This window comes from Embiotoca jacksoni, unplaced genomic scaffold (genome assembly GCF_022577435.1).
Source record: "Embiotoca jacksoni isolate LCO1_2020_lvr unplaced genomic scaffold, fEmbJac1.0.p SCAF_42, whole genome shotgun sequence".
Lineage (NCBI taxonomy): Eukaryota > Metazoa > Chordata > Actinopteri > Embiotocidae > Embiotoca > Embiotoca jacksoni.
This window is the reverse complement of record NW_027185395.1, coordinates 1680676-1752764: the sequence shown is the minus strand read 5'-3', so window position 1 is coordinate 1752764 and position 72089 is coordinate 1680676. Positions and strand designations below refer to the sequence as shown.

The window sequence follows — 72089 nt, the reverse complement described above, 5'->3', positions numbered from 1 at the left end:
CATGTAAGTTTCACACCTAGACAGCCCAAAGCGTGGCTTTCTCACGTTTTGCTGTCGTAGACGGGCGTGTCTATTTTAATGTTTTGCTGTGATACTGGGTTGCCGTGACAACAGCTCAATAGGTTTAATTTACTAGACAAAAACAGCACATAAGTTCATAGAGAATTAGGAAGTTGGCTTTTTAACATCAACAACAGACATGCATCATGTCAGGACAAAACAAAAGTGCTCTATTTGATCTAAAGTGTCTGTTAATTGAAATATCTTTTCTTGTGAAAAGTAAATGGAAATACATGCAAAGGCCAGTGAATTAAAAGTTGATAATTGATCCTTTTGTCTCCCACTGATCTTATCATTTTAAAGTTAAACATCCAAGTTTCCCTCTACTACTAACATACTTTTAATGTCAGTGGAGACAAAACAGTTAATTTTGTCTCACGAAATGTCTTTTTGGGCTGTTGATATGCTGACTTGGTGATGAAGCTTGCTTGCACCCTGGTAGGTAGCTGGCTGGGCTGCTGTGACTGACCAGCATCATGTGACTGTTAAGCTTGAAAGCTGTGCCTCCAAGCAGTTATTAGTCCATCAGGGCTGTTTAAGAAAAGAATTAAACCATTTCTAAGTATTCTCTATATCCACATCCACACTGTTAATTAACAACCATATCTTAGCTAGAAAACTGTCAAACATAATTCATAAAACCTCAACCCTTTTTTTAGCATTATAGCTTTTTGGCTTGACTCCAGTCTCCCGACCTGGTTTTGGCTGTTTGTATCAGTCACATGACTTCATCAAATTTGTTCCTTCTGACAGTGCGGTGAATAGATGGTTGGATCGCTAAAAAGTCATCAAGGTAACGTTACATAACACATTTGATTGTTTAAGTTTAAGTGAGCAAATTTAAATATCTTGGAAACAGACAAATGTTTCTGGTGCAGATCAGATATCATATGTAATCACCAGAGGGAGCGTTGAGCCAACAGTGGGATGCTGACACCGGTCAGTCAGAATACATCAACCATTGACCATTGTTCAAAACGACTGTGATAGCAACAATCAGTCAGTAAACAGTCACAGCATCGATGGCTTGGAACTACAAAGCAGCGACAAGGTGTGCGTTATGTCAACACAATGACGCACTCTTAACTGAAATCCACTGAGCCACTGAGTCAGTCAATGATTAAACAGTCTGAGAGTCAGAGCAGTGATAGATATTGATTGTCATTTTTACAGGTCATTTCCTTTGAAGATGATTAATTTGTTGGTTTCTCAATGATCCTCCGTTCCACAGTGTCTGATGTTCCGCCCTCAGGCTGGTTTGGCCTCAGAGGACGAGTAGAGAGAAGTTCCTGATGGGACATTTCAAACTCTGTGCTCAAAGTCTATTAAAGTTTTGGGAGGATCGATTAGAACACACAGATATAATACATATAATTCTGTTTTCATTAGTGTCTGATCGCCTGACACCAAGAATACTTGTGTTTTCATTTCCTTTGAATGAGCCATTCCAATCTACACTGCGAATATGTCGCCTTTCATGGAGCATGCCATGTTGCACAGCCATGTTTTTACACTGGTTCAAGGAAGGGCCTTCCTCTTCTTCTGCAGATTCTTCACCACATTAAGAAGCTGAGAGGGTTTCAGTTGATCACATTTATTACCATCAAATTAGAGATACAAGGTTTTGTGTTTAATAAGGTTATAGACTGAAGAACTCTTGTGTCCAAAACAATCCTAAAATGAAATATGGCACTAAAGTATAGGTAAGAGGAATAGATCATTAGAAGGTTTGTCACAGCCAAAATCAATCATGGCCAATCAAATCAGCTCCTCCCATCCCCTTTAAAACCACTGTGGCGCAGCTGATTGTCAATTTCTGATGGTTGAAGAAGGAGCAGATGAGACCGTCATCCAAACTTAAACTGACATACTCGTCTTGAGGGTCGAGCTCTAATCACTGAATTTAAGGCACTATGAGTTGGCCTCTATGGGCTGGTGATGTAAAATTGACTTTGGAAGTGATAACTAATATTATAAATACTTCTTCCCCTGGTATTATGAGAACTGCTGCCCAGTGTTGGAAGCAGTTGAATGATAGACGACTAAAACCGGCGACTTCTAAACGCCAAACACTGGCATTAATTAAATGTCAAAGTGAACAAAGAACACTCCTCCAAAATACTGAAATCAGGTGCTGGAAGATAAGTGAGCAGAAGTAAATTACACACATTCAAAGCTCCCGATGCAATTCATTTATTTAACACTGATGAAGAGCAATGTGCTCCAAACATCACTGACGTTACAATTTTATTAAATTAATCGCATTGGGAGCTATAAAGGTTTTTGGACGGCGGGAGGAAGCCGGAGTACCCAGAGAGAACCCAAGCAGGAGAACATGCAAACAACACAGAAAGGCCCGGATTCAAACCCAGAACCTTTTCACTGTGAGGCAACAATGCTAACCACTGAACCAGTCTACATCTCTGCATTCAGAAAGAATGTTAATATGGAAGTTAAAGAGATAACAGAAGGTTTGTACAATTTAAAATGACTCAACTGTTTATGAATTCTACCCAACCTCAAATAGATTTGATCTTCTAATTTGAATAGATTTCCTCTGGGATTCTGGGTATTACCAGATGGAAATGAAGCAAATGTAAAAATGTGATTTACTCATCTTCTTAAGCTCCTCTCTGTCTCTCTGCTGCATCGCTGCCTCTATCTATTTGTCCCCCCAGTCCTCCATGTCAATCACTTTCATTCCCTCAATGACATTTACTTTCATCTTCACCTTCATCATTTCATAATCACATCCCAGATTACATTTTCTGAAATGAACTGACTCTGTCCCTCTGCCTCATTTGTTGGACTGTCCCTGTTTATTCCACCTGATGGGCTTTGAAGTCAGTACACTGTAAAAAAGTGAGTCACATAGAATAGGAACCAACAGTGGAGATGATGACTTTGGTTAAAATTACACTGTAGATTTTAGGAAATGACACTCAAACTGGAAGAAACGGTGCCTTTGTTGGGGGATTATTTTCAGAGGAGGATTGATTGGAGTACAAACAAGGTTGTTATTTACCATAAACTTCCTTTTCCTTTTCCTAACCTGAACCATTCTTTAGTTGTCGTTTCATACATCACGATAAAAGCATTCAATTGAATTGAGTGGCTGAATGGTCCATCATCGTTTGTCTTGTAAGGTTCAATCAACGTTGGAATTAAAGCTGAACCCATTTGAATCTATGATCGGCTGTTTCTTAATTAAGCAACATTACACTCGATGCTAACAGACTGACCGCGTCACTGTCGTGCCAATAATGACGTTAAAACACCCTCCAGTGTAATAATGCGATTATACAACAAGTTGCCAACTAAATAAAATATGTAATCTACATGTGTTCATATTGTGGAGCAATTCACTTTTAAAATTTTAAACTAGTTAGTGCGATCTCCGTTTCCATGGCAACACATGTGTCAGTAGACTCTTATGTAACGTAGGCAATGTTTACTACTCCAGGAAGTAGTCCGACCCTTAGCAACCACCTTAGCAACAGAGATGATTTCTAGTCTCCACCTGAATAAATACAGAACATAGAAACATTAAACTGATCAGCTAGCTCAGTCTGGTTGGAACAAAGATATCTGATGAACAAAGATATCTGATGATCAAAGATATCTGATGAACAAAGATATCCATGTTCTCATGTGTTTTTAACATTTTAGCTCCGTGTCATGTGTTCAAACCAAACCGGTCCAGCTAGCCTCCTCTAGGATTGTAAGTGCGTGACTATCCGTGGTGTTATGGTACGGGTGCTCGGAGCGACCAAAAAGGACCAAAAGAGACCCGACTTCACCAAATGGGTCATTTAATAGACCTATAACAAGTAGAAACTACATTATATTACATATTATATGAAACTCTAGTCTAATTCTATGTTCCCATTGAGGAGGTGGAGAGATATTTCTAGTGATGAACAGGATGTGATGTGATGTCATGATGATTTGTTCCAGGTGTTCAGTTGACCAATCAGATCTCTGGGGGCGGAGCTACTGGTTGTGTAATGAAATCTTCTTTGTGTTACAATTAACTTTCCTTCGGTTTCTACTTGTTGTTCATCTTTTGATTCAACTCGAACACTTCTGGGTTCTCCGAAGTGCTAAAACTATCTGTCATCTCACATACCATCTACAAATGTTATCTGTGAACGCCGGGCTGAAGACAGTTCAGAGCTGTGCTACTTTCAGGAGAGCTGACAGTAAGCTGGAAGCTTCAGTACTCCTGGTCTCACTACAGGGTTAGATGGAGCGAAGTGATTTGTGAGCCCTGTCATATTTTACAGTGTTCATCTCATGGGGTAAAATCATCCTAACAGATAGGATCAATGGCAGCTCGTATAAGAACAAATCAATACTGTTTAGAGACAGACTGATCAGTAAAACTGGCGAGTTCTGATGTCTGGGAGCCACAGGTCTAATGAAGGAGACAGACAGTGAGGACGAGTTTTTATCTACAGCACTGCTACTAATATGTCTAAAGGTACTTTTCAACTCATTTGTTGTCTGTATTTGTGATGAGATTATATGCAGCAGAATATTTACACCACATAAACAAGAAGCGTAAATTAAGAAAATGATGTAACACTGCTAGAACTGCTGCTACTAACTTTACTCCTACTTTCAATTTGATTTATTATTTGTCTGCACAAGTTAAATTTAAACAAATGCGGTGAAAATGAAAAAGGTTCATGCAGCCACTTAAGTTCAAATTTCTGACTCGGATGTGAATTGAACGCAGCACTAGAACTCCTTTCTTATTGAAATCTAGTACTAGCACGAGCTGCAACTGATGCCACAAATATCCTTCTTAAATTTCTTTGGTTCATTTGGACTATAAATGATACAGGCAGAGAAAATTAGGAATAAATTAAAACTAATACAAAATCCTGGTAATACATGTAAGTTTTAAGAGTCCATTGCACAAAGGATTCAACCAAAGTGTAGTAAGAAGTCATTAGGAATAGAAACATAGTGTGAAACACATCAAGATATGTACTGTACCAAGTGTTTCCAAAGGTTATATCCTTATATTCTTTATTTTGACATGCTTTGTGTTTAAATTATTTCAACATAAATTTAAAGTTCATTTATAAAGTTTTTGTATTTGTCTGATAAATTTAGAAGAGCTTCATTTACATTACTTGTTCTTGGTCTTGTTTTAAAGCTTTTTTACACATGTGATTTTTCCATAAATTATAATTTTCTATAATTATTATAGATATTTTGTCCTGCTCAGACGTTGGACATTTTTGTCGTAAAGTGTTACTGAACTGACAAATAAAAACGACTGCCTGCATTATGTTCGAAAGCATCCTAACTAAAACTTAATGTATGTATATATATAAATAATCATTTAAAAAAATGTTTTTTACTGAACAATTTTGGTACACTTCCATGGAAAAGATTCCTTAGGGAACCTATTTTTGTACTCAGAGAGGGTTCTTCAGAAAACCTTTTTCAGTTCGGGTTCCTTCAGCACAATATCAGCATGAAAATGACCCGGCTATAAAGATGTATTGAGTCGAATCAGAAAATGAGCATTTGGCACAGATTCACCAATTCACAAGGAGACGACGAAGTCAGGACCTCTTGACCTTCTCTCCCACAACATAATGAAGTGAAAGTACGGTGGCCCTCACGGTCAAACCCAAAAACATTTGTGTTCTGTGAAATGTTTTTGCATTTAGTGAGCTGTTTGTGTGTTTGACCCTCAGGGCCACCGTACAGCAGACAGACATACCGTCACACCAGGAGGACAGCAGTATTTATTTTTGTCAAACAGCCAGTTTGGAGGTCATTATTGGTTTAAATTCTTGTCCTCACTTCCTCCCATTAAGCAGGTGGTGAAACATAGCGAGCTTTGATTGGTACCGACATGTAGTCTGTCATGTCAGCTCTATAACTGTGACCATCCTATCAGCCACATATATATCATGTACTCTGGACATGAAAGGACTTCTTTCTAAAAGGCTCTTAGTGGAACTAAATATAGTTCTTCATGATTTTGAAGAACTACATCCAGTTCAAGTTAGCACCTACTTTCACTGCTACTTTAATGATTCTCCCTCCTTGTTAGTCTTTATGTTACTCATCTACATCTACAGCGTGCACGACCACATCTGCTCTGTAACTAACTAATGTGAAGCCATGTTGTCTTTTATTATCACTGTTTGTCCTCGTCCTGATTATTAATGCATATTATTGTTACAGGCGTGATTGATTAAAGATAAACGGAATTAGTTTGTGGTGTTCAGCTCGATCACAGCTGTAAAATTTTCAGACTCAGATTGATCCGAGGCCTCGACTCAAACTCTCCTCCTTTATTTCTGCTGCTTCCTCTTTCTCTCTTTTACACTACACGTTATTTTTGTTTCTCTTGTCACTTTCCTTAAATGCTCTGTAATGAATGACTTTTCCTCTGTGTGTGTGTGTGTGTGTGTGTGTGTGTGTGTGTGTGTGTGTGTGTGTGTGTGTGTGTGTGTGTGTGTGTGTGTGTGTGTGTGTGTGTGTGTGTGTGTGTGTGTGTGTGATTGATGCTGGTCAGCTCTAGTCACGCATCTGCTGCAATTGATTGGCCGGAGCGACTCCTGCAATCAGTGAGCGGTGACCACCACCTCATCCTTCCACCTCTCTTTTCTTCTTCCTCCCTCTCCATTCTCCCTCCTCTTCCTCTTTCTCATTATCAGGCCTCCTTCCTCCCCTCCTCTCCTTCCTCCCTTCTCTCCATCCTTCCCAGTCCTCCCCCCCCCCATCCCTCCACTCCCCCATCATCCTCCACTTCTGCCTCAACCCCCTTAGCCTCTCCACACCTCACTGGTCAGCCGGGTTGCTTGGCAACAGCGGCTCGCTCTCCCTTGTTCTCACCCAGGTACTGTGGATGCGTGAGGGGGAGGGGGGGAGGGGGAGAGGGGTAAAAAAGATGAATGATAGAGGGACATAAGGGAGAGGGAGGAGAGGAGGAGAGGAAGAGAGATGAAGAATAGAGAAGGATGGAGAGAAAGAGCGAGGGAGGCCAAGGAAAAGAGGAAAAGAGGAAAAGAGAGATAAAATATAGGAGGGCTGGCAGAGGAAGAGAAGGAGGGAGTGATGGGGGGATGAGTAGAAGGAGGGATTGTTCTGCAGCCCTGGGACCATCTCCGCTCTCCTAATTCTCCCATTTATCTTTTGTGCTTGCTCTGAAATAGAAAGAAATTGACCTTTCAGTCTGGACATGTGGAGCCGCTGGACTCGGACTAGAAGCCCTGTGGAGACGGAGTTCAGCCAATGGGCTCGAACCAGAGCGTTAAATATGGAGACTTTAGGTTTGTACAGTAGTTACGATGCTGCTTTCTACAGATTTCACACTTAAAGTCCATCATTTTCAATATGAACCTTGTTTGATGATGACCTTTTAACATGAAACCAACGAGATCACAGCTGGACGCAATGGATTTATCAAAATAATATCACCCACATCTTCATCAGTGGATGTTTGTTCAGCTTTCAAATGTTAAAATATGCAAATACTTTAGTTTTCTGTTTATAATTGGTCTGGAAAATGTCCCCGTCCAAAAAACAACCGTATCAGCATATAAAAGTATTTTAAATTCAGTGGCACTTTTTTATCATAAGTTTCTTTTTAATCTAACAGAAATAATGCCGACAGCTCGTTTCCAGTCAACTCATCTTATTCAATGTATATGACTGTTGTCATTTGGGCAATTTAATACAAAGCTGACATTGTTTAGGATGAGATTTTTCATTATGAAGCCCATGACATGAAAAAAAAAAACCTCGACTAACCCTACTCCCGAACACTGAGAATACAAAATAACTTGTGTACCTAAATAAACAAATATGCATGATTTGTATTTGACAGCCAAAGAGAAAAAACAAACAAAATAAAATGTGTTTAATTTTAGATAAAAGGAACTGGAGCGTCTTATCGATGGGAGACACAATTCAGAGGAGGTTGTCGGGTCATATTGCAGGATTTTTCTGTTAAACTTGACTTTACGTAAATGGCAGAAGAAGGAGATTCACATAAAAATGAAGCAGGTATGAAGTATCACAGATAACTTTTTTTTTTTTTTTTTAAAAGTCAAAGCTTTTAACAAAAGTCTGAAACTCCTTCTTGGCCATTTTGCGTACATTTTTAGGTTAATAAAAAAATGTACGAAGACAACTGACTTGTTTTACAAAATGTGACAGAACTGCTACAGATGCGGGTGGTCCCTCTCCTCCAGCTTCTCATTTCCACGTCTACATCAGATTGCAGAGGGACAAAGTTTTCCTTCTACTGTCAAGAAGCCAGACATGAAGCAGAAGAGAAAATGAAATAGAGCACAGAGATTGTACATTTTTCCTGAGAAAAATTTAATTCACACATTTTTTCTGCATTTTCATATTGAAATTTGGGTGTAATTTGTAGCGTCGTACAGCTGAAGTTTGACCACTGAACTCAACAAGAATAAATAAATTAAAAAAAATAAAGTAGTGACTCAGTTCAGCTCGTTGTTAAAGTCACAACCTGAACCAGCTCTGTTTGTGTTGTGCTCTGGCCTGTTTGGCTTTATAGTACAGTCCTTCAGTACTGTCTAGACACACACACACACACACACACACACACACACACACACACACACACACACACACACACACACACACACACAGAAATACGCAGTGCACAGTCCATTGCTGTCTGCTGTCTGAACTATGAGTGATGTACAGTCTATCTGCTGTCCTCCATCGATACAGTGGACATAACAAAGCACTGCATCCTACTCCATTTACACACACACACACACACACACACACACACACACACACACACACACACACACACACACACACACACACACACACACACACACACGGACACATAGACCTCATCTTCAGAGAGGAACAGGTTCAATTTCGAGGTTGGGATGATGAATTATGAAATGTGGAAACAGGATTCTTCAATGTGACCTTGGACATTCAACTGCGGCTTCATTTACGCTGTCGGATCTTCAGCTGCTGTGCTCACCTGACACCCACAAAAACTAAACTACTAACTGCTGACAGCAGGCCGGCTTAGTTACTTTCAGCAAGTCAGTTTAATGGACCAATTCACCTGTTTACTGTACAAACAGAATCACTACATTTTAATGGTACATATTAAGAATTAAGATTTTAATTGATCTTAAAAAGATATTTCTTAAAAAGAAAGGACTATGTTCACTACTTGAGAGTAATCTGTGCAAATCAGGATCACCAACCAAGCCAAGCTGTGGATTGATAACTAATTTCAACCCACCATCACGGTAAAACGTGAAATAGCCACGCCGGTCCACTACAGCAAAACGTGAAATAGACACGCTTTCCTCCTTATACCGCCAAAAAAATGGTCTTTGCACTTGGTTTCACAACGTCTGTTGCGGGACGTTGGTCACGTGATCCCACATCACATGACATTTATGTGCGTATAAGTTTCATGCTTTCAAAATGTGTAACTTTCAGACCTAGACAGCCCGAAGCGTGGCTTTCTCACGTTTTGTTGTAGTGGACTGGTGTGTGTATTTCACGCTTTGCCGCGATACTGGGTTGCCGTGACAACAGCACAATAGGTGTAATTTACTGGACAAAAACATCACAAAAGTTCATAGATGCAAGATGGCGCCACACTAGCGGCAGCCTGTTGCAGCAGCTCCCCTCCCCGAGTGTGTTGTTTATTAGTATTTTTTTAAGCCTTTCTCCTCTTCGTAGTTGTTTTGTTTTTTCTTTCTCTCGTGTTAAGTTAACGGTCAGACAATGGACCGTAATTTTTCCACGTTTCTGGTTGGGGGCACTGTTATTGTTTACTCTCGTGATCAGCTGATCACGCTGAGTAGCCCTCTACTGCTGCTGCCCGGAGCGAGGCCTGAGATCCCCGTTGAACTTCGGAGAAGACGGTGGGGTTGCAGAGCCGGAGCTAAGCTAAAGGCAGAAAGGAGGAAATATAAACCATCGGTACCGGAGATCTTAATGGGGAACGTGAGGTCGTTGGCCAACAAGACGGACGAGCTCGGCGCTGGTAAAGACCCAGAGAGAGTACCGGGAGTGCAGCATCATGTGTTTCACCGAGACATGGCTGCACTCACATTTCCCGGATCACAGCGCAGCCGTACCGGCTTCAGGACTGTTCGGGGGGACGGAGACGTTGTTCGGAGCGGCAAGAAGAAAGGTGGAGGGATTGCAGTCTATGTGAACGAGAGGTGGTGTAATCCCGACCACGTGTGTGTGAAGGAACGTTTCTGTAGCCCGGACATTGAACTGCTAGCCGTGGGGATGCGACCGTATTATTTACTGAGGGAGTTCACGTCCGCCATTGTTATCGTTGTGTACGTTCCTCCATCAGCTGACGTAGAGGCAGCAGTGGACACCATCTACTCCACTGTGTCCAAACTTCAGACTCAGCATCCCGGTGCATTTTTGTTAGTTACTGGAGACTTTAACCAGTCTGGATAAAGTACTGCCAACTTTGTACCAGTATGTGAACTGCCCCACAAGGAACAATAAAACTCTGGACTTACTGTATGCTAATGCCATGGATGCATACAGTACTACTGCCCTTCCCCCCCCTTGGTAGATCAGACCACAACCTGGTCCTGCTGACTCCCAAGTATGTCCCCCTGGTGCAGAGGCAGCCTGTGACCACCAGGACTATGAGGAGGTGGACACAGGAGGCTAAAGACGCCCTGCAGGACTGCTTTGAGTCCACGGACTGGGATGTGCTGTGTGGACCACATGGGGAGGACATCAACAGCAGGACGGACTGTATCACAGAATACATCAAATTCTGTGAACACACCACCGTACCATCCCGGACTGTAAAATGCTTCCCCAACAATAAGCTGTGGATCACCAGTGACCTGAAGGTGCTTCTTAATAAGAAGAAAGCAGCCTTCAGGTCTGGGGACAGGGAGGAGCTCAGGAGAGTGCAGCGCCACCTGAAAGAGAAGCTCAAGGAGTGCAAGGACTCCTACAGGAGGAAGCTGGAGGCCAAACTCCAGCAGAACAACGTGAGGGAGGTGTGGACCGGTATGAAGGAGATTACTGGGTTCAAGGGGCAAGAGAGACAACCAGGGGGAACCTGGAGAGGAACAACCAGGGGGAACCTAGAGAGGAACAACCAGGGGGAACCTGGAGAGGAACAACCAGGGGGAACCTGGAGAGGAACAACCAGGGGGAACCTGGAGAGGAACAACCAGGGGGAACCTGGAGAGGAACAATCAGGGGGAACCTGGAGAGGTCAAATGAACTAAACTGTTTCTTCAACAGGTTTAGTTCACCGCCCTCATCTGTCTCCTCCACACCTCACACCTCCCAAACACCTCTGCTGCCCCCCCTCCCCCCTCTGCCCCCCCTGGTGAGCTGCATAGAGCCCTCAATCTCAAAGGGCTCTTCCTCCATCGACACCTCGACCCCCCCCCCCCCACACACACACACACACCCCTCACCCCCCTCTCTGTGACGACTGGCCAGGTTAGGAGACAGCTGGAGAGACTCCACCAGCGCAAGGCTGCAGGACCTGAAGGCATCAGCCCCGTGGTCCTGAAGACCTGACTGCATCAGCCCCGTGGTCCTGAAGACCTGCGCCGTCCAGCTGGCTGAGGTCTTACAACACATCTTCAACCTGAGCCTGAAGCAGGAGGAGGTCCCGGTGCTGTGGAAGACATCCTGTCTGGTTCCTGTCCCCAAGAAGACGACTCCATCTGGCCTCAACGACTACCGACCGGTTGCCCTCACATCTCATGTGATGAAGGTGCTGGAGAGGCTGGTCTTGGCCCACCTCAGGCCGCTGGTGAAATCTTCTCTGGACCCTCTGCAATTTGCGTACCAGCCTCATGTGGGAGTGGACGATGCCATCATCTACCTGCTGCAACGAGCTCAGTCTCACCTGGATGGAACCGGTGACTCTGTGAGAATCACTTTCTTTGATATCTCCAGTGCATTCAACACCATCCAACCACTGCTGCTGAGTGAGAAGCTGCGGGTGGTGGAGGTGGACACATCCACTGTCTCCTGGATCACTGACTACCTGACAGGCAGACCACAGTTTGTCCGTCTGGGCAGTGTGCTGTCTGATACGGTGGTCAGTGGTACTGGAGCTCCTCAGGGAACTGTTCTGTCTCCTTCCTGTTCACCTTCTACACCACTGACTTCCAGAACAACTCAGAGTCAAGACATCTGCAGAAGTTCTCTGATGACTCTGCAGTGGTAGGATGTATAAGGGATGGACGGGAGGAGGAGTACAGGGCAGTAGTGGAGGACTTTGTGGAGTGGGCTGGTAGAAATCATCTGCTCCTGAACGTGGCCAAGACCAGAGAGATGGTGGTCGACTTCAGGAGGAAGACGACGGCTCCACAACCGCTGAGAGTTCTGGGAGAGGAGGTGGACATGGTGGAGGAGTACAAGTACCTGATGTCTCCATGACAACAGACTGAACTGGAAGACCAACATCAACGCTGTCTACAAGAAGGGGATGAGTCGACTCTTTTTCTTGAGGAAACTTCGATCCTTCAATGTGTGCAGCAAGATGTTGGAGATGTTCTACCATCTGTTGTGGCCAGTGAACTGTACTTCGCTGTGGTCTCCTGGGGGAGCAGCATTGGAGCCGGTGACACCAACAGACTTAACAAACTGGTTAAGAAAGCCGGCTCCATCATCGACTACAATCTGGATAGTCTGAAAAAGGTGGTGGAGAGGAGGACGCTGAACAAACTATTATCCATATTGGATAATCCTGTCCATCCTCTCCACCACCTGCTGCAGGGACAGAGGAGGACGTTCTCTAAAAGATTCCTCCAGCTCCGCTGTCACAAGGACAGATACAGGAGATCATTCTAGATACAGAAGATCATTCCTGATACATGAGATCATTCCAGATACAGAAGATCATTCCAGATACAGGAGATCATTCCAGATACAGAAGATCATTCCTGATACAGGAGATCATTCCAGATACAGGAGATCATTCTAGATACAGAAGATCATTCCTGATACAGGAGATCATTCCAGATACAGAAGATCATTCCTGATACAGGAGATCATTCCAGATACAGGAGATCATTCCAGATACAGAAGATCATTCCTGATACAGGAGATCATTCCAGATACAGGAGATCATTCCAGATACAGAAGATCATTCCTGATACAGGAGATCATTACTGATACAGGAGATCATTCCTGCCCACCGCAATAAGACTGTACAATAACTCACCTCTGGCAAAATCCATCACAGTACAATAACACTGTTGACTGTGTTTCTTGGTTTGTTTGTATATAATATATATAGATATATACTGTACTGTATATATATGTTGATTGTGTTCTTGGTTTGTTTGTTTGTATATAATATATATAGATATATAATGTACTGTATAAACTGTGCATTTTATATTGTATATTTTATATTTATATTTCTTACTGCTATTTACTGCTATTTTATTGCTTTTCTATTATTGTATTCTAGTATTTTATTCTATTATTTATATTATTATCTTATTGCTGCTGTAGCGAAAAAATTTCCCCTCGGGGATTAATAAAGCAAATACCTACCTACCTACCTACCTACCCCAAGAGAATTAGGAAGTTGGCTTTTTAACATCAACAACAGACATGCATCATGTCAGGACCAAACAAAAGTGCTCTATTTGATTGAAAGTGAAATATTTTCTTTCTTTTTTTCTTGTGAAAAGTAAATGCAAATACATGTTGTGGGGACATAAATCTGTTTCCATAGTCACATTGTGAAGACCTGCCTCCTTTCTGGGGACAAACGTTATTGTAAATACAAAAAATACAAGGATGAAGATCTGAGTTTAGACTACAGTTAGGTTTGGGTTAAGATTAAGGTCAGGGTTTATATTGGCGGGCAGTACGAAGGTACTTGCCGTCACATGGTGGGGACCCTCCACCCTCGGCTACAAAAAGCAAGTCCCCATAACATAAATAAGTGGTCTGATTTAAGTATTGGGTTAGGATCAGGCAAGTAGTGGTTATGATCAGGGTTATGGCAAGTCTCCAAGAAATGGATGTGTCAGTATGATATTGTCTGAAGTGCTGTAAACATGAGTGTGGGTGTGTACAGTACGTGGAGTGCAGTAATTTCACGCTACTCTGGCTCGGGCGGAGCTGCGGCCTCTGATCCGCCCTCCTCTCTGCTCTAATGACTATTGATTATTAATTGACTCTTTCATGAGATGTGAGCTCCTCTGATTGGTTTCATAGCACAGACTTCACATGAAAATCTGATCAGCCTGATTCATGACTTCATTGTGTTTTTTTATTGAAGTGCTCAGTGGGCTACTGCAGCTGAGCGAGAACAAAGGAAAAACACTCATTTCATCCTCTCAAATATAACTGCCAATAGAATGTATATTCAATAAATAGATGCAAAATCTAGAAATTTCAGACCTATTCAGAGCCATGCTGTTTTCTTATTTACGAGAGTAGTTGTATATATCATGATTATTATACTGAATTATTTTAAATGATACTTTCAGTTTTTAGAATAAATTACAGTTACAGAGACTTGTAAGTTTTTGCAAGCAGATAATCAATCAATGTCAAAATTCGTTCATGTGCAGTTTTTTTTGTGCAGTGATACACGATGTCGCGCTCTCATGTTTGAATCGACAGCTGAAACTAGAGAAACAAGCAAACATAAACATATTGTTTCTGTGTGTCTTCATGGCTCCATTTTCACTTCTTCTTCTGACAGTTTTTAATAGCGGCTGACTTGGTGTTCTGAGCAAATCACTGCAGAGGTGCTGCACCGCCTCAGCAGGTGTTACTGGAACAATGCTGATGAGAAAAGAATCTCAGCAAACCTTCGCCAGGTGAAAACTTGTTTTTATATAAACTGGGTGAACAGTGAAGCTTTGCATAAGTGTAAACTCTATACCACACTGCTCAGCCCCAAAAACAGCACACTGGTGTGATCTCATTTATTGTGAGTCAGCAGCCTTCACTTCTTTAAAATGCTGTGGATGCGCACAGATGGCAAAAACACCCACGTAAGACAGCACGGACCTCCGCACGTCGTCTGCAGCGAGCGGGAGTGAAGGAAATTCAAATCCAATGCAATGCAGTGAGATAAAGTCAGTTATAGTAAAGTTTAAGTGAAGTGAATCTAAATCAAGTGCAGTTCAGTGAGTTGAAGTTTAAGTAAAGATGAGCGGCTCGCAAGCCATGAAAAAAAGGGGAGAAACACCCAAAAGAAACTTATGTTAACAAAATAACCGAAACCAGATCATGGTGCTCCAGGAGTGGGTGGGTGGGGCGACGAGGACGGACGGACGGACGGCTGAGGGAGAGTGAATGATGACAGATCAGGTCCTGATGTACTCCTGGGAGGGCCAGGTGCTTCCAGTTGTATTGATTAGCCCCGCCCACCAGGTAGCTGCAAGGAAACAGACAGACAGAGGGAAATACACGCACACGCACACACGCACACGCACACACACGCACACACAATGACAGCATGCCTGGCTCAGGTGACAGTGAGGTGAAGTGAATTAAAATCCTTCAGTTGTTGGTGTGAGGTAATTATCTGATGTTTAAAGGATGTCATACAGCTCATCATTATATATCTTCTGACCAAGAACCTTCGACAGACCTGCTAATTTGTCAATGCACACTTAGTGGGTTGCACAGCTATTGGATGAATAGGTTGAAGTGGGAGGCTGTGCATGCAGTGTAGTGCAGTGCATTGATGTTACCTCCAGTGGATTGTAGTTAAGTGCACTGAAATGAAGTGCATTGCTGTGAAGTGCAGTCACACAAAGCAAAGTCAAATAATAGTGAATAGTGACATGAAATAAAGTAAAGCACAACTCTATGAAGTCAGTGACCGGCAATGAAAGAGAAGTTCAATACATTGAAGTGGGTTGAAGTGAAGTAAAGTAGAGTGAAACTAAGTGGTAACCAATTTACCAGATTATTTTCTAATGAATGAGGGATTATTTTCAGATGGACCTCCAGAAAACTAATAAGAAGGAGTGACTTTAGCTAACAACACCGAGATAACTGATGGACACATTTTATTCACTTTGGATTTGATGACAGAAGTTGAATGGGAGTCTATGGAGCCGGAGGCTTTTTGGAGCCGACCTCTAGTGGCACTCGCTGGTATTGCAGCTGAAGACACTTCTGGATCGGAACCATTTTACAGACCTGAAGCTACGAACTCTTTTACATCCTGTCTGAGAGAAACCAAGTAAAGTGATGAGACATGTCACTCAGATCCTTTTTTTCACAGAAATGTTACCAAACTGTTTTGTCCAAAGCCTCAAACACTAGTTTTGGTTTCCCCAAAGTTTCCAAAGTTACCAGATCTGTCTGTATGATTTTGGAGGCAGTACTCCCAGCTCATACTCATCTCTGTGGACAAAAACACTGACCCTTTTTAGACATATTTCAAATCCTCACCTGAATAACTGAAACAACTGTCATTATTTTTTTGTAACAGCAGTGACAGACAGAGTGGTGCTCCATTAGTTTATATAATGTGGCTCTTTGAGGCTCAAAGGGACAAAGACGCATCATTACAGAGTCAGTTGCTCACTGAAGAAGGAAAAATCCTGATGGCCTATTTTATCTTGCGGAAGCTGATACGCTAATATCTCCATGCTGGATCTGTCCTCGTCTCCTCCCCCTCGGCTCTCTCTCCTCTCAGGATCCTCTTACTTCTCGTCTATCTGTTACACCTCCATCTCCCACCCTCACCCCTTTTCCCTCATCTTGTTTCATTCATTTAACTGGTTTCCAAATCCTCTTCTTTCTTTCCCTCTTTGTTTTTCTTTCCTGCAGTCATCATTAACTTTCCGTTAAAAACTCTTTGTTTCTGGACTTTTCAATATCAATAATATATAATTGTTTCATTTTTGTAAAAACTGTTCCAGTCACTTTTCTCTGTGGTTCATTCTGTCTGTCATTAAATGCCAATTGTGGCTGAAGTGAGGTAAAGTCACAATATATACATATATTTACATATTTTTAGAATTCTTTTCATTTACAATTTTGCATCTATGAAATATAATAATTCTTATTTTACTTTAATATTCTTTATCATGTTGAATTTCATTTTACATATTTACTTGTGTTTTTCCTGCTCGGACTGGTGAAAGGTCTGACCTAAAAACATGTTAAAACACTACATCTGAAGTGTTTTCAAAACGTGTCGTGTTTTTAGTGGTCCATGTTGAATTCAGTGCTGCTTTGGGATCCTGAATGACAGATTTTAATAGGGAAAATTAATGACATTCATATTTTGTAGAGCAAAACATTTTTACCACAATTATGTTTTCTTTAAGGAACAAAACATTCGATTTTTTATTTTTAACCTGTTATTTCTCTATCAGTTGGAAACAGTGAAGACAAAATCTGAAACACTGTCTGTAAAAAAATGTGCTGCTGCGTCTGATTCTGTGAGAGACATTTGATTTGAAGCTTTGGGATCTTAATCTGTGCGTCTGTTTGACAGCCTTCACAAAGCCTGAAGACCTCCTCCTCTCTACTCGCTGCCTGACTCTGCGTGTTCGCTTCTATCGGACCTTAAGACCAGCAGAAAGGTCACTGTTCAAATGCCAGCAGCCATGTCAGCCTGGCTTTCTCTCCACCCGAGGTCTTTGTAGAGCCTCTTCTCTGTCTGTCTGTCTGTCTGTCTGTCTGTCTGTCTGTCTTTGTTTTGGTGAAAACATGTCAAACAGGAGGACATTCAGGCAACAAACTCACAATCACATACAAACGCACAGCAGGAGGTGATGCTCACTCCATTGTTTGCACTGTATATGAAGTCCTGTCATGTTGGGCTGAAGTGCAGATAATAAGCTGGAATTGCAGAAGCACCTGAAATGAGTGAGTGACCTAATGATTGGAATATTATCTTCACACTGCTGAGAGGCACGTCCACCATAGCAAAATGTGTAACTGTCACGCCTCAGATATCGCCAAGCGTAACTATTTCACGTTTTGTTGTAGAGACCCTGCGTGTCCGTTTCATGCTTTGCCGTGTTGCTGGGTTGTGTTGTCATGCTGGCAGTCTGGTTTCAGAGATGGAAATATCATTCTGTTGGTCTACCGCTTTGATCCAGACCGAAATATCTCAACTACTGATGGATGGATTGCTATGAAACTTTACACAGTACATCGTTCTCCCCAGAGGATGAATCCTAATGACTATTGAGCCTCTCACTTTCCCTATAGGACCAACATGAGGTTGGTATACGTGTCTTTTTGTGAAATGTCTAAACACTCATTGGCTGGATCGAGATGTCATTTGGTGTTACACACATCCACGTCCCCGTCAGGATCAACTGGAATCACTTTGGTGATTTCCTGACTTTTCATAGCAGCATCACATGGTCCAAATAAAAGATGGTCCAATGGTTTGTTTTTGAACTAAATATTTCCAAAACTGACACTGACATCAGCTTCAGTGATGCTAATTGGTAGAAAACACAAGGTGTAAAACTATTTTTAAAGCTTTGAGTATTCTGAGAAGGCAATTATTTTGAAATAATTATGAGTTACCAAGCAGAGGTAGAAATGATGCAATGTGCCATTAATGTTTGTTGTTGTTGTTGTTAAAGGTAAGATAATAAAATGAGAAAATATTCTTGAAACAATTTATGTTAACATTTTTAAAATGTTTTCAACAACACTGTCAGAACATTATGCCCTAATATTTATGAAATGTTTTCACTATTTTTCATACAATTAAAGGAAAACATTTAATAATGTTATACCACAAAACATTTGTATAATGTAAAATAATAATCACATTCTGGGAACATAAAAAAAAAATAGCTACTGAAAACATTTGAAAAATTAGGTCATAACATTTAGACAATGTTTAGAAATACAAACAAACAAACAACAACAATAAAAAAAAAAAAAAAAAAAACATTATAAGAACATTGCAGCTAGCTGTGTACCTGCATCGATCGGGCTTTTACAGAGCAGCTAGACAGAAAGCTCGGTTCAGTAAAAGACACATGAAAGTCCACTAGGAGTTTGTAAAACTACAATTTAAGGACTGTGAGAGCACGAGTGAAAAGCTTCTACGTTCTGATGAGTCGAACGTTGACCTTTTTGGGCATCTTTAAGTACCGTGCTACGCAAACACCGGGTATCACCTGTTCCTACAGTGAAGCATGGTGGTGGAAGCATCATTACATGATGCTTCTCAGACAGTGAGACTGGTGACAACTGAGGGAAGGATGGATGGAGCCAAACTCCGAGAGGCCCTTTAAAAATAAAGAAGAAAACCGGCTCCACAGTGCAGAGACCTGAGACCGGGCCGAGGGCTCATCTTTCAGGACGGCACTGATCCAAAGCAAACAGCCAAGATGGCAATGAGTGGCCTCAGGACGAGTCTCCGTCTGTCCTCGAGTGACTTGAACATCTGGAGACCTGCAGACGGCAGATCACAGACGCTTCCCGTCCAATCTATGGAGCCTGAGAGGATCTGGCACGAGGAACGGGACAAAGCCGGCACTTACTGAAGAAGACGTGAAGCTGTAACTGCTGCCAAGACGGCCACAAGTCGAGTTAAGAGTCTGAATGAGAGATTTTCAAATTTAGAGTTGAACTAGATTTGTTCAAATGTATCTTAAATTCACTTTGTCATGATGAAAGATGAATTGACAACACACTCGTGTGCAAAAAGTGAAGGGTCTGAATACTTTCTGAAGTTCCTTTAATATATAACATGAAGCTTTGTATGGCCCATGAAAACTTGTTGAAATCACACAATACAAGTTCTAATATTTGTAATATTGAAAGACAGTAAATTGCACAACAGATTCAAACAACATTTAGCAACATCAGACAAAACAATTGGCCTTTGTGAAAACATAATAGGCTACTGGAGTTTTTCATTTGTCCAAAAACATATCGGAGACCTCGTAGCCTATCATCAACATGATGCAAGTTCCTCCCACACACATGTTGCATTAGAAAAAAACGAACACATTTCTGTTTTGGTATGAGCTGTTTAAATATCGTCACGTTTGTGGAGATGTTGGTCCTCCCGGCCGGTGAGAGCGGCGGGTCTCTCCTCCTCTCTCCTCCTCTCTCCTCCTCTCTCTGCGTCTCTCTGCCTCCATCAGGACGCCGAGCTCCGCCTCGGATGCTGCTGCTGCTTTTGTTTATCTGATTACTGCGATAGGAGAGCTGCGTCTCCTTAAAGCGACACCCGGGCTTAATTAATTATACTACCGGAGAGGAGGAGAGACGCCGAGGATGCAGACGAGGACAGGGAGCAGCATCCTGCACGATGCCGCGCGTCGCCGCTTCATTTCACCGCCTCGCGTTTGTGAAACCGGCTGAAATCTGACCCTGCATGTCTGCAGAACAACCTCCAAGACCCCCCTCCTCCCTCCGCTGCTCTCTATCCTGGGACTCATGGACTGTCAATGCGTCAATGCGTCACGCCGGTTCGTCTTTTTTCCCCGCAGGCGAGTCGTTACATCTTCGCCTCATATTAAGATGATGATATCGGCAGAAAAAGGGCGACCACCCGCTCGTCGCCCCCGCTCCCCGCAGGGACTCGGTGGTCTTCGTGGCGTCTGTTAAAAGCGTCAACAGATCCGCGGTGTTTTCCTGGGCGGCCTTTTGCGTCTCTGCACTCCCGCTTGCTGCCAGCGCGTTGCCGCTCCCACTCAGTCGATGAAACCCGCTGTGAGATAAGCTTCAACCCTGCGACGCCGCATCACCTCTGCATCCCCACATGGACTGTGAAACCCGTGGGAGGCGCGCCCTCTCCTTTCCGCGTTTCCGGCCTCGCTCTGCCGCGGATGCGGTGCGCCTGTGTGCTCGCGTTCTCTCCGTCCTGGCCGGTCAGTGATTCTGCGGTCGGAGGGAGCAGGTACCCGCAGCGGAGCAGGATGGTGCGGATTGCCAGCGCGCTGGGGCTCGTCATGTTCAGCGTGGCGCTGCTCATCCTGTCGCTCATCAGCTATGTGTCCATCAAGAAGGACTTCCTGCTCAGCACTCCCAGATACGGACCCAATGGAGGACCCAGGATGTACATGTTCCACGCGGGGTTTCGGTGAGTCCAGGCCCGGCTGCAGACCTGCTGGTTTGCATTGCATCAGCTGAGTGTTTGGGTTTGATTTTTTTTTTTTACCCATTTCAGGTGTAGGTTTCTTCCGCTATGATAGCTTGTTTCGGATCTTAATCCCGTAAAGATAACGTTACCATAGCAACCAGCCGGCTTCTCTCAGTTTGTGTTCGTTGGATGAAACCGTCAAATCTGAAAAATAAACCACTTAGTGTGCTGAAATGTGTTTTTTGAAGCCTCTCAGGAAGCTGCTGGCCTGAGCTGATCAGTCTGTGCTGAAGGCCTCTCTGCTGTTGGAGGCCTGATGTGACTCAGACTGGGCTGCAGTGTTTTCTGCCTGGACATCATTGTATAAGAACAGACTCTCTGTTCCACAGACCAGACGTCACCAGTGTTCATTTATACACCAAATAGGTCTGTGGACCATGCATTCACATTTTGAAGTGTGCTTTTGGTCTGGGACTCTTCTTTTCACCGTATAGGTCCCTTAAATCCAGCGAAGGAAAATCTGAATGTCACATCACCAGACACGATGCTACTGACGGACTCCCTGAAATATCTTTGATGCCAACATGTCGCATGGCAACTGCTGTCGAGTTTCAGGAAACGATAGAGGTCTTATGGTACTCTGCTCTGCTGCATGACAATCACGTGCTGTTTCTATAACGCTGCTCTGTGGTGGCAGTTTAAGGTAGAAACGTCCCTGTGTCAACATGAGGTTGCTTCGTGCACTCAGCCAACCTCATAAAGACACTGTGTTCCTTATTTGGCGTGAAAGAAGTCGTCTGGCCGGCAGAAAGTCCCGACCTGAAACCCGTCCAACACCTTTGGAGATGTTGAAACTGAGTGTCCTCAGTTTTGGAATGACATGATCACGTATTCATTAAACGTCCAGTTGTTTAGATACTATTATGACGCATGTGCTGCATCAGAACATGCAGGCCTACGATGCGACTAATTTACTCCTACAGTTGGTTTGAACTTTTCTTCCCAGTATGCAGGCTACTGCGACTGCTTTTGCAACTGCTATTAGAAAAATAACTCTTATGCTGTGTTAGAAATGGTTCACTTGTGTACTAACACTCACTATTTTGAGATTATAAGTGCGTTGGTCTGAGGAAGCTGCAGCTGTTCCTGAACACAAAGTGTTTTTTCTCCACTGCTGCTGCTGGACAGAAGAATCAGTGAGTTTATTGAGTGTTTAACAGAGGACACGAAAACACGTTGGTTTCTGGGTAAAATAATTAAAGCTGCAGATATGTTGGAGGGTGATGTGGTCACATGATGAGGTCATTTCCTGTCAGTGTGATTTGAAACAACACGACTCTGTTAAAACTACAATCAGAGTCCTGACATGGTAGATTAGTGTTAGTTAGTGGACTGATGGAAGGACGTCATCTGGAACGCAGCATTACTCTCCCTCCTGTTATTGCCATATTACCACCATGTTAAGTGTCTAATGATTAGAAGATGGTTCAATTTAGAGCGACAGGCTTCAGGATTAAAACACTATCAGATGATCTGAAGGCAGATGATTGGAGGCAGTCGGTTGAGGTTTATATAATATATCAGACTGCCAGTTTGTTATTGATAAAATAACACTAAATAGACAGTATAATCAGTTGAACTGCTTCCAACCTCACACGTCAACGGTGGACTTCTTTATTCATGAGACAGCTTTGGCCTAATAACCTGATCTAAATGTGGTCCATGTCAGTGATTTCTAGTTACTGTGAGTGTGTATCAGCCTGAAAGAAAACAGGGCATCTGTCACTTAATCCCACAGCTGTGAACCGGATCAGCTCTTTCAGCCACTGCTCTCCTTCAGCCACTTCAATGACAAGGATCTTCATTCTCATTAAGACGTGGTTTTTTTATTAAAGATTTGAGGAATTGGAATTCAAGTTTGAGAACTGAAAACCTTTTTTCAGTTGTTTAAGTTTTTGTTTGTGCTTCATTCAGTAATAATTCAGCAAACCGTCAATCACGGAGACACTGATATTATCACTCCAACTTTTAACCGAACTGTCGGCTCCTTTTGAGTCTTCGGCGTATTCACGGTGTAAAACTGGTCAAATTAATATAAACTCTCAGACTGTGAAAAACAGTATTTGAGTGTTGGTCAGGTTCATGTTTGATTTAAAAAAAAAAAAAAAGGATGAATCCTCCTAAAGATTTTGAATTACCAGTTCTGCAATAGTTCAAGATGTAAATTCAGTATAATGTCAATTTTGATTGTACTAATTCCATCAGTAGAACAACATTAGTCGTGTCATACCACTCTGCTGCTCGCTCTCTTTACTCACTAATTATTTCACTTCTGCTTTGCTGATTTTTGGATTGGTTAAATTCAACACTTCCTGCATTTTATAACATTTAAAGGGCGGGAATATAAATCTGGAGACGCTGCAAGGCTTTTACAAAAATGGCAGATTCTCGCCTCAAAATGTTGAAATAAATAAATGAACATTTATCTTTGAAAAACATTTTGCTTTCTCTTTATATTAGCAGCGACATTCCAAAATCATCATTTGCATCAATTTCTATAAAGACAAAGTGGAAAATTCGGCAACAGAGATTTCTTGTACATTAATTGTTGCAAATGGAAATATTGATAAGGTGTTCACATTTTTCTGTCCAGTACAGCAGCAGATAATCATTCATCTTATAAAATGGACAGTAAGCATCAGGAGCAGCTTTCATCTTATCAGAAAGATTCAGGAAAAAAAGCACCTATGTAAAAAAAAAACCTCCGGTTTTATTTGAGCTAGTGCAGCACAGCTCCGTGAAAAACCGTTGCGTAAATCTTTGTTGTCTGACATATCGGGTCAGGTGCGTAGCGCGATGCTAAAACAGCGGCGGTCTGATGAGGGTTCTGGAGGCCAGCGAGCCGTCCTTGGCTGCTGTGATTTACAACACGAGAGCCACATTCATTTTCCTCCCGCCTGTAATCATTTTCCTCCTTGCTCGCTGTCACCGAAGGCCAAGGTTACGCTCGGACTGAGTTGGCCGTGGAGGAGAGCTGCATTTTGAAGAGGAAGTCTATAGAAGTTTCCTGCTGTGTTGTTGGAGTGAGGGTTTATTTCTCATCAGGAAGATGGTGATTCAGGGAAATTTGTAGGTTTGCTCAGTTGGCGGTGGATAAAGAGGGTGTTGGACCTTCATGATCCGTCTGTCCTCCAACTCGCCAACATACGAACGATCACAGCGAAAAAGAGGATGTTAGAAAGGATCTTTGTGATTCCTTGACCTTTCTTCTTGTGGAGATCCATTGCAACCATTTACTCTGCACTCACCTTGGTGATAATTCACCTTTGAATGTTGTAATCAGACACTAAACGGACCTGCAATGCTTTCATTCAGGATCCAGGACAGAGAAGACTAAGCTGCATGCTGACAGTGAATAATCCATTTTTGCTGGAGTTTGTTGGTTAAAGTTGAATCTACCTCACGACACTATAAAAATGACTCAAAGGCATTGCAGCAGAACTAATCATCAGGTTTTGTAACAAAGAGTCCAGAGCCATGTTAGTGGGACCGTGAGCTCATGACCACAGTGACAATGGTGACATGCGGATGGTTAGCAGGATATCATTAGTTTTGCAGGTATTTGGGGAAATTGTAATTTGACAACAGTGGTAGTGTCACAAGGTTGCCAAAGTTTATCCTCAAGAGAACATCCTGTCTGGACTATATTCAATTCAATTCAATTCAACTTTATTTATATAGCGCCAAATCACAGCATAGGTTATTTCATGGCACTTAACACATTAAAGTCCTTGCAGCAAGACTTTATAATATTATACAGAGAAACCAACAATTCCCACATAAGCTAGGAGGGACAAAACTCTTCTTTAATAGGGAGAAAAACCTCCAACAGAGAGGAAGAAAAACTCCCTTTAACAGGAAGAAACCTCCAACAGAACCAGGATCAGAGGTGGGCGGAGCATCTGTTAACAGAACCAGGATCAGAGGTGGGCGGAGCATCTGTTAACAGAACCAGGATCAGAGGTGGGCGGAGCATCTGTTAACAGAACCAGGATCAGAGGTGGGCGGCCATCTGCCTCAACCGGTTGGGGTGAGAGGAGAGCAGAGAGAGAAAAGGACAGCATAGACATAGAAGAGAAGAACTGTTGGTGGAGACGACAAGCGCAGAGCAGAGACATGCAGCTCCATGACGGGACATCTGGAAAAGAAAGAACAGAAACTACACGAGTGAAGGAACTGAATGGAGACAACAGATAATAAGAAGAAACTATGGGAGAGAAGAAGATGGTGAGGTATGAGTCAGTTAAAGAGTAGGAGGAAAGAAAAGAAGCTCAGTATGTAACGAGGTCCTCCAGCAGCCTCGGCCTATAACAGCATAACTAAGGGTTGGTTCAGGTCTACCTGAGCCAGCCCTAACTATAGGCTTTATCAAGAAGGTACGTTTTGAGTCCAATCTTAAAGCTAGAGAGGGTTTCTGCTCCTCCAACACAAACTGGGAGCTGGTTCCACAGGGGAGGAGCCTGAAAACTGAAGCTCCGCCTCCCATTCTACTTCTGGAAACTCTAGGAACCACAAGTAGACCAGCATACTGAGAGAGAAGTGCTCTGCTAGGATTATATGGTTCTATAAGATCTCTAAGATATGATGGAGCCTGGTCATGTAGAGCTTTGTAAGTTATCAGGAGAATTTTAAATTCTATTCTTGATTTCACAGGAAGCCAGTGAAGAGAAGATAAAACTGGAGAAATATGATCTCTCTTGTTAAATCCCGTCAGTACTCTTGCTGCAGCATTTTGGATCAGCTGCAGGTTTTTAATGAGTAATTTGGACATCCTAACAACAAGGAATTACAATAATCTAGTCTAGAAGTAACAAACACATGAATGAGTTTTTCTGCGTCACGCTGAGGAAGGATTTTCCTGATTTTATTAATATTACGTACATAATGTCATGACAACCCATCCAATAGGAACCATAAATGCCAACCTGTCAGTGGTGGGAGATGAAAAGTCAGCGATTACAAAAGTCCTTCGGATACATGCTGCGGGAACGCTGAATGTCTCCAGGAAAGTTTGAGCCGATCCTTTTTTTTTGAAGGAACCACTGACATATCAAACAAAGTTATGTTAATATGACTGATTTGTTGTTTGCTTGTTGTGAATGCATTGACCCATCCAGCGGTGACAGACCGAATCTGTCTTCTATTGTGCCTGACTGTCAAAACTGTTTGTTAAAGTTTACCTTTTAATTTCCTCAACATTTAGTTATGTTGCAAATAAATGCACCAACAATTATCACCGTTGGCTGTGTGATATCACATCTAGAGGTGTTTCATTGTTGCTGTAAGTATTTTAAATGCACCTCTGCATGCCAGGTCTTCATACAGTCTATTTCTAATATTCCTTCCTGTCACTTAAATGTCCTTTCAAAGTCACTTGTGTCATTTAACTGATGATGACGAGAAGAATGAGTGAGATGTTTATGTTTGTTTGTTTCACGTCCCTCCTGCAGCGAGAGGCCGCCTCGCAAACCCGACCTGAGGTGAATACAGAGCGCTGATGTTTCCATTACAAATGCAAGGATGCTATCTGTCCTTCCTATTCCTGCTTGGCCTATTTTTGTGTATTTTTCCACTGCATTCTTTGCCTCCATGCTATCTATCTGTCTATCTGTCTATCTATCTATCTATCTATCTATCTATCTATCTATCTATCTATCTATCTATCTATCTATCTATCTATCTATCTATCTATCTATCTATCTATCTATCTATCGATCTATCTATCGATCTATCTGGAGAATCTTTGACATTTGTAGTGACACTACATTTAATTCTCGTCTACTAAAACCAGCAGCAGCTTGTGCTTCAGTTCTGTTTGAGCTGAAACCTGCAGCCATCAGACTGTTTGTGTCGTTACGAGACACAAAGACCCTACATTTTCTCTGAAGCCTGTTGTGGTGTTGAATTTGAAACAGCATGAAATAAAAGGAATTCAGAAATGATGAAACCAACACAGAGTATATGACAGAAATTGAATTGTAGAATTCTTTACTTATTTTAAGTTTATTATTCTATTCAATGTTCTACTTCTTAATATTGACATGATTTATCCACATATTTGTGCATTAGCAACATTTTGCAGAACAACACGGAGCACCAAAAGGCCCCAACATGATTTTAAAATTGTATTTATTCTGTGTGCATGATAATAATGTGCATATAATGCATGAGTAAAAACAAAAAAATTTATAATATATTGAAATTTGAGAAATCTTCAAAGTGAGATTCTTTCCAAACTAGAATTTGCATCATCGTTAGTATTTCCACAGTACTTTTGAGCAAATTCTAACCAGTATTGCATGCTGATTCGGATTCAGCGCTGCACCTCCCTGGCTGATTCCTTTCTGTCTACAAAGATAGCGGACGCTGCATCAACAAAATAGCCCATGAAGGTCTGACTTCAGATCCAGGTCAAACAGTATTTCAAACAGTTTGTTTTAGACTGACTGGGCACCACAGAGGTGCGGTTTGCCATTCAGGACAGCGGACTGTAAGCTACCTCTGATGCTGCCTGTACTGTCCTGATGCAGTAAACTCCACCAACCTGGTTCTTCATGAAAGGTAAACTTCAAATACTGAAAATACTATTTGACCAGTTGTGTTTGCCACTCTGGAGACTTGAACTGAAACCTTTACATGTTATGTTTAGTTGAAGGTAGCAGAGTCGTCTTTAAGGACTTAGATTAAAACAACCTTCCTCATTTTAGGCAGTCAGTTTCACCTGTGTTTCCAGTGCAGAGAAAAGTCCAGGACATATTGAGACTGAATCGGTACAAAGACCCTGAAGACGGGCGAGACTGCTAAACCTATCTCCAACAAAAAAAGAGACGAAATACACTGGGACAACACCCAACCCCGTATCACGACAAAGTGATAAATAGACACACCTGTCCACTACAGCAAAACGTGAGATAGTCACGCTTTGCAGTGTCTAGGCGTGAAAGTTACACATTTTTCTTAGTGGACGAAAATGAGACCTGCTGCCTGCTTAGAGCCATGTGATTTACAGAAAAATTTTACTTTTAGCAAAAACATGTGGTTGGGGTTTGAAAACAATAACCAGCTCATGAAAGACGTTGTCGCCTCCTGGACTCGAACCTCATCGTCCCGCATGGCAGTCAGTAAATACCAAAAAATTACATCTACGTGCAAGTAAGTTTCACGCTTTCAAAACGTGTAACTTTCAAGCCTTGACAGCCCAAAGCGTGGCTAGCGCACATTTTGCTGTAGTGGACTGGCGTGTCTATTTCACACTTTGCTGTGATACCGGGTTACAACACCACAGCTGGTATTACCTGGTAGTTATATTCCCTGCAGACTTCAAGATAGCGCTGACTTACGTGAAGCCTGAACATTTCAGTCACCCAGTAGTATGTACAATTTTATTATTTGGACTAATGATGATCACCATTTGGTGACTTGTAGGCTAGAAAAATTACATCAGACACATTTGGTGTAAAGTAACAAAGAGGACAAAGACCAAAGCAAGACTCCACCAGGAGTCACTTGTGGTATTGAGTTGGAAATAATTACTAGAAAGTATTTACCCTGCTGTCTACTATTATAAAAACTATGTCTATGTACCTGCTGATAGGAGACCTCCAACTCAGACGTAAGTCAGATTTCAAACTCTTTCATAAATCGTATTAATCTGAAATGTCGCAATGTAACGTGTACGACCTCAGCAGGAATACTCAGGGAAACATTATTGTTCTTGTTAGACTTAGACTTTATTAATCCCACAGTGGGGAAATTTAGTAATTCAATATTGTTCAAGCAAAACTGGAAGCTAGAAAACATTTACATTCAAGAGAGCGCCATCTTTGAGTCCATCCAATAGTCAGCTCGAGCTCGGACACAGCTCAAACTTGAAGACAGGACTTTTGACATGCTATTTGCGCTCACTGCAGTTGGTGCTCAACTAAAATCTCCAACACTAATCGCTGCTACAAAAATGTTTTATTTGAGCAGTTCAATATCTACAACTGCTCAATAATGAAGATACAATGGAAATGAGGATTTTTTTTTTTGTTTTTTTTTTGTAGTTGTTAGAAGGTGTGTTTCTACTCTTTTGATGGAGCCAGGCTAGCAGTTTCCCTCTGCTTTCAGTCTTTGTGCTAAGCTAGGCTAAACACCAGCTTGACTTGACTCTGCACCAAACGCACAGTGATGGAAGTCTTTGTACGAGCAGAACAACTGACTTGAAAGGTTCAATAACAAGTTTTCAATGCAAAAATACAGCATGTAGAAAATCTTACAAAGCAAAAGAATCCCTGGTTAATCTCCTGGTTAAGTCGTGGTTTTAGTTTAGGTTACTCACTCATGGGCTTTATCTTTAGAGGGAAATGGAAGCTGAGGCTTCTTGCACTGCAACAAAATGTTCATCTTAACATGTTGACCTCATGTTCCATCTGAAAATTTGATCAAATTCATCATTTCAAAATGTGGATAATTTATTAAAAACCATCCTGAAGTTGAAACTGAATTAGAATGTTTGAAATTCAATGAAATGAATATCTTGCTAAGATGGACAGAATTGTGTTTTTTTTGTTGTTTTTTTTTGCCTTATTGCTTATTTTTCCACAGAACCCTGATGTAATTTTTTTCTTTGATTAAATTATAATCACATGCAGTAAAGAGACTGAATGTCTGCGTTTACACTGAGCTGACAGTGTAAATGAAACTGTTTTTCTCTGCGGCTGGTTTCCGAACAGGAACAGAATGATATTTGCAAAACGGCTCTTCAAACTCTTGCCTGTTTCAGTCAGTTTCTTTTGGAGGCATTTTAGCTTTGTGAAGAGGCAAAAGGACAAAATACAATATGCGTGTTCATATTCTGCAGAGCCAACCTGCAGCTCTTTAAAGTAGAATTTGAATTTATGATACAACTTATTAGTTATTTTTTGTTTTGGCAATCATTTACAACATTACTGCCAGTTGAACACGTTAAGAAACCCAAACAGATGATCAGGCAGATATGAAACAAACCAACAAGTTGTTTGTTAGAAAAAATGAAGGTGAATGGTAAAATTATTACCCAAACGGTGCATTGTAAAATTTACAATGTAAATAAATGCCACAGTTTACAGATGACTTCCTGCTTTAACTTTGACTGAGCCTGCTGTTGTTACTGTAGTTGTGTGCATTTCTGTAACTTCTGCAAACCAAACATGCACTTTTATGCAAAGAGAAAATAATAATAATAAAAAAAACACTTTCTCTAGTGTTTTCATTGATTGGGTGAACTTTCATTTTCTTTGGAAAAAGAACAAGTATTGACTACCGCTAAACAAATGCACAAAATGAACATTTCTAAAAAATGAAGTAGCATACTACTTTGTGTCTGATCTGGTGTTTGATGTTCCTGGTGTTGCTGTGCAGAATTTATCCACATGAACTTCCCACATTGTTCCACTGCAATTACTGTGTGCAACAACTTTTAAATCAAAATGTTAATAATCTGGGTAAACTGTTGGCCTGTTGCCAACCTGTCTGATTTCCTGACAGTTTATTTACTATTTCAACCAACTATTCCACGATAATGTTCAAATCTGCTAAATATTTTTACATCTCCTATTGGCCTAGTTTTAGAAGAGCTAAAATGCTTCTCAAAACAAAGTGCAACTGGAGGAATCTGAAACCCTCCCAACACAGGAAGACCTGTGGGTTAACCTCCATGTCACTTCCTCCTCCTCTGTGTAGCTCTCAGTTGGCGATGAAGTATCTGGATCCAGCTTTCACTCCTCTGACCAACGCTCTCAGTGAGGACCTGCAGAACTCCTCCAAATGGAGGTACAACAGCACTGCTTTTACACAGCAGAGGTAGGTTTTAGACACACACACACACACACACACACACACACACACACACACACACACACACACACACACACACACACACACACTGCAGTGGCTTCTGATGGTCCTGCCAGCTTAACATGCTTTTAGCACTCACAGCAGCGAGCACTACTTGTGAAAAAGTTTCTTAAGCAAAAAGCATTTGCAGTATCACAGAAGATGAGGCGGCATTCACATTGAACATCCATCGTTTGCAGGAAAAGATTATGTTGAAGCCAGATGGCTCGTGTTTGGTTTATTAAATGTGAATCCAGTATCACATTTGCTTTGTGATGCTTGACCCTTTTGAATTCCGTATTGGATGAATTAACAAGCATTATTTAACATGTGTTAGCGAAATAAATTATAGATAACTAAAAACTAAAGCAATAATTAAAATATTTTTACAATATATGTGAAAAAGTTTCACTTGGAGAGTCTGACAACTGAAACAAGTGCGACCCTCTGCAGGATGTTTTAGTGCCATATTTTTTTTCTTGGACTACATTGAGATGTGCAAGTTAAGTCCAAACTCTCATGTGAAGCCTAAAATCCTCTGGCTCTGTTTTCGTGAATTGCAGTACAGCTCAGGTCTCAGTATTGTGCGCTAGGACTGCAAGTGTGGCCAACTTTTTGGTTCATTTAGCGAATACAAACTTGGCACACTGGTAAAGTAGAAGGAATAGATATTTAGAAGGTGCGTCACAGCCCCCTTCAATCATGGCCAATCAACTCCACTCATTCCCTTTAAACGCTGTGGTGCAGCATGTTGTCAGTTTTGTAATGGCTAAAGAAGAATTAGACTGGCACTGCCAGTCAAACTTTACGCAAGAGAAAACTGACATTCTTGTCAGGCTCATAATCACCAAATGTATGGTACTGTGAGTCATTTCTACGGCTGATGATGTTAAAGTAGGTAGCTAATATTATACATTTCTCTTCCCCTGGTATTATGAGAACTGCTGCCCAGTGTAGGAAGCTGATCAATGATATAAGACAAAAACTTGTGTCTTTTCAACGCCAAACACTGGCAATAACTAGATGTCAAAGTGAACAATGATCACTCATCCAATGTAGTGACATCAGGTGCTGGAACCATGTTGAGGAGTGAGCAGAAGTAAATTACGCACACATGAAGCTCCCGATGCAACTCATTTATTAACAAGACTGATGAAGAGAAATGTGCTCCAAATATCACTGATGTTGTGGTGTTAATAAATAAAATGCATCAGGAACTTTGAGTGTGAATAATTTACTTCAAATCATTAAATAAATGGCCTAAGCTGTGTGTAAATGATGCAGTGTCACTCTCTGTGGCCTTCCTGGCTGGTTAGATTACTAAAGCAGATTAGTAGATTAAAGGGCTTTTGAATTGTTTCCCCTTTATGAGTAATTTAATTGCCATCATTTGTATTTTACCTGAGTGTCTTTTATATTTTATTGCTGAAGTTATCTACACGCTAACTGCCTGATTCAGACTGAACTGAATCAGAAGGTTGCATTAAAAAAAAAAAAAAAAAAAAAAAAAGAAAAATCTACTTTTGATTATTTATGTAAATGTGATTAAATACGTAGAACATCCACCAAACCGTCCGTGGGATTTTGGATATGTCTGTTCATGTGCGCTCTGCCCACTGAAACCAGGGAAATAGCTCTGCGCCGACTGCGCTGCACTTCAACCTGATTTGTGCAACTTCACCGTCAAAATGTTACCAAAATTGCACTGCACGGGTGCATCTGCACCGACACAACCCTCACAACATTCATCTGGGCGGATGTTGAGCCACGAAAATAACAACTTGACCCTTGCACTGTACCAATATGCTAATGAACCTGGATCTGCCTCTGACCAGAATAGGGTCCCAGGACTTTGTCTCAAATGGCGTACTTACATACTAACACAGAAGTACGTTCACACTGACAAGTACGGAAACATGCAGGTGTGCGATTGGAGACAACACTACCCTGTTAAAACTCAAGTACAACACAAGTCAGTGTACTTACATGTAGGAGCACTTTATGTGAGTGTACCAACAGAAGTACATTCATTGTTTTATGCCGATCAGCAACAAAGCGAGTCTCAGTGTAAGAGACAGCAACACTCAAGTCATTTTAGATAAGTCCAGTCAGGTATTGATTCTTGTAAAGTCTCGGACCAGACAGAGGTATAAAAGGGGGAAACAGGTCACACACGGGGAAATCACAGAACAAGGAAATGCTGGATCGAAGACATGAGGGAAAGACACGGGTATATACAGTATACACATGAGGGCGGGGAGACAATTGGACACGGGTGGAGACAATCAGGGCGGGGCAAACGATCACAAAGGCGGGAAAGATGAAGGACCGGAAGTGAAGGTGTGTGAAATGAGAGGAAAGGTGAGTATACAAAATAAAACAGGAAATGGATATGAAGCCAAAAAAAGAATGAACACAGGGAACTTTAACGGACAGGACGAGATGTTACATTTAGATAAAAAAAGGCCCATTAATAGTGGTGGTGGCCGTAGTAGAAGCAGAAGATGATTTTCTGCAGCTAAGAGACCTTCATTCAAACATTGCATCATGAAATGAAATGGTGTATTTTAATATTAGAAAATGTGGTTTAATCTGATTTAAAGCGTAAAGAAACAAAACTGCAACATTACAAGAGAACAACTTCATCGACATCAACAGTCTGCTCCTCCATCATCCACAAACATTAATCTGCATACTAATCATGTTTGATGCAGATTGAGGATTATGTACAACATGTCTGATTCGCTGTCATCACAATCAGTGTTTCTGATGAAACCAAAGGACAGAAATGAAATGCAGAACAAACTGGTTTATAACTCATCAGATCCTTTCAGCTGTGGATTTAAACCCTTTATCTGCTTTTTCCTGTAATCCACTGGTTCATTATTACAATAACATTTTCATATCCTGATTGCATCTGTGAAATAATAAGCTTAAATTATTTCATCGGAAACATGACAACGAACCTGACTCTGCCAGACTTTTGCTCACAGCTTCAGTCTTCGCTGTGATTATAGTCAAGAAACCCTGTTCACAGGTTTGAGGAGCCACTGTCAAGTTGAAGTCAAGTGTTTGTTTCAAAATGTAGTTCCAACAATGGTGGCAGTGGTACAGTTTCAGCACACAATATGCTGCATATGGGGATGAATGCTGATTGGTTAAAGGTTGCTCTAATAGTTTCAAAATTGATCTGAGGTCTACATCCATAAAGATGAAACAACTGGAAACAATCCTCAGTTGCATGCAGTCAGACCATAGACCGGATATATAAATGTTCGTAGCTTCAGGTCTGTAAAATGGTTCCGATGCAGAAGTGTCTTCAGCTGCAATACCAGCGAGTGCCACTAGAGGTCGGCTCCAAAAAGCCTCCGGCTCCATAGACTCCCATTCAACTTCTCTCATCAAATCCAAAGTGAATAAAATGTGTCCATCAGTTATCTCGGTGTTGTTAGCTAAAGTCACTCCTTCTTATTAGTTTTCTGGAGGTCCATCTGAAAATAATCCCTCATTCATTAGAAAAGAAGATTCAAGAAGACCTGTTTTTGGGGGCGTGTCTGTTTGATTGACAGGCCTGTGGTGCAGTCAGGTTACAGCTATCGGTGGGCGGGACATAGTATCGTCAGGTTTCCAATCAGATCAGTCAGATCCACCGCTGGCTCCTCCCCCACCTCATCCAAATATGGTCACTTCCTGCTCCAAACCGCTCCGAACTATTAAAGATGGTGACGGACAGAATCTGAACTGGAGGATTCATAATGTTCACAAACCAACGATGACATCACTGCTGGTTGATGACATCACTGCTTGTTGATGACCTCACTGCTGGTTGCTGCTTGGGTCAGACCCAGATATTCAAGCAGTTACATTCCTTTACCTTTTTCAAAGAATTTTTTTTTCTATTGCTCAGTTCAAAAGTTCCTCATTCCTCATCGAGTCGAGAAAAGTGTAATTTTATTTGAGAACGTGTGGAATAGTCAAGGTTGTGTATTTACTTGGTACCCAACAACCTTCCTGAAACAGTTTCCTTGACCTTCAATGACTGCCCTACACGTTTGGCAGTGCAGGAGGTGGAAATATGACCCTCCACTCCTCTATTATAGAGTGCAACCATTCAACACCATCTGGTGGTATCTGGATTTCTTGCGAATGATTGCTTCATGTTGTGAGGGTCATATTACACTTACAGCACTCTTTCATTGCGGAGGTTTTGGTGCTATGGTGTCCAACCCTTGTAGATTTCCCTGTTTTAAGATATTTTTGTTAGCTCAGGAAAACATGACTTCATGTAGTGACCTGTGAAAGTTTACAGTAAGAATGCAGTATTAAATATAAAAATGTCTTTCTGTCTTGCAGAAGGGAGATTTCTCAGTACATCGACATTCCTCACAACTTCACGCTGACACGGGACTCTGTTCGAATCGGACAGCTCATGCACTACGACTATTCCAGCCACAAGTACGTCTTCTCCATCGGGGAGAGCTTCCGCTCGCTCCTCCCAGAGGTCTCGCCGGTCCTCAATAAGCACTACAACGTCTGCGCTGTGGTCGGCAACAGTGGCATCCTCACTGGCTCTCGCTGCGGCGCCCAGATCGAGAAGTTTGACTTTGTCTTCCGCTGCAACTTCGCACCGACTGAGATCTTTAAGAAGGACGTTGGGCGTCGGACCAACATGACGACCTTTAACCCCAGTATCCTGGAGAAATACTACAATAATTTACTGACTGTGCAGGACAGGAACAACTTCTTCCTGAGCCTGAAGAAGCTGGACGGGGCCATCCTGTGGATCCCGGCGTTTTTCTTCCATACTTCGGCCACAGTGACGAGAACGCTGGTGGACTTCTTTGTGGAGCACAGAGGTCAGCTAAACGTCCAGCTGGCTTGGCCTGGAAACATCATGCAGTATGTCAACAAGTAAGACAAATCAAACTTCCAAAGTACAGCCACATGTTATATCATCATTATATTGTCATTGTCAGTAACACAGCAGTCCTCATCCTCGCCTGATCTTAACCTGTGATCATCATCTGATCAGGAGCATTTACATCTAAACTGTACATTTAGATACAGATCAATTGTTGATACATAAAGATGGAATTATTCTAGATGTTTCTTGTTGTTAACAAATACCATGAAAAAACAAAGTCAACAATACACTCATCTGCTATGCAATTCTTTGTGCCTTACAAGTATAGCTTCATATAAAAAGGTTTAGTAAAACAGAATGCGATGATCTGGAAATCACATCAACTCATATTTAATTGCAAATAGACCAAAGACAATATATCAAATGTTGAAATGCAAGGGACAAGGTTGAAAACTAGTATTGGATGGTGGTGATCTTCGAGCCCTCAGGCAGCACTGCATTAAAAAGACAGTGTTGTAAAAAGAAGAGAAGATACTAAACAGTGGTAAACATGCACCTGTCAACTTTTTTGAGATGTGTTGCTGGCATCAAATTCAAAATCAGCATATATATTTCATGAAACAATGGAAATTCTTAGTTTCAACTTTTGATATACTGTCTTTGGTCTATTTGCAATTAAATATGGGTTTACATGATTTGAAAATCATTGCATTCGGTTTTATTTACATTTTACATACCACCCGACTTTTTGGGAAATGCAGTTGTAGACACTGTAAACCTCTTTACACTACTCAACACTGATTCTTGTCAAATTTAATAAAATGGTTTATAATTTGGGTGCATACTTCCAAACGAATGGAGCCTGTCTCGGTGTAGATGAGGACATGAATGTTCTGGAAAAAAATGAAAAGAAACGGAAAGAACATTATATTTCTACACATGACCTTTTTACCAAAAAGAATATACTCACCAACATTTTGAATTGCAACTTTAATTTCATATTTTTTCACAATAACTGTAATTACATGTAAACTCCCCAACACTGATGGTTGGCTTTTGGTCTTCACAGGATTTATTCCAAAAATATGATTTTTGAGGGAGTTTTTTGAACAGTGGGCTTACAATATGCTTTTTGCCAAATATGCCTTCGAGGAAACATTATTACTCTCTGCATTATTCTAACTGGCAGTTTTTCCAGTTTCTCCAATCCAAATGGTGCCACTCAGTTATTTCATAAAGTGAATGGTTGATCAGACTGTGGCACCTCTCAGGACTTTGCACACCGTAGAAAACCCATTAACACCTGGTGAGAATGGCCGGGCCTCTCCGAACACGTACAGGACACAGCTTTTTGTATGTTACGTGTCAGTCTGTCCATCTGTTTCTCTGTCTGTGTTTTAAATGTCCCCCATCTATATCTGTCCTGTTTTGGAGTAATTTGTAGAAACTAACATGTGGTTTTATTGTATTGAGCTGTGCTCTATATTGCGAAGAGGAGATTTAGGCTCCAAAGCCGGATTATAAGGAAACAGCTTTTTAGTGAAAGGTATGGCACACAGCCGTAACTGTGTGTTGAGAGGGATTTAAGGCTGGTGCTTAGTGTTGTAGCAGCAGAATAGGCTGCTCGTACAGTAGCCTAATCTCTACCAATCCCATTAAATCTACCTGCTCTGGAAGAATTACCACTTTTAAGCAGCTCAGGCGGCTTTTAGCACCTCAAGGACTCCTGGAGATGCTTTTGTTGGGTCCAGTGTGGAGAGTTTCCCCCGTTGTGATGCTGCAGAGCAGGACTGCCAGTAGAAAGCATCAGCAGTGGTCAGATTATGTTTTTTAGATATAAATTTAACCCCCTGAATTTACTGCTGTCAGTAACAGCTTATTCTCAGAATTTTGGTGAATGATTTCTAGAAATAAGCACGCAAAAGTGGACTGAACAGTTATGGATATTTTTCTTTTCTTTTTCTGATATTCAGTTTTGTGCCTTCACTATACAAATATGTGATTGGATATTAAAGTTTTTCGTTTTTATAATTTTGTAAAAACAATCATAACAGCATGGAATAACTGTATTCTAGATGCTCACATGGTTCATCTTCCAAAATTTACATTTTCAGCAAAAATGTTGTGTTCAACAAAAGGAAAGAAGGGTCTGCAAACCCATCTTTTACACACTGAATTAGGCCAAGACGAAATGTCTGTGCATTTTTCCCAATGTGCAGTTTAAAGATAATGAAAAGAAATTACTATTAATTTCAGATAAGTTGCCTTTTCACCACTGCAGAAGGACATGTTGAGTTTGCATTGACAGAAAACAGCTCCAACAGCCAATTAAAACAGGAGGTCTGGTTTTCTCTGCAGTTCTGCTGATTAAAGTGGGACCTTAAACTAAAATTTTAGAAAATATGATCCATAGAAAAACAAGCCATATTTAAACTTCATTGCAATCTCTTTTTTAAATCATGTAAGTCAAAAGTTACATAGATTTTACTTTTGTTCACAATTTAAATTTTTCTCCATTGTGATTATTAACAATAATATATGATGCATGAATGTAAACAGTGACTGAAGAAAAAAAAAGAGACAAATTTAAAGTTCTTTTTGGTTTGCGTTTCTTTTCGCTTGTACCCAACAGCTACTGGAAAACCAAGCAGTTGGCTCCGAAGCGCCTGAGCACCGGCATCCTGATGTACACGCTGGCGTCCTCCATGTGCGACCAGATCCACCTGTACGGCTTCTGGCCCTTCGGCTGGGACCCCAACACGGGGAAAGAGCTGCCGTATCACTACTACGACAGGAAGGGCACCAAGTTCACCACCAAATGGCAGGAGTCCCATCAGCTGCCCGCCGAGTTCAAACTCCTCTACAAGATGCACACAGACGGACTACTGAAGCTGTCGCTCTCCCACTGTGCTTAGAGGAACTCCTCTCCAGCGTTTCCACACGGCCAGAACTACAGAAATGGCAAACAAACGAGGGCGTAATTTATGTGTAAAATCTTAACTACGAGGCTGAGTTGGTGTGATGGATTCTTGAAACTCTTTTCAGCCCAAGATCCTTCTGGAAAACCCCACAATCACCACGGCTAAAGAAACAAGGAGCATTTTCTGCTGCTCGAAACTCTAAAGTTGAAAAAAGACTGCTGTTTCGGAGAAAGATGGATTTTCCGAGGATACCGCTCTTCACAAAAATATCACAACCTTTCATTGTTCAGTGGTATTTAAATCACTCATCCCTCCACAGCACCACAACTACAAATCAACAGATGGACTGTTTAAAAGCAAGGCTGTGCCCAGACCAACATTAATGCAACGATTAAAAAAAGTAGACGCCTCAGTCGCACCGCTGTGTTTATGCAGGTTAGGTTGGTGACACGCAGCCAACGTTTATCCCAACGCTCTTCAGCAACACACCATGTAGGCCGTCAGAGGCTCCTGATAGACTCAGTCATGGAGAAAGTGGTGATATTGTGATCTATCTCATATTAGCCTTATAATAAACAGCTGTGCACCGTTGGTGTTTGGTAATCCTGCAAAAAACCTTCCTGAGGTTGTAGTTATTCTTTTGTTGGTTCCTTCAACGACACACGACAGCACAGCTTCTGGTCTTTCAACGCAGATCTGTTATTGGGTTTCCCGTAACTGCACAGACACTGGGAGCAGACCACATGATATTTTTCCTTTTAAGATGGTTACCGTGTCACATTAAGAGATTTTCCCGTGATTTCGCCAAGACACACGTCAGACTACATATTGAAACCTTCATCAGTCTACAGCAGACAGATTTTTGTGTCTCACGACATTCAAAGATGAACTAAATAAAGGAGGTCCGAGGGCCCAAATTCACTGTTTCACCTGTTTCACCTGTTTCACCTCCAGCACCATCGTCACTCATTCATTTCACCATGTCTGCCATTGTGTGTGGAAGAGTGCTTTGTCCTCACATTCAGCATAATATATGGAGTTGACAAATTAAAAACGAGAAGGCAAAATAAAATCGGACATGCTTGTCTCTGACAGGACATCAAAAAGATTTCCACAGAATGAATTTTGCAGCTGTTGTGCACTGGGCTAATGTTTCCCCCCAATGCTCCATGTTTGTTGGATTGCGCCATTACCAGCCCCATATTACATCAGAGCATGTAATACACTCATCAGTCCACTAGAGGACACCGTGTCAGCCAGGGGAACCTAAAACCTCTGGGAGGAAGTATTGCAAGTTACGTTGTTTGATCGACATCAGCCCGTGTGGTGTTTTCTGAGCAGTCTACGTTGCACCATTTACTTGAGCAGAGGGCGAACATCAAACTGTTGTGTGAAACTCAGGAAATTGGCAACAAAGATACTTGAAACGCTTCAGAACGTCAACAGCGGTGAAGTGACGAGCCGAGCGAGGTGTTCTGATGACATCACGTTTCCGGAGGGGGCGGAGCTTCACTGTCCGAGACCGAAGAAGACCCGTCAGGTTCAGGAGACACCAGCTGGGTTTTCTTTGTATCACCGTGAATTGGTCCCCCAGAGTCAGACTGTCAACACCGAGTTCCACCAGGAACTTCTGAGGCGTCTGCGGGGGAAACATCCACTGTGAACATCCTGAACTGTGGCAGGATGGCAACAAGGTTCTCCAACACGACAATGTGCCCGCTCACGGTGCGTTGAGAAGAGACGACACACAACAACACAATCATCTGAAAAGACAAACCTGTATCACAGCAAAGAGCGAAACAGACACGCCGGTCCACGACAGCAAAACGTGAGATAGCTAGCTGCATGTTTTGAATGCGTGAAACTTGACGGCAGAATCCCGGAGGTGACAACGTTTTTCTTGAGTTGTTTTTCTTGAGTTGTTTTTTTTTCTCTAACAACAACAACCATGTTTTTTTGGTTTCCTAAATCCAACGACGTGTTTTTGCTAAAATTTTAATTTTCCTGTAAATCACATGACTCTAAGCTTTCAGCAGGTTTCATTTCCGCCTGCTCCAGGAAAACGTGTAACTGTCACACCTACACAGCGCAAAGCGTGACTATCTCACATTTTGCTGGAGTGGACTGGCGTGTATATTTCACGCTTTGCCGTGATACCGGGTTAGCAAAGGATGCACAATGGACACAATAGAAATCATAATCCTTATGGTTTTGTTAATGTGGGGCTTCTAAGCCAAATCATTGGTTGGTAACTTGGAACAAAGAAATAGTTCTTTTTTTTTTTTTTATAATTCACATTTCACATGAAATCACATTTGTTTGAACTACTGCCCATTGTTGGGTGTGCCGCGCTTCCTTCCATCCCCCAGACCTCCACCTCTTTCCTGTCCACTTCACTGCATAAAGGGCATGCTACTTCCTGCATCGGTGGTGACCTTCGGTGTTGGACTGACGGGATCACGGGAGGACAGCAGTTACGACTGGATTCAATTATTCTGGATGAAGGTTTCGGTCCGGCTGTTAGTTGGAAAAATGTTGGCGCTCATGGCATTCCATAGGTCATGTGCATCTGAATACTCAGGTTTTTGTGAATGGGTACAGTTGTACTAAGTACTTTGATTGTTGCTTCCTGGTGTGTTCTGTGGTATGTTAATGTTTTGTAGATCCATTTTAAACATTTCTTATTTGTGAGTCGTTAGTAATCCGGATTCAAATTGCTCCGTGGTGTTTGTCGCCTGTGGTTTCAATCTGGGAATTTCTTCAGCTGTTGTCCATTAGCCCCTAAAAATCAGCAAATGTGAATCTCTTGAATGTGAGGCTTTAGAGGCATATCGAATGTGAAGTTCCATATTTAACGTGCTTTTTTTTCTGCAAGGAAGAGACTCGTCTTTTTCATTGGATTTTTTTCATTTCATTGGTTTATTTTGTGTTTTCACAGAAGTGAGAGAAACTGGGCCTATTTTTGTAATTTCAGCTGTATTTTTGCCACTTGTCTGTTTTTTAGTCTCCTACATTTTGATTCCACAATGATAATTGTCCACGACTTGAAATGTGACATTTTCAGGACTTTGACAAAACGATTGTTGGCATGGAGGTTAGAAACCCTATTTAATAAGAATAATAATGTTAATTTATGACTTGAGCACCTCACCAACAAACTTGTTAAAATTGAGAGGGATGTAATTATATTTTATTTTTGTCGTTTTGTTATATTCAATATCATATTAGGTAAAATTCTTCCAGGATGTATTTTTTTGAATTTTGAATGAAACTGATGCTGGCTCCATCAATATCAGCGTGTCTTTAGAGATCACCCTCAGAGGAGGAATATATACTAGAACCACATTTAAATATCATGTACAATATGCTGTAGATTAACAAATATGTTTTATTCATCCAATACTTGAAAGAGGATCTATCTACTCTGTATTTATTTAATTATTTAGGCATTAAACGAATGAAATTATCCATTTGACAAAGTGAATGGTGTCTTCTTTTCTGTGTTTCTGAACACTGACGTCTGTTGGTTATAACAGGATGTTGTTGTTGTTTTGGTGGGTGTGAAACAGCCGGGCGAGAGAAGACCTGAACAGGTGGAACTCTGCTGAGGTTTGTTTGTGGTGCAAAAGCAAAGCTGAACAATCTGTGCAATACTAGATAAAGAATTTAAGCACGATTCAGAAACTAAAACTACTATAAAAATGAATCTGCTGCTGAAGAAGAGGTTTGTATAAGCAGGATATAAATATATCAACGGAAATGATTGTGTGCACCACGTGAACTCAGTACAGAAGTTCAAAGGAAGTTGTGTTACTGTGTGTTTTCAATAAAAAGTGAGGTAAACAAGTGGAACACAGCAACTGCATAGCAACCGCATAGCAACCGCACAGCAACGATCCTCCCATAATATTAAAGTAAAAACTGCAAAGAGCTTATTGTGACCTGAAAAAGAAAAGATAAAGAGCAGAACTGTCCAATCAATAAGCTGAGCTGGTCATGTGACTCCAGTGTGAACACAAACAGCGAAGCATTTTCTTTATTGGTTCAACTAAATCAAACTCCAGCCATGATGAAATTTGTGAATCAGAAAATGTGTGTGTGTCATCATCAACAGTAAACAATGATTTGTCCATGTTGTAAAAAGGGTCGTGACCCACTGTGACCTTTGACCTTCCCAGGGAGGAGATGGAGAGCTGTGACATCACGTCGACGTGTCTCAGTTTTATCTAAAGTCCTTTCAGTCATGTCTTTGTTTGTCTGAACACTTTGAGCCAGTTATCATTCAGTTCATCTCACTTTATCTCTTCCAGTCTATTGATCTCAACTTTATCTTTGTCCAATTTATTCTGTTCTGTATTATTCTTCCTTATACTTTTTTTTCCCATTTACTGTTACATTCAATTTTAATCGTGTGTGTTAATCACTTTGTCTTTGGATTAATTATTCAAAACACACACACACACACACACACACACACACACACACACACACACACACAATTAAATCTCTGTCTTTTGCACCAATGTTTTGTCGTCACCTGAGTGAAAGTCCTTCCTGTTCAGGTTTAAAACTCCCGCTGCTCCCAACATACGCAGGCACAGAAACGCAAACAGAGATGAAGTCAGGCTGCAGGTCGATACTGTGTTGTTGACTTGTAGGGAGCGAGGTGAACTGCAGAGGTCAGAGGTCAGGGAGTGTCCACTGAACCGCTGACTGGATGAAACGCTGCCAGTTTTGTTAGAAATGATCAAAGTCCGTCGTTTCTTTGCTGTTTTCATAGTTTAAATACAAAAGTGACAAACTTCAGTTTTATGTTCACTGAAAAAACGAACAAACACAGAAATCCCAGGAAACAATTTAAAAACCACGATGCACTTTAAAAGAAAAAGATCTTGTGAATTACTAAAGGGAAATATATTTTTTTTTTAATATCCTCTCCTGGAAATGTATGTGTTTGTATAAATAGCTTCTTTTTATTTATATATCTCTCCTGCCCCTAAACTCAAACAGTCACTATCTCCTCTTGATGAATGATGTCATTATTTCTACACCAGTAGCCCTGAAATGATCAATAATAATTAAAATGATAATGAACATAAACCAAAAGCATTTGTACAATATGAAACAGAGATAACAGGTAAAAGATGTAAGTTTTCATAAAAAAAAAAAAAATCCTGCAAACAAACTCACAAATTTGTTCCAATGTCCACTGCTTTCCTAAATTCAACTTTTATCAATTTTTTTTAAGTAGATTTTTCATTTTTAAAGTATTTTATTTGCAGTAAATCTTTCAGGGTAAAACACTTTTTTTTAATGGAGGATATTTAAGGAACAGAGAAATAAAGAAGTGCCATCAGGATGTAGGTCAGCGTGTATGTAAATTGAGGGGTCAGGTGGCGTGCGCTGGGGTGGCTGACCGCTGACCTTTGACCCTTTCAGTCCTGCCGCTTTATGTCAGCAGCCGCTAACAAAAGAAAACCTGCAGGAGTCAACAACTGGATTTAAAACACACCATTGTTACCAAACAAATTGTTTTATTTGACCTAAATAAAACAATTTGTAAACTTTCACACATTTGATATTGTTGTTCAGTAATATAAAAAATTAATTCTGTCTTAAAATAATTAAAATGGTGCCGTAAAAAGGAAACTGTAATTGTGTGGGCAGCAATGTTTAATTAACGTGTAATTCAGTTATGTTTATCCCTTTTTTCATTTTCAAATACAACTCATAATCATGTGGTAGTGCCGACGTCTGGGATGATCGGACTTTATTGATTCGTTTGGGAGAAAAACTCAAAGCTGAAATATGAGAATTAAATTTAAAACAATTTAAAAAAAACAAAAAACTTTACTGACAAAAGCTCTGAAAACTAAAGTAAAAGTGAGAAAAATTTTAAACTTAATAATTACTGTAAACATTGTTGTGGCCGTTGTGTGTTTATTTCAGCAGCAGGGAAAGAGGTCAGGGAGGCAGGAAAACAGCAAACACAAATTAAACTAACAAATATGAAATAAATAAAACCTCAAATATAGAAATAAAAAGGCAAATAAATATGCAAATATTTAATCGTGGGTCAATGTGATAAATTTAAGAACTTTCACCACACAAATATCAAAATAGTGATTGTACATGAATTGATGGGGCGACCAGAGAGAGGATCGATGAAGGTGTTTACAACCAGACCTTCACTGCAGGTCTTCTCCTGCTCTCCTCAGTCTCACTTCTGGTTTATTTGTCACTATCAAATAAAGGCATAAAAATGTATAATAAAAAAATATTTTACAAAAATAAGTCACAAAGGACAAATCTGTCTTTGAGTGTTAAACTGAGTGAAAGTTGAATCTGTTTTTAAATCATTGCTTTATATACTGAATACAAAATAAAGTACATGGGGTGGGAGGGAGGGGGGTGGCACCCCATCTGTTGCAGGACTCCTTCTTGTGATTGAAGATTTATGACTCTGCTTGTATGTTGGGTGTCGTTGTCCTGCTGCAGGATGAACGTGGAGCCAATCAGACGGCTTCCTGAGGACGGTCACAGACAAGAATGAAGAAGTGGCTCGAATGTTTGCACAGAGCCCAACGTGTGAAGATAAAATATGATAAATTTACTGTTTAAGGTCCAACAAAGACGGAGCATAACTGACCTTTAGAGTGAAAAATAAACATACAATATCAAAAGTGGCGAATTAATAGAAAAAAATATCACCTCATGTGAGTCTTAAATATCAGGAATCTAAAAAAAAAAGACCAAAAAGTTAGTTTCCATTATCTTCTGGAAACACACAGAAAAGAAAAAATTGTAGTGACACAAACAAGAAAAATGATGATAGAAAAGGTTGATGAAATCATCTGATTTGTTGAAACACTCAACACCCACCCAGCCCTCCTGATCTACTGTCATGTCTGATTGGGAGATCTGAAATATTAACGCGCCTTTTCTTCCTCTTATTTCTCTTCTCTTTGATCAGCAGTGTGGAAACTCAGACACTCGGCCGTCTTCTTGACAAGAGCAAATCAATAAATCAAATGTTATGATTAAAAGAGCAACACGCCAGAGGACATTAAATAATCATGCAGGAAGGAGGAGGACCCCCCCCCCCCCCCCCCCCCCCTCAGTCCTGTAGTTAATAAGAGAGGACTTTAACTTCAGACCACTTTAACAGGAAGAAGAATGTGATGACAACATTAATAACACTTATAATTTTGTTAGAAAATAAAGTGAGCCGAGTGTCTGTGTGTGTTTATCAGACCTGAGCAAAGAACTTTCAAAATAAAAGTAAGACAGTGAAATGAGCACCGAGGGAGGAGGAGAACTTTAATCTGGTTGTTGTTTTTTTAGCCTTTATTTAACTATGATGGTCTCAAATAATAAATGTGCTTTTTGAGAGTCCTAATCAAGATATAAGAATATACACAAAATAAAGAGGAATAAAGACAAATGGCCATAAAAGGAAGATATTGAAACACAGAATTTTCTGAACTGCTACACATTGAAACAACTGATATTTTTTATTATTTCAAATATCTAACGATGTATATTTAAATGATAAGCATGCTATACTATAATACTGCTATCACGGTTAATATGGAAACACCTTTTATTAATGTTTCAGATTTTCGCAGCAGGAACACAGACTGATCGTTTTAATTTGGGTCACATAAAAATCTACATGTCAAAATCCTGCAACTCTTCATACTTACTGACCGGATCGCAATAAAAACATGTTTGGTGAATGTTTTCTGTTTTTGTGCAGTTGGACGCAGTAACGTACGGCAAACAGTGCAAACACTGCCGAGTAGATCAAAGCAGGGCAACCCAGATCATGTTGAAATATGTCAACATGTAATATAATCATTTTATTTACAAAAACATTAAAATAAGAAAAACATTTACCCTCCTCAAAAAAACAAAACTATTTCCTGTAAATCTTAAAATGTCAACTTCAAAATTTAAAGAGAGAAAAATCCACAGATGAGATCAACGATGTTTTCCAGCTGCGTTGGTTCCTCATTCTGTTTTTATGCAGTGTGTACTGTATTATACTACACACACACACACACACACACACACACACACACACACACCACACACACAGACACACACACACACACACACAGACACACACACACACACACACACACACAGACACACACACACACAGACACACACACACACACACACACACACACACACAGACACACACACACACACACACAGACACACACACACACACACACACACAGACACACACACACACACACACACAGACACACACACACACACACACAGACACACACACACACACACACACACACACACAGACACACACACACACACACACACACACAGACACACACACACACACACACACACAGACACACACACACACACACACACACACACACACACACAGACACACACACACACACACACACACACACACACACACACACACTGCAGTGTTACCTAACGTGCACAGATGAGGAGGAAAGCTGCCCTCAGATCACGGCGCTGCTGCTCGGAGAGGAAACTGAGCTCACATGGAAGTTCATCACTAATATTGATCTGAATTAGCATGAGCTGCTGCTGCCTGTGGCCATGTTCTCTCTGATGTGTGTGTGCGTGTGTGTGTGTGTGTGTGTGTGTGTGTGTGTGTGTGTGTGTGTGTGTGTGTGTCTGTGTGTGTGTGTGTGTGTTCAAACTGTCAGCCGATGTGTGACTGAAGTGAAGTAATGAGAAGAGACAATGAGCTCATTAATTATAAGAATTGTGCAAAATATTCTACTTTTAGAAAACCTTTTATTTTATTTATTTTATTTTTCTGTTTCCTTCACAAATGATAAAAGTAAAATGTTTTTCTTCCTGGACATTCAGCTCCAGATGGATCTCTCATATTTACATTTAAACTGGTTTACTTTTCCTTTGACTGAAATCAAACAACGATATTATAAAACATTTACATACAAGATTTTCAGAAGTTGCTCTTCAGCTGAATGAATAACTGCAGCTGCAAATGAATTAAACTCAAGTTGCGTCAACTCGTTGCTTTTTCTGGGAATTTGTTTGTTAGATTGGAAACTTGCACATTAATACATTTCAATTTAAAACCTGCATAAACACAGAATATAATTTAACAGTCTACTTAATGAATAAAGAATATTAAAACCCAAAATGATAAAAGTATTTAAGCAGAAGGAGACAATCTGTTTCTTTGACAAATAACATTCTAATTTCATTTGCCAAAATTATTAAAATGTGATTTTATTTCAATATTAAAATAAAGATGAATATATGTGATTTATTACAATTGTGTTTTATGTGTTTGTGCTGCACATGTTTATTGGTTGATCTTATTTCAGTTTTTATATAATATCATTAAATCAACATCTGTACTCTTTACTGTTTATGTCTCATTGCTAATGTGAGCTGTTTGAATTCATAACTTTATTACATGTGTGTGTTTGTTGCTTTGCACTGTTTGTGTGTCTGAACAGAGGAAGTGATCAGTGTGTTGTTGGACTCATAGTTTTGCTCTTCTTCTGATTTGTGCTCTCAGATGAGATTTTTCGGCTGTTGTTACTAATTCTGCGTCTTATTTTCTTATATTTCGTAACTTCTTTATTATTTGTAGAACTTTTTGCTTTTACACTCTAACAGATAATTAGCCAGGTTGCTAACACTAGCACGTTTACAGAAATGTTTATTAAAATGTATTGTCATTGGGAAAAAAAGGTATTAAATGAAATAAATATTTCATATTATGAATTAAAACTCTTATTTTTAAAAACATGCACGGTTACTTCTTCTTTCTTTTTCTGTTGTGGATATCTAGAAAAAGCTGGTGATTGTCTGAAAGTCTATTTTCCAGTAACATCAAGTGATTTAATCTACAAAACAATCCCAGTCAGATTTTTTTGAAGGCAGATTTGTTGCAGTTGGCTGGAATTCAGCGGCAGTTCAAGAATGTACGAAGGCTAATATAGAAATTCATAAAGGCGTGAAATGAAAGGCTTTTAAATGAGTGTTTATTTAGAGCTGGAAACGCAGTGATAATGGCGTGCGGTCACATTTGAATACAGCGGGTCGGCTCCGCACGCGGCCATTGTGTTCCCATTAGAGGCGGATTTCACGGCCAACAGAAGCACAACAAAGGAGGCAGCAGGTCCCAAAAGTTTGAAAAGACTTGAGGAGAATAAAGGAGGCGGAGGAGAGAAGGGGGAGAAGATGCAAGAAAAAAGGAGGAAGATAATGGAAGTGTGCTTCCATTTCCCCCCCAAACAGCTGAGATTAGCCTTTTAAATTCTACAGTATTGTTATTATTATTAGTATGACTTTAAAAGTGTGCGTGTGTATTGTGAAAAACAGAAAATGTGCTTGCCTGAAAGCCAATTTATTTCTATATTTTCTGTATCTCCTTCTACCATCTCGATGCAGTATTCATAAAGGTGTCGTATCATTTTAAATATCTCTTTATTCCCACATATATAAACACATTCAAATTCCTATATTTGTCTACAAATGTCTGTATAAACTGATTTTATCTCTGAACATATTGCCTCAGTAGATCTCCATATAAATCATCATAAATGCACTATTATTGATTCTGCCTCAAACAAACTCAAGGCTTATTTTTATTTCACCTTTATGTCTCCATGAATTTTCATGTAATGTCCACACGGCTCTGTATTATTTCATGATATGCTGCATATTATATATTCATTACGATCTATTAACCATACAAGTCTTTTTCTTGTGTCTGTCTATGAAATATCATAATGTATTTTTCTGTGTATTGTATGCATGTGTCACTCCTCTCTATTTGTGGTTATAAGTCTTCATTTGATTTCCAAATATGTAAATAGGTACATGTTTGTTCTGTATATTTTATTGTACATGTATGATTTCAGTGTGTGCATGTGTAAATCTTCATAAGAGCTGAATTGTCTTGAAACAAACAGAATATCTCGATATTAAATTACTGAGTGTGTATTTATTTGTACTATCCCCTACAAGTCTCCGTATTATTTAAAAATAAAAGTTTTCTTGACACATCATTGCTTTAATATTGTTATTGACTTTGATGTTCATATTATGGGAATTTATAATCTTAAATTGCATGTCTCTGTAAAACCTTTTAAACCTCTAAATACAAATAAATATTTCTCCCTCTACAAATACATTATGTCAATTGAATGTCAGATTTTTACCATGTAAATGCAAAACAACAGAATAAATGTTAATATTTACTCCTACAATTATTTCTATAACTCCAAATCTGTTTAATGCATATTTGTTTATTTCTACATGATCTCAATATATTTATCAGTCAAATAGGCTCCAAACTACAGCAGCAGGGTCTGATCAGTCAATTATGATTTTAAAGCTTGAATTTATCAATTAGTATATATCTACTATGTATATCAGTATAATCCTACTGTATAGGATTTATACAGTATAATCAAGTATATATATATATATACAATTAATCTCATCATGGCTGCCATGAAACACCAAAACACACTGAATAGGACTCACCAGACAGCAGCGAGGAGGAGGAGGAAGAGGAAGAGGAAGAGGCGGACAGATGGACCCCCGTTTAAAAACTGCTGGGTCATTTAGAGAGAGAGAGAGAGAGAGAGAGTGAGAGAGAGAGAGAGAGAGAGGTGGAGAGAGAGGAGAGAGAGAGAGAGAGAGAGAGAGAGAGAGAGAGAGAGAGAGAGAGTCGGTGGGACAGATGGAGGTAAAGCGAAGCCTGTTTGTCACCAACGCTGCAGATTAGCATGACGTCTCCAGGACAAAGCTGCAGATCAATACTGCTGCTGGGGACGGAGCAGATGGCCCAGGACAGAGAGGACAGAGACACAGAGAGGACAGAGAGACAGAGAGACAGAGGCAGAGAGGACAGAGAGACAGAGAGAGAGAGAGAGAGAGAGAGAGAGAGAGAGAGAGAGAGAGAGAGAGAGAGAGAGGACAGAGACAGAGACAGAGAGGACAGAGAGGACAGAGACACAGAGAGGACAGAGACACAGAGAGGACAGAGAGAGAGAGAGAGAGAGAGAGAGAGAGAGAGAGAGAGAGAGAGAGAGAGAGAGGACAGAGAGACAGACAGAGAGACAGTGAGGACAGAGATGAGAGAGAGACAGTGGACAGTGAGGACAGAGAGACAGACAAAGAGGACAGAGCGACAGTGAGACAGACAGAGAGGGACAGAGAGACAGACAGAGAGACAGAGAGGACAAAGAGACAGACAGAGGGGAGGAAACATCCTCATCAACCTGCAGCTTTATTCACATTTTATACAAGCTGCCGCTGGCTTTCAGCCTCTCTGTCCCTCTGTCTCTCTGTCTTTCCCTCTGTCTCTCCATCTGTCTCTCCATCTCTCTGTCTGTCTCTGTGTCTCCAACAGTTTTGTCTTTGATGCTCCTCATGTCCTTCATTATCTTCCTTTTCATGTTTCTGTCCAGAAGTTGAACTGAATGAATGGAAATCATGTAATTATGAAATGTTTCCTGCAAAAAACAACAACAACATTTGTACTTGATGGTGTTGAATCCAGTATTTGTAAAAAGAAGACTTTAGATATAAAAAGTGCTGATTTAAGGTCCGATGACTCAGATCCATTTAGATCCTGTAAACTTTGCTCCAACACTTCTAACAGGAAGTTTCATCTCGTAAATGTTCATATTTCTCTAATGAAGTCAAAATATACCTTTAAAATGTACGAAACATTTCCATGATTGTTTCAAAACACTGACACAGATTTTATTAGCATGATGTTTAGCAAAGGTGATGTTACAGGTGGGGAATAAAACATCTGATTTTATAAATAAATTAAACACTTATGACAGATTTTCATATCAGTTCCTGTTTGGCTGCAATGGAAATGATTCTGAATTTAAATGGACAGACAGAAACTTTATTGGATTAAATAAAGGAGATGTTGACAAAATAATTAAAAAGCAATATATGTAATGACACAACATCACCACCCTGCCGTGTCCTCGGGCCTCTGATGACTCCCAGCCTGGATTTTAATACTCAACAGCTGTAATATTTTTTATTCTCATTAAAACACAATAATGACATTAAAATATAGTTCAATATTCTGATAGGTCTGAAACAAACAAATGAAACGATCACATCACTGTGTTCAAACATGGTTTCTTCTTCACATGTTAAAATACATTTTAAATGTTTCAGAAAAATCAGAAATAATCAGGCAACCAGCTGAAAGTCTGTAAAACAGAAATTCTGACTTCTGAACATTTTTATTTTATTTCATTTTCATGTTTCATTGAGACAATTGTGATTATGCCCACTGGACTGCACACAGTAGAGTTTATTTCTACTTATTCCGCCGAGAGGACTAAATACGTATTAATGAAATCAACAAATGTTTAAATAAATTAGACTAAATAACCTTTGAGATGTTCAGAATGTGGATTTGTGTCTGAGTGAAGTCAGATGATAATGTTGGTTTTGGTCTTTTAATGGGATTTGTTGACAGGATTAAAAACATAGAATTATATATTTTTTTCTTATGTCACAGATGATGAATATTCAACACGATGGAGTGTTTAGTTTTTTTCTCAGGAGATGATCAGCCTCGCGGTGCTTCCTGTGTGTCTATTGATTTGTTTACAGCCTGTCAGTGATGTCTCTCCGGTTGGAGCCTCAGCTACTGTGACGGTGGGGAAACTTTCAGGCCTCATGGGAGCTGTTGGATTCAATCCAGTTCAACTGGTTTCATTGTTGCTAAAATTCCAAAATGCTGAGATTTCAGATTCAGATATTTATTTATACAAATCAGAGCTGTTTCAGTTTTTTAAACATCAAGAGTTTTTCTTCTGTGAGGGGGCGGAGCTTCAGTGATGTCAATATATTGTTTACACCACCGAATTGACTCCAAACTCTGTCACTTCCTCCTCCCTCTCCCTCTCCCCCTCCCCCTCATCTCCCCCACACCCACAGCTGCTCCTTTACAGTCTCCCTCACCCTCCCTCCCCTCATCCTGTCTTTTCTCCTCCACCTTGTCCTCATCCTCTTCCCCTCTTCCCCATCCTCCTCTTCCTCACCCCGCTGTACCACTCAACCCTCTCTGCAACTTCTTCCTCTCTCTTCTTCCTCCCTCACCTCCCTCCTCCACCTCCTGCGTAGTGGAGCAGAAAACAGCAGCAGCCTTCTTCTCCTGCAGTCTCCCCTCAGAAGGACAACAGAAAGTTGGAAGAAGGACCAGACAGACAGACAGACGGACGGACGGACGGACGGACAGACAGACAGACGGACGGACGGACGGACGGATGGACGGACAGACAGACAGACAGACGGACGGACGGACGGACAGACAGACGGACGGACGGACGGACGGACAGACGGACAGACGGACGGACGGACGGACGGACGGACGGACGGACGGACAGACAGACAGACAGACAGACAGACAGACAGACGGACAGACGGACAGACAGACAGACAGACAGACAGACAGACAGACGGACAGACAGACAGACAGACAGACAGACAGACAGACAGACAGACAGACAGACGGACAGACAGACAGACGGACAGACAGGTTGTCCCTGAGCAGACCTCCCGCCCGGCTCTCTGACAGCTGATCAAAAGGAGTAAATGGGTCAGGCTTCTGTTCTTCTGTCCTTAATTACACAACAGTCTTTAAACAAAGCAACATCTGCCCAACTCCTCACCGTGCTCCTCCTCCTCCTCTTCTCCTCCACCTCCTTTTATTTATCCATCACCTCATCCTGCTTCTCATCACAGAGATGCTTTTATACATCCAGAATTGAGAAAAACTATTAAAAACATGTCAGTGAACGAAGCGCAGTGTAAGATTTAGAAGTCATGGAAATAACTATACAAATTAACATTTTTCTGAGTAGTTGAAAGCTGCTACCAATGACTGTTACACATCTTCTGTCCAAATAACCTCAAATAAATATGATGACAATTATAATAATAATAGAAAAGAAGTAAAATATCACACTGAATAAATAAAAGAAAATTAAGTTTAGTGTGATTAATGGGCAACTGAAGGAAGGTACCAACCAGAAAAAAGAGCAACCATAATAACATCCACGTTAATATGAGGGTTGATCAAAGAGTCTGCTCCTGTTGCGCGTGAACAGTGCGCATCACCGCGACGTGCACGACCTCAGAAAAGCTGCAACCTCCGTGAGTTAGTTCCCAACTCAAACTGTAAATCAGCAGCTGAGTTCCACGTGCTTCTGTGAACGGGTCTGTGTGCACTCGGACTGAAACTGAAGCAGAGAGCACATCAGTTTGTTGTTGAGTCGGCGTGGTGGGAAACGAGAGTGTGTTTCTGTTTGTGAGAAACGTGTTCGGCATCACAGACGCACCGAGAACATTGCTGACGAACATGTGAGTGACGCCCTGCTGATTTTAGGACTGACTCTGTTCCCGTGCACGGCGCCGCGCTGCACGGCGCTGTTCACGCAACAGGAGCAGTCTTGAGCTTTTTGATGCACCTTGGTATGAAGCATCCCGACCACACTGTTCATGAGAATGTTGTGTTGAATGATATTGTGAGCAGGACGCTGATGGGTTCATGTGGTCCTCACTGACAAACACGTCAAAATCTAAATCAACCCTGATGTCATAGTCACGCTTGCTTGCGTGCACGTTACAGCTGGTGTGTGTGGTGAATGTTGGATATACAATAAGAAGAGCGAAGAATTATTAGTGATTGATCTTTTGTTGTTGTCTTTTTCCTCGTTATTCTGCGATGATGGATCCGTGGGAGACACAGAGAGAGAGAGAAGAGTTATTTAGCCCTCGTTTGTCCTTGGAAGTGTAATGAATTGTAAAGTGAACGGGCTACAGGCCATAATGCTCTCTCGGTGCCACTCCCACGCTCATCACTCCACCCGGAGACTGTCGATAATGTCCCAACACACCAACGCATCATTTACACCGCTGCAGTCTGCATCCAGCACGTTAAGCTGCACAGCTGCAAACGTCTGTCCAAGTCTGCAGTTCAAACTGTACTGGCATCTAAAAATCAAAAAACAATCTATGTTTACTGTTTTTAATGTTGTGTTGTTCTTCCTGTTGAATTTAATCATGTGTTTCCACATCATGACAATATATCCAATTACACTGTCATCATATCATGTGACGTCATAGGATGTCATTATTTCATGTCATGCAACGCTATTTAATGCACATAAAACAGAATGCATTATATTCTAAAGTAGTGTTACACTTTGTCATGACGTGTCAGGTTGTTTTATATAATGCCAGGTTTATGTGATGTGATGTCATATCACATGAGATTTTGTCGAATCTAGTGTTATTATATCATGTCATATTGTTGTGGAAGACAATAGTTGTAGTGTCAGACCAGCATGCAGGCGGGGATTTCTCCAAAAACAAACATTACATTTATTTAGAACAACCAAAAGACAACAAAAGAAACCAAATCACACAACAGGATGAATTCCTCCACTTTCCCACAGAACCAAAAAAAACAAAAACAAGACCTTTTATAACCTTCTATAACACTTCCTGTCTGCAGCCAATCAGGGAGGTTCTCTGGAATTAGAGCCATTTAAATGCAGATGGAGCTCATCTGTCATCAACCAGTGCTGCTTCATACTCAGCTCCACTTTCAAATAGTGTCATATAGTCAAATAAATTCCATATTGGGATTGGAAGAAGTCGATTCCATGACACATATATCATATCATATCATATCATATCATTCATGTCACGTCATGTCATAAATCATATCATAAATCATATCATAAATCATATCATATATCATGTCATTCTATATTATATAATGTCATGAGATTCTATATTATATCATGTCATGTCATATCATAAATCATATATATCATATCATATATCATGTTATGTCATATATCATATGATATATCATGTCATATCATATCATACATCATATATAATGTCATATATCATATATCATATCATATATCATGTTATGTCATATATCATATCATATGATATATCATGTCATATCATATCATATATAATGTCATATGTCATGTCATGTCATATCATATCATATATCATGTTATGTCATATATCATATGATATATCATATCATACATCATATATAATGTCATATATCATATCATGTCATATATCATATCATGTCATATCATATATCATATCATATATCATGTCATACATCATATATAATGTCATATATCATGTCATATCATATATCATATCATATATCATGTTATGTCATATATCATATCATATGATATATCATACATCATATATAATGTCATATATCATATCATGTCATATCATATATCATATCATATATCATGTCATACATCATATATAATGTCATATATCATGTCATATCATATATCATGTTATGTCATATATCATATCATATGATATATCATATCATACATCATATATAATGTCATATATCATATCATGTCATATCATATATCATATCATATATCATGTCATACATCATATATAATGTCATATATCATGTCATATCATATATCATATCATATATCATGTTATGTCATATATCATATCATATGATATATCATATCATACATCATATATAATGTCATACATCATATCATGTCATATCATATATCATATCATATATCATGTTATGTCATATATCATATCATATGATATATCATATCATACATCACATATAATGTCATATATCATATCATATATCATGTCATGTCATATCATATATCATATCATATATCATGTCATGTCATATCATATATCATATATCATATCATATATCATGTCATGTCATGTCATATCATATATCATATATCATGTCATATCATATATCATATATCATATATCATATATCATATCATATATCATGTCATGTCATATCATATATCATATATCATATCATATATCATGTCATATCATATATCATATATCATATCATATATCATGTCATGTCATATATCATATCATATATCATGTCATATCATATATCATATCATATATCATGTCATGTCATATCATATATCATGTCATGTCATGTCATATCATATATCATGTCATGTCATGTCATATATCATATATCATATCATATATCATGTCATGTCATATCATATATCATGTCATGTCATATCATATATCATGTCATGTCATATCATATATCATGTCATGCCACACTGTTAAGTCATTTTATATGAAGTCACCTCACATTATGGAATTTATTTCATCATTGTTTCATATCCTTTTTGATCCTTCTATTTCATAATGTCCTATCACGGGAGACTCTCATGTTATGTCGTGACAGTTACCATGACGACAGCTCCATGATGTAGTGTAATGATCTCATGTCATGCTGCGTGGTGTCGTGCGGTATCACCTCATTCAATACAATGCTGTTGAAGGTGGTATTATGTGTGTTGTTTGGTGTCATGTTCACCACATCTCATCATGTCATGTCTTTTTTTCACATCACAGTCTCTTGTCAAGTTATGTAATGGCATTTGTTATACAATTTGAAGATCTATTTCATAACATTGTCATAACATGTCATTGTCATTGTTTTGTGATCAGATATTACCGCAGTGAGTTTCATTTTCTAATTCTTTCATTCATTTCTGTGGACTGTAGACAAATCAGTCCCTAAAGACAAAAGACAAAGATAAAAACATTTCCCTAATAAAGTTGCACTTTGTAAGGATAATGAGGATTTTCGTTTATCACGTCAGTTCCCGTTTTTCCCCGTTATCTCCTGTCCCCTTTTATTCTCAACAATCGGAGGCAGCAGGTGATGAGATGAGAGCTGAGAGGAGATCAAATTTTAATGATCCCTGTGGGCAAATTGCTTCTTTGCTGCAGGATCTGAGGAGAAAAAGCAGCATTCTCAGTTTGTTACAAAGAACTCAGATTAAAGGCTGTTTGTTGTCGCTGTTTCACACACAGTATACTACATGTGAATGTCTGCTGGATGGAAAACGTGATTTACTGCCTCTCTACAGTCACTGCTCAACACGTTCTGCAAACTCCCTTCACATTAATTTCCCTGGGACAGCCTTCGTAGAGGTTTTTCCTCAGCCTGAACATGCTGAACAGTCCCTACAGTACTCATAATTATGGACAATTTTAGAGGGACTTTATATTATATTATTCTCAAGTAATATATATTTTTAGCAGTCGTTCCTTTTCTTTGTTACAGTTAATTCTATTTGTTCAATTATTGATATCTTGAATTTTAAGGCCTATTTGACATCAATAATTTAAAACATTATTTAAAAAAAAAAGTAGTTCAAAGGAGATGAATATACAGGATCATTTCACTCTGGATTTAACAACATAACACTTTATATCAAATATCATAGAGATGGTTGAAGAAATGACCTCACCGCTCGCAGTTTAGAAGCTGTTCTGGAGCTTTTAGTTAAATCAAATGATCTTCATCTTTGGTCTCTGAACTGCTCGTGTTAAAATGACCTTAAAACAGGAAAACTTGTCTTAAAACAGCCGGCAAAACCCATTTGTTGATGAAGACCGTGAAATATGTTCAAAAGCTCCAGAACAGCTACATAATAAATCTGCTTTGACATTGTTTTCTATGTCTAATGTCAAAAATGAACTTTGACCCTCTCGGATTACAGAAATAGAGGCTGTATTGATCTTAAAATAAAGATATATGGATTTATCAGAATTCTTTCCCATCATTTTTATGGGAAAGAATACAACAGACAAATCAATACAAACACCACATAAATACTCCGGACATGTATTCATCGCCAAGAGGATTCAATTCATATATAAATCTTTGACATATAAATAATGTAAGATATAGGAATAATAATCTTTGTTGTTTTACAATACAATATTGATGTTTGGTTTTAATCCCACCCAGAGCAGCTTCAATTCAAACCGCTGCATTTAACACAGACGCTGATTGGTCAGTTTACCAGCACGCCACGCCTCCAGGTCTCCTCCGGCGGCTCTGATTGGCTTGTTCTAGCGCCAGTCAAATGGGTGCGGCCCCTCCATCCGTCCCCGCTGCCCCACCTCCTCCTCCCGCAGCAAGTTGGGTTGAGCGGTCGGCTAGGGGACCGCGGACAGCTCCCGTCTGTGGAGCAGAGTAACGCAGGAGGAGGAGAGGGCTGGATATGGGGGAGCCACCGCACAGGCCCGTATGATCGAGATAAAAACACGTTTTTATGTGCACATACCGGGGAAATTACACAAAGACATCTGGAGAGGCCTTTGGTGGACGAGGACACAACCGAGGGAGTGAAGACAGAAGGGGGACCACGGCTACTGACCCATCCCGGAGCATCCCGGGAGAAGCAGCGAGAGAAAGGAGGAGAAGAAGGAGAGATAATTCCGCTCGACCCGATGGACTGAGAGGACAGATGAATGAAGACTGCCTACACTAACGCCTATCGATGCCTGGCCAAGGACCTGGACGCTTACGCCATGAACACGGACATGACAATGGACGGCATTGGCAGCCTCCATGGCGGGGTGGCGGTGAGCTCCCTGGCGCCTGATGCGGAGCTGATGAGCGGCCACAGCCCGCACCACGGCCGCGGGAGCTCCTCGGTAGCGGCAGGGGGACACGGGGCGGCGGCGGCGGCTGCCGCGGCGGCGGCGTCCACCCTACGGATACACCAGGACCTGGCCGCCGCCGCCGCGTCATCCCGCTCCGCTATGGTGTCCGGCATGGCCACGATACTGGACGGCAGCGGGGAGTACCGGCCGGAGCTGTCCCTGCCGCTGCACCACGCCATGAGCGTGCCCTGCGACACGTCCTCTCCCGGGATGGGGATGAGCGGCACCTACACCACCTTAACCCCGCTGCAGCCGCTGCCTCCCATCTCCACCGTGTCGGACAAGTTTCACCATCATCACCATCACCACCACCACCAGCGGCTCTCCGGGAACGTCAGCGGGAGCTTCACCCTGATGCGGGACGAGCGGGGACTACCGGGCATGAACAACATTTACAGCCCCTACCACAAGGACCACATGTCCGGGATGGGTCAGAGCCTTTCTCCGGTGCTGGGCAACGGCCTGGGCTCCATCCACAACACCCAGCAGGGTCTCCACAACTACGGCACCACGACGCACGGCAGCCACGACAAGATGCTGAACTTCGACGCGCACCACACCGCCTCCATGCTGGCCAGAGGAGACCACCACCAGCACCGAGGCCTCGGTGGCCCGGCGGCCGGGATGATGCCGCACCTGAACGGGATGCACCACCCGGGGCACCCGGCCGCATCCTCGGCGGGTCACCACCCCCACCCCCACCCCCACCTCCAGTCTCCATCCCACGGGCCCATGTTGGCTTCCACCCGGGAAAGACCGCCCTCCTCCTCGGGGACGCAGGGGGGAAACGGCTCGGGGCAGCTGGAAGAAATCAACACCAAGGAGGTTGCGCAGAGGATCACGGCGGAGCTGAAGAGGTACAGCATCCCTCAGGCCATCTTCGCTCAGAGGGTGCTGTGCCGCTCCCAGGGGACTCTGTCAGACCTGCTGAGGAACCCCAAACCCTGGAGTAAACTAAAGTCAGGCCGGGAGACCTTCAGGCGGATGTGGAAGTGGCTGCAGGAGCCCGAGTTTCAGAGGATGTCGGCCCTCAGACTGGCAGGTAAGAGCAGAAAAACAACAAGCTGCGGTGCCACGCTGCTGGTTTGGTTTGTTTGGTGCCCCGAGAAAACAAAACGGGAAAAAAAACAGGTGACTAATTGACTTTTGAGCTGCTGCTGGCTTTGTTTGGGTCTTTCCTCGTGTCTCCTCTCCAGCCCTCGCTCTCCACTCCAATTGAGGTGAATGGAATTTATTTAGAATCGCTGGTGTTATGATTACCATTATTGATCAATAACAAAAAGGGATCGATAGGAAATGACAAGGTCATGGGATTTCCCTCCAACTGGCTCCGCGCTGTGCAAGCAGCTCAGACGTTTCCCTGACCTGCACGCAGCAGGGACAGCGTGCACTTCTATAAACATCAGTGCATCTTTGTGCTCTAAATTCCACTCAAATTAAGAGAAAACAGGGAAATAAGATGTTTGCAAAAGGAAGAACACGTAAAAGAGTAGGGAACAAAAACTGTTGAAATGTGGAGTTTTGTGCTCAAAACCATTTAGTTTTACATGTTTAATTAAATCAAGTCAGAGCGAATGTTGGTTATTCCGTTTCATTATGCTTTCATTTAAATCCCAGAGATGATATTAATCAGATAGGATTATTATGACGGTCCTCAGCCTGTTAAAGGCTCGTTGTATCTGTGAGCAGAGAGGTGTGAGGAAGCCTCCGGTCGGAGAGCGTTTGATTGTGTGTCGCTGTGACACAAACACGAAGGTCCGCAGCATCGGTGGGTCTGGTGCCCCCTCTAGTGAGGAACCCGCTTTCTGTCCCATCAACGAGCCTCTATTGTCTGCGGGTGGTGGTGGTGGTGGTGGTGGTGGGGGGCAGCAGGGACGGAGCGGAATAAAAACGATCATTAAATACAGTTTTATAAATACAGAAACAAATCGTTTCGGTTTCATGTTGATGTTGATGTTTAGATTGTCTGTGGTCACTTTATAGAATTTTTTATTTTTATTTTTTATCACACCAGAGACGTTGTTTTTTTTCCATTTTGAAGGGTTAATACTTTAAAAACGCGTTAATTTCATGTTTTTCTGTCAAATGCACAAGTGAGCATTTACATTTACCTGATTTATTATCTGACTTTAAACTACCCACTATGTGTTTTCATTTTTTTATAAAATATTTTCTGGCACCATAATTTAACTAATTTCCTTTCAAATTATTTCCCTTTTTGTTTTAAACTTTTGTTTGATTTGTATTTATTCAGCATCTTTTACATGCCTTCATATAATTTTAAATATAGCTTATGGAAAAATTTCAAAGAAATCAATTAGCCTACATTCACAGAAAATAAGAAAAACCCAAATTAAGTAACAACAAAAGGAGGCGAGGAAGAAGTCTAAACCAGGAACTGTTCTGAGGAACCTCGTTGTAATAACAGCAGCATTATTTATTTATTTACACATATTGATTGTGTTCCATGAAAATCCTGTAACTCCTACGGTAAGTGTCAACTTTTCAAAAACAGTTTTGGCTTTCAGTTCATTTTTTTTTTGAAGAATTGTTTTGGTTTCTAAATAGTTTAAACTTTGTAGAGGATTTTTCTGGTTTATCTTAAAAGATTCAGAATCAGCACATTTAGGAGGCGTGTGACTCAAAAACTTCTGAATTATCGTGTTATTTAAGGTGTTTCGACCACTTCGTTGTGACACACACACTGACGTTTATTTTATAACTATATTTTACACATTCTGCAACTGAGCCCAAGTGTAGGCCCTTTGGGATGTTTAGGAACATAATGAGCTATACAGACTTCAAATTTACTTTTTAAACAAACAGCAGTCAACTTTCACTTTTCTTTAATTCTTCTTTAATATATTTTACTGGTTGATTTAAGTTTAATATTTATTTCAGGATTTTACAATTGATTTTCACAGCAGTTGTGTGTGCAGAACTCTACATGCTCTGAATTTGGCAATTAATGGAGCTAAATGAAGAAGTCTCGAAAAACAAAAATTCTGCATGTTTCATTTATTAGAATATGAATATTAAATATGTCTATGGAGGGATTTTAACTATCGTTGCATTTTGAGATTCAGCTTGATTTGACTGAGGAGCTCTGAACAATTTAAACATGTTCAATTATTGTGGAAAGATGCTTATAAAACACTGAAACCAATATTATACTGGATCTAATTTGAAATAAAATGATGATTACAATGCAGTCAGACCTAATTCCTATAAATTATACATTTCCCCAAAGAGTAACAAATATTCAAAATAATATGAAGTTTATTATATTTGTTGCAGCAAGTGAAAAGCATGAGTCTCTATTCTGTGGTTTTAATGACGGTTTTTAGAAAGTTTTATGAGTTGGGAAAACCCTCTAAAAAACAAAAACAAAAAAAACAAAGCTAACAATAAAAACAGCTGTTTGTGTCATTAAAAATGTTCACGTTTAAGATACATGTTTTTATCGGAGATGCAACCACAGCTCCTGCAGTGTAAAGTTTGACTTTATGTACAGTAAAGTCTTAAATTCCTCTAAAGATTGAAACACTTGAAGCTGCTCTCACACTTCCTCTGATGTGTTTGTGTTGGTTTCACTATAATAAACCTTTTATGGTGATGCTGTTGATATATATTGTATATATATATATATATTTCTGGGACTCCCTGTAAAACACTTCTGATACTCAGAGGATTATGAAGGTAAAATCAAGTATATTGAAATTGATCCCTTTAAAACCAGGACTTACGATGCATTCCTTAAATGTTTCACTTTTATCATAAATGTGTGTCTTCTTTGGAATCACATTTTTAACAAAGCATACATGTCAAAGATTATAATGAAATATTCCAGAATAATATGATAAAATGTACTGCTTATTATTGGACACAGCCTGTGATGGCTTTGGGTTCCTACAATTTCTCAAATCTTTCTGAATTATTAAGTCATTTTAAACTAATTAAATCCTGTTTAAAAATCTTAGAAATATAATACAGTCATTATATTTTCAAGTCATTAGTTTTGCTGTAATAAAGGAAAAATGTATTAATGTATTAATACAACAATACAAAAACAGATTAAAGCTGAAAAAATGATTTCAATCATTAATAGTTGCAGTATAACTTGTATAAAGTTGAGCTTAGTCTTTACTAGTGTTGATATATATTACATCATATGTAATTCAAAATGTGTTCCTATAATAAGTTTGTGTGGAGATTCAAAGATTTACACAAATAACACTTATTACTGTGGAAAAATGTACTGAACAAACTTATAATTGCATTCCAGTGTTAAAAGTAAAGTGTCTCCTTTATAGAGAATATAAATCTCAGTTAATTAAACAAACGGTGCATTTGTCAGAAATCTATTAAGATATTCCTACAGTTACATATTTGTTCCTTAAACATTTAAACTGTTTCTGCTGTGTTCTGCTCACAATATAACCGAATATATAAAACCTTTTCATTCCCTGTGCTGTCTTCATAAAAGCCCTCTATCAGCTCTGCCTTTGTGACATCAGTGTGTTCGTGGTGGTTTAATAGTGAATTTATGATTTTCTTATTTGCCCACATCCTGTGCTGTAGTTTGCAATTTGTACATTTCCAGAATCAGTATTGAAGTAGACTTCGGTGCCCCAGATGAGATTATCTCTGCAGGGTTTGGCTGGAAAGTCTTTTGGCGTTCTTTGATTTCCGACGCTGGTGTTTGATGATATAGGTTAATAGGAAAGGACATGAGTGACGGTGGGTGGAGGAGGGTGGAGCAGGGTGGAGCTGGAGGGGGGGTGATGGGCCTTCATGTGATCCGTGCTCCCCTGTGTGTTGTAAAATGTCATAGAACAGCCTCGTACTTCTACTTCTGTCTGACGGAGCTGTTTTCTTTTTCATCGTCTACAAAACGAACCTGAAATGCAGAAGGCTCCATTTTATTTTACTCATCCCACTGAACTTTGGCTCTGACACCAACATGTTTTAATTTGTTTTTTTAATCTTGAGGAAGCTAAACTTTCCCTTCCAGTGTGTGATGGCTGAAAGCAGGTGAGCCTCCAACCACTGATGCGTCTCCACGACAACAACACCGCTTCATCGTCTGTGTTGAGCCGAGCACAAAGATTACGACAAAACTCGAAAAGCATCAAAATCAATAAACAAAAATAGCCTTCGACCTCTTTCAGTTTGTCTGATTTGCATGTTGAATGTTAAACAGGTGCAGAAATAAGACGAGTGGTTCAGTAACCTGGTCGCAGGTCAGAGAAGTGTTGCTGAGTTGTTCCTTTGTCGAGCTTTAGATTTAAGAATACGAAGCACTTCTCTTTTGGATTCATTTTAAATCAGCTGGAAGACGCTCGAGTTTTGTTTTTGATTTCAGCATCAGTCCGTCCAACATGTTTTTAGCTTAAAACCCGTAAACACAGCTGACCGCGGGGTCGTTGACAAGCGAACACGACGCAACGCGTTAATCAGTGTTGGAAGTTGTGTTTTTTTCCTCTTTCGACGGAGCAGGTTCCCTCCTGCTTCCAGTGTTTGTGCTAAGCTAGGCTAAGTGCAGGGCGCTCCTCGACGTCGTCCATGCGTCCGTCGCCTCGCGGTGGTGTTTTCACCTCCTTTCAGTGACAGTGCAGGTGACTTCTTATGTCGTAAACCTCCAGTTCACGAGCTCCATTTGAAGGCAGCGTGTTAATTTAGCTTTGAAGTTGTACTTTTCCATTGAAGACATTTCCTTCCTCAGAACGTCTCTATTAATTGTCTTATTTCGGTGTGTGGACGTGTCGCTGCCGTCGTGCGGTTTCACACGACGGCCCAGCGTGGTGTCTGTCGTGATGACTCCTCACGCCGTCTCCTTCCTTTACAGTCTGCTCACGTCGCTCTCTTTTCCCTTCACGGCGTCTTTAAAACGACTGTAGAAACAGGCGGACATGTAATTCCTACATCAGCAACGCTACAAGCAACCAATAGAGCGGAGGTCAAAGGTCAGAGCTGCAACACTCAGACAATAGATGGAGCAAATGTTCCCCTGACCCAGAGAGGAGCAGCTCTCAGCTCTATTACATTAAACCTGCGTTCATGTTCTGTACGTTCACAAGAATCAACAGAACCAGAATATTCACGTGGTGAATCTCGTCACACAGTATTTACCATCAGTTCTTTTATATTCTCTTTTGTAGTTTTCTTTCTCACCACTCATCTCTGAAATATCTTCTGATGGAAGTTTCTGGAAACAAGTTGGTACAAATTAAAGGAAAATTCCAGAAAGTGTTCAGCTGTTACACTTTAAGATGATTCGGTCACAACAGCTGATATATTTGTGACCCAGATAACTGATGTCAGAGTGAAGCAGGTAAAAATGCAGTGAGAATAATGTGTGTGTGGACTTTAAGGTTAGCAATGATTAATAACTCTCTTTATATTTACTTTGGTTAAACATGTTTCTTTCCAGGTAACTTTATTGTACGACTGTGGACATAATAATGAAAAGGTTTCTTAAAACTCAACATATATATTAATATGAGAAATGTTTCAGATTACTGTTATCTTGGGGAACTGAAGCAGAACAAACATAGAGGTGGAGACAGTGAGTTTTGGATGTGGTTTTGTGTACAGGATGGACACCTCAGTCTTTTGGGTATAAAGACACTTTCCACGGTTTAACTTCCTGACTGGAGAATCGACCAATTGGAGCTTCGTAGGTGGGATTAAGAATAGCAATGTCATCTCCAGCCTGTCTGCTCCGACAGCCTCAGCTTTCTTCTCAACCAATCAGGGACCCGTGTCGGTGGTTAACAGCATATGTTGTGCCCCTCCTTCACTGTGATTGGACGGCTGGTGACGGTAATGAGCAGAGTTAATATTTTTCAACTCTCACTGACCGGAAAAAAATCCGCTGAATGTTGAGCGCAGAATCAACATTCAGCTCCTCGTCAAGCTGCTGGCATTTATTAAAACAATTAAAATAATATTCTGTCCTCAGGAAAGACCTCTTCGGTGGACCCGGTAGATAGTTGCAGCGGTGACAAAGGGCCGGCCGGTTTCAGGGCATGCTGATTGGTTAAAATTACCCCGAGGTCGACGCCCAGTAGGATGGAAAAACTGTAAATGATTCTTGATGGAGGGTGAACAGAACCACACTCACTGAAATAGGTCAAAGTTATATCGTTATTATAAGTTATAACAATGAAGAATAGTGAGCTGTAGATCTCTTTGTGAGTTAAATAAATAAATCTTAAGACATGATCGGTAGGTGAAATAATTTGGTCACTATTGAGTGTTTATGGTAAAACCAATCATCAACCATCAGTGAGGTCATCAACAAGCAGTGATGTCATCAACCATCAGTGATGTCATCGTTGGTTTGTTATGAATCCTCCAGTTCAGATTCTGTCCGTCACCATCTTGCCAGTTCGGAGCGGTTTGGAGCAGGAAGTGACCATATTTGGACGAACTGGGGGAGGAGCCAGCGGTGGATCTGACTGATCTGATTGGAAACCTGACGATACTACGTCCCGCCCACCAATAGCTGTAACCTGACAGGCCTGTCAATCAAACAGACACGCCCCCAAAAACAGGTCTTCTTGAATCTTCTTTTCTAATGAATGAGGGATTATTTTCAGATGGACCTCCAGAAAACTAATAAGAAGGAGTGACTTTAGCTAACAACACCGAGATAACTGATGGACACATTTTATTCACTTTGGATTTGATGAGAGAAGTTGAATGGGAGTCTATGGAGCCGGAGGCTTTTTGGAGCCGACCTCTAGTGGCACTCGCTGGTATTGCAGCTGAAGACACTTCTGGATCAGAACCATTTTTCAGACCCGGAAACTACGAACACTTTTATATCCAGTTTGTGGTTTTACATGCAGTCTGTGGGTAAAACAGTCTCCAGCCTTACTAGAAGAGTTGAAGCTGTTAGAACAGCAGATTTTTGGTTTTGGAAAAATCAAGAATTACTAGCTTGAATGTTTGGTGATTTCTGCCTCACAACAACGCTGGTAGTTTCAAAGGTTAGATTTTATTACATCAGCCTAAAGTGGCTCTTCATCACAGCCGTGCAGTGTTATTGCCAAAGCAGGTTTCACAGGATTGACTAATGTGGAATAATTCGATTTTTCTAAAAGAGAAAAACAATAAATAGCATCCACATCGTATGAAAGTATGATAAAAGAAAAACAAATCTGCCTGTTGAAAATCGGGCTGCAGATTTTCCTCCTTCTCATCTTCTTCCTCTCATTTACAATCAGTTTCTTTCTCTCAGCGTGTTCTCCTTCCTCGGACCTCTCTCTCTCGGTCTCTCTTTTGGGGGGAGGTATTATGTGATCGTCAGGGGAATTGAACACAAGAGCAGAGGCAGCAGCGGCCCGATGAATTATTGATGGGAATCTCAGCGTGACCCGCCTCGGTCTGCTCACTTCACTTCTTCTTCACCTCGCAGCCGGGTTAACCAGGCAAAATGGAGGGAGGGAGTCCGAGGGAGAGGGAGGAGAGGAGGAGAGGAGGAGAGAGGAGGAGGAGGAGGAGTCCATTGTTTGGTCGAAGTACGCCGTCTGCCTCTGACTGGAAGTGAATTATGGATGACAAGAAAACGATGCTCAAATCAGTGTCACATCAGCAAACCTCTATTGGAACAGTTTACATGGTTTGATGCACGGAGCTTCTTTCACTCATTTCAATCGCCTCTACTTTGCTGTTATGTTGCTGGCAGTGACGCTGAACACTTCCTGCAGATGTTTCAAATTAAAAGCCTTCCAGAAATAAAAGCGATGATGTACTTCAAGCTTCTGGAAGGCTTTTCATGGTGATATAGGAACGATGATGTGAAGTTTTTCAACAGCAGCGGTGCTCCGTGACGTCGGACACACTTTGTGTTCGTGGGATACATTCGTTGTCGACTTGGCAATATTACACTCGAAGGTGACGCTGCAGTGATGCTAACAGACTGTCGCACCGATAATGACCTTAAAGAACCCTCCAGTGTGATGTTGTGATTATACAACAAGTTACCAACTAAATAAAACATGTCATCTACATGTGTTCATATTGTGGAGCAATTCACTCTCAAAATATAAAACTTTTTGTTAGAGTGATCTCCGTTTCCATGGCAACACATGGGGTGTGACTAATACCTGGAAAACAATGAATCACGTCAGTAGATTCTTATGTAATGTATACAATGTTTACTACTCCAGGAAATAGTCCAATCCTTAGCAACCACCCTAGCAACAGAGGATTTCTAGTCTCCAACTGAATAAATACAGAACATAGAAACACTAAACTGATCAGCTAGTTCAGTCTGGTTGGAACAAAGATATCTGATGAACAAAGATACCTGATGAACAAAGATATCTGAGGAACAAAGATATCTGATGAACAAAGATATCTGAGGAACAAAGATATCTGATGAACAAAGATATCTGATGAACTAAGATATCTGATGAACAAAGATATCTGATGAACAAAGATATCTGTTGAACAAAGATATCTGTTGAACAAAGATATCTGAGGAACAAAGATATCTGATGAACAAAGATATCTGATGAACAAAGATGTCTGATGAACAAAGATGTCTGATGAACTAAGATATCTGATGAACAAAGATATCTGATGAACAAAGATACCTGATGAACAAAGATATCTGAGGAACAAAGATATCTGATGAACAAAGATGTCTGATGAACAAAGATACCTGATGAACAAAGATATCTGAGGAACAAAGATATCTGATGAACAAAGATATCTGATGAACAAAGATGTCTGATGAACAAAGATATCTGATGAACAAAGATATCTGATGAACAAAGATATCTGTTGAACAAAGATATGTGATGAACAAAGATATCCATGTTCTCATGTGTTTTTAACATTTTAGCTCCGTGTCATGTGTTCAAACCAAACCGGTCCAGCTAGCCTCCTCTAGGATTGTAAGTGCGTGACTATCCGTGGTGTTATGGTACGGGTGCTCGGAGCGACCAAAAAGGACCAAAAGAGACCCGACTTCACCAAATGGGTCATTTAATAGACCTATAACAAGTAGAAACTACATTATATTACATATTAGATGAAACTCAGTTCTAATTCTATTTTCCCATTGAGGAGGTGGAGGGATATTTCTAGCGATGAGCAGGATGTGATGTCATGGTGATTTGTTCCAAATGTTCAGTTGACCAATCAGATCTCTGGGGGCGGAGCTACTTGCTGTATAATTGGGTGTTTTCATGGAAAATAAGCTATCGAGTGTCAGCAGACATGTCGTTTATGTTTATAGAAGAATCCACTCAGAGTGAAATTGTGCTGAAAATCTGAATGACTGAACCTAAATATTTTCCATTTTATGCATCCGTCTGCTCCGAGCAGACAGAGTGCATTATTAATGAGCTGGACTCGTCTTTATAACAGATTACCAGCAGTTACTGTGTGTGTGTGTGTGTGTGTGTGTGTGTGTGTGTGTGTGTGTGTGTGTGTGTGTGTGTGTGTGTGCGTGCGTGCGTGTGTGTGTGTGTGTGTGTGTGTGTGTGTGTGTGTGTGTGTGTGTGTGTGTGTGTGTGTGGTCGTCCTACAGTGTCAGACTGTGGGAATACAGCTTGTGTCCGTTTTCAGGCTTTCTGTTCTGACCTCCTGCATATTCACAGGCTGCCATCGATCTGTAATAATGGATTTCAGGCTGCTGAGGGGAGGCGTGTGATGTTTGTTTGTGTGTCAGCGTGAGAAGATTTGACAGACACTGTTATCTCTGTCTCATCCTGTCGATAGCACTTTTGGAGGCTGGAAACTGAGACGTGATAAAGTCCGTTTTCAGATTTTTGAGGAGCTCTGTTGCATATATGGAAAAAGTTCTGAAGTCTTTTGTGTCTCTGGAGAGAGCTGGCTGGAGTCTGGTGAACGTCCTCGAGCGATGTCACTTGAGTGAGTGTCGGCTGGTGTTGAAAGATACAAGTTTGAAAGTAGAATGATATAAGGGCGTGGACTGTAGTGGATCTATAGCTCACTCTTCATCTCTGCGCTACAGGCTCCAGAGGCATTGTGGGTAGTGTCGGTGACAAGTTTGGACAAAGAAGCGAACGCTGAATGGATTTGAGCCATTGTTCTACAGTGTTATAGGAGTGAGCTGCTCTTCTAAATAAATACACTTTAATGTCTCAACCAAACCTTACATGGAGCCTTCAGTGACATCGCCTGTTGTTTTGTGAATCTATTGAAGCCTCCATCTGATTGGAAACCTGACGATAAAGATCCCACACCACTCAATCCAAACTCAACACTGAATGAAGTGACCATATTTGGACGAGCTGGGGGAGGAGCCAGCGGTGGATCTGACCGATCTGATTGGAAACCTGACGATACTACGTCCCGCCCACCGATAACTGTAACCTGACTGCACCACAGGCCTGTCAATCAAACAGACACGCCTCCAAAAACAGGTCTTCTTGAATCTTCTTTTCTAATGAATGAGGGATTATTTTCAGATGGACCTCCAGAAAACTAATAAGAAGGAGTGACTTTAGCTAACAACACCGAGATAACTGATGGAGACATTTTATTCACTTTGGATTTGATGAGAGAAGTTGAATGGGAGTCTATGGAGCCGGAGGCTTTTTGGAGCCGACCTCTAGTGGCACTCGCTGGTATTGCAGCTGAAGACACTTCTGGATCAGAACCATTTTACAGACCTGAAGCTACGAACTCTTTTATAAACAGTCTGTGTGTGGAGCATCAGAAAACAGTCATATTCATGTTAGCAAGATGATGACAGAGATCGTGTGTGTGAACACAAAGATTGTCCAGAATATCAACAGCCTCCTACATTTCAATTTACTGATGTTTACATTTACCCAACATGCATCCTCTCGTGTGTGCAGCCTGATACTAAGGTGGACATTTTGACACCAGACGTCGGTGTTCGTATCTGGTCTCCTAAGTAGTTTTTGTGCATAAATGCAGTGAGAAAACACTCACATTAATCATTTTATGTGTTCAGGAATTCTCTGAGAAATAATCAATACCGATGAGTCGAAGCGTTGCAGCTGCAAAGACTCTGACTGCATCACATTCATTCAGCAAAGCACAGAGCTCCGTTTTCAAATCTGTAAACTCTCAACAACCTTCACTGTTGTTCCCAATAAGAATATCAGAAGAGGAGTGTAGTGATTTTTTGTTAAGTCTGTCCACATCGATTATGGCGACCCGGCGGCGTTCGGGCACTATAAGTGTTGCCGCGGCCGACTGAGCGGCTCGGGTTCAGAGGAGAAAATGGTCCTGTCGCCCGCTTTATTAGGGCGGTCAAATCAAACGTGACACCTGGACTCTGAACTCATTGAGGCGGACTGCTCAGAGAATACACACCATGCACACAGTCGGAGCTCGGCACACATACATGTGGAGGAGGGAAGCAGCAGCGAGGATGGGAACGCAATTCTGAATTAAGTTGAAAGACCAGATCAGTATTTTTTCATATAATTTACCTAATTTATTTAGAAAGATGGGTATTAGTGTTATAATATCTCTTTGTAGTGCTAATACCTTTATTGTATTGATAAAAAATGGTCCTTCTCAAATAAGGACTACATTTGGAAACCGACAGCTGTAACCTGACTGCACCACAGACCTGTCAATCAAACAGACACGCCTCCAAAAACAGGTCTTCTTGAATCTTCTTTTCTAATGAATGAGGGATTATTTTCAGATG

General features: G+C 40.7%; 2 protein-coding genes across 4 annotated transcripts in view; both read left to right on the top strand.

The window, feature by feature from the left end:
- The first annotated feature begins 20096 nt into the window (after positions 1-20096).
- Positions 20097-42299, top strand: st8sia3 (ST8 alpha-N-acetyl-neuraminide alpha-2,8-sialyltransferase 3). 2 transcript variants are annotated; one of them, XM_069168923.1, is made up of 5 exons: positions 20097-21121; positions 26632-26661; positions 30884-31003; positions 35390-35947; positions 38533-42299. In XM_069168923.1, the coding sequence occupies exons 1-5, from the start codon at positions 20868-20870 to the stop codon at positions 38813-38815; spliced, it is 1245 nt and encodes a 414-aa protein (XP_069025024.1). In that variant the 5' UTR covers positions 20097-20867; the 3' UTR covers positions 38816-42299. The 2 variants fall into 2 exon arrangements, with proteins under 2 accessions (XP_069025024.1, XP_069025025.1); XM_069168924.1 differs by lacking the exon at positions 26632-26661 and having other exon boundaries at positions 20098-21121.
- A 16644-nt stretch (positions 42300-58943) lies between these two features.
- Positions 58944-72089, top strand: part of onecut2 (one cut homeobox 2) — a 40380-nt gene continuing 27234 nt past the window's right edge. For both annotated transcript variants that reach the window (XM_069169062.1, XM_069169060.1), the window contains exon 1: positions 58944-60458. In XM_069169062.1, coding sequence (XP_069025163.1) covers positions 59222-60458 — 1237 coding nt within the window. In that variant the 5' untranslated portion in view covers positions 58944-59221. The remainder of the gene's footprint in view (positions 60459-72089) is intronic.

Bases quoted from the DNA above. Each gene is read 5' to 3' on its own strand.
- st8sia3 (XM_069168923.1), top strand. From the start codon at position 20,868: ATGCGGTGCGCCTGTGTGCTCGCGTTCTCTCCGTCCTGGCCGGTCAGT. The intron at 31,004-35,389 runs GTAGGTTTTAGA...TCTGTCTTGCAG, and splicing joins ACTGCTTTTACACAGCAGAG to AAGGGAGATTTCTCAGTACA. The intron at 35,948-38,532 runs GTAAGACAAATC...TGTACCCAACAG, and splicing joins ATCATGCAGTATGTCAACAA to CTACTGGAAAACCAAGCAGT.